Raw genomic sequence first — 71,028 nt, forward strand, 5'->3', positions numbered from 1 at the left:
TTTGGGCTTATACACATCATAAAGTGTGTTTGATAACCCATTGAGGATGTAGCCGTTGCACATGAAGTCGTCTTGTTCTCACTTCTAGCACTGCTATTTCTGCACCGGTGTCTCTCCACTTGAAGCTTCTGCAGTGGTGTCTATCAGTGTCGGTGCTACTGGCTTCTCTTCGTTCAGGACATGAGCAAGTTTCAAAGCAGTGAGGAAGAAATACATCTTCCCTTTCCAACGTTTGAAAAATGGCCCATCAAACTTCTCAAGTTTGCTTATCTCGTTCCCAGGTATCTTCATGATTGCAGTCTCCTCCATTGAACAAGTACTGTCTTAAGATTGTTAGAAATCTGAACAAAAAAAGGAGAGGGCAGAAAGATGGCCTGATTCGAATGAAATCATTCTGTCCTTAAGACAGTATTTGCACCCTCCTAATCCTGCAAAGGGTTGCAGTAAACCTGCCTCCTAAGATAAATCAGGCGGACTGTTACTGGTTGCAGAGACAGTAACATTGTGAAGCTATTAGAGATTTTTTTATATGTGGACTGAGAGAATTCGTGGCCCATTTATAGGCCCACAAGGCCTGTTCGGATGGGTCACACCCATTGGCTCATATGGCTTGACCTGACAGGTCATGACTATTGGGCTAGGCTCCCTTGGCTGTTCGTGTGGGCTGCAACTCTTGGGGTCAACGTTAAACCAAGGGTTGCACTCCCTCTTTGATCAGCCACCGATCCTAAGCACCCTTTGATCAGACACCGTCGATCCCGAAAAGATTAAGGTGACATACTGCGATGATGTGCACGTGCGAAGTGCAAAGTGCGCCATCAAAGCGCCACATTACGCCTCACGCACGCCCACGCACGCACATGAGTACGCGCTCAGACGGTTACCGTCCTCGCTCACAAGTGCACCGTACAATCTCTTCTAGCATTACATGTGATAATAATAACTACTAACTACTAACACATATAAACCCAATGAGCTTTCCTTTTATAGCCGATGTGGGACTAAAAGTCCACATCAATATTTTGAAAAATTCCAACAAATACCAATGCCACCACCCCAACCCTCTTCTTCCTCCTCTCACCCCCTATTCTTCATCCCAACCCACTGCCCACACCTTGAACCCCTTCATCCTCTAACCCACCGCCTCCACCCTGCCAGATCACTGCACAACCCCTGCGTGGGATAGACTCCCCTAGATAAGGAGAATCAGAAGTAGAAAAAGATGTCGGTGCTCCCAAGGGTGAAGGTGAAGGATTACAGCAAACTTGATGCAAAGCTTTGATAAGCTATGAGGAGTAACTGTGTTGTTCGGTTGGAGACTTCCATCTCGTTTAGTTCTGGTGCGAGAAAGCAGGAGAGCTTCCCATCCTCTCATTTTTTAACCTACATCCTTCCGAACCTTCTTCAGGCAAATAAACTTGTTACCCATTTTAGAACAGTTGAAGCCCAACAAAACCATGAACCACTTGGCCTACCTCACCGAAAAAATTACTAGAACTAAGGAAATTTACAGGAAAAGAGAAGTAGGAAACAAAGTTCTATAAAGAAGACCTAGATGGGATTTCACAATCTTTAGTGCACAAGAACAAAATTCCTAATGAGAGTGGCTTCTCTAGGAAATGATCTCTCACTAGGAATTTTGTTCATGCATAGTACTAAAGATTGCGAAATCCCATCTGGTCTTCTTTAGAACTTCATTTCCTACTGCTCTCTTGCTTTAAATTTCCTTAGTTCCATATTTTTTCCGATGATGTAGGCTGAGTGGTTCATGGTTTTGTTGGACTTCAATTGTTCTAAAATGAGTAACAAGTTTATTTGCATGAAGAAGAAGGATCAGAAGGATGTAGATTCAAAAATGAGAAGGATGGGAAGCCAAACGAGATGGAAGCCCTCAATTGAACAACAAAGCTACTCCTCATAGCTTATCGTAGCTTTGCATTATGTTTGCCATGAGAGGGTGGGCGAGCAGGGGCAATGTGGGTGGGGAGGCAGAGGCAGATGAGGAGGCGAGAGGGCAAGTGTAGGGGGCAGGTTTCAATGACGGAAACGAGGGAGACAGTGGGGAAGAGAGAGAGGTATGACTTGCTATCAGTGGATTGGAGTAGCTAGCATGTGCCACTAACTCAAGTTCACGTACGAGAACCATCTCGTACGCCTCTTAAGCGCGCAAATGGAATCCACTTCAAAGTCTGATTCCATCTTTACACCTCAAAGGCGTACAAGATAGTTCTCGTATGTGAACTGAGCCAGCCTCAGCAAGATGTGGATGTAGCTACGGCGAAAAATGAGTAGCAACATGGAATGAGTTGAAGGGCTGAGATTTGGAGAGGGGATTTAATGATTGAAAATATTTTAATGTGTACAATTCCATTACACAACACTAGTGTACCCATCCTTCTCCCATAAAAGTATGGGAAAATTTCACTTACCTCCCCTAAGATTTGCTTTAATTACACTTTCACCCATGAGGTTTGGAAAATTTCACATAAAATTTTGTTTAATTGACCAAAATGCCTTCATCTTTTTCAAATCGTTTAGGGTTTGAAAAGCCAGAGAGATTTAACCAAATGGTAGAGCTCGTAAATGAATCAAGAACTCCCAAATTTCATTCCAAATTGATCTAATCTTTTTTCTATTCGTAAACCAAGGAGCATTGAATTCCTTGTTGTTAAGAAAGCAACACCCAGAATGGTGATTTGCAGATGAAAAATGAGAAACAGAGAAAGCACACAACAAACAACCCCAGAGATTTACGTGGTTCACCCCCAAGATGGTAGGCTACGTCCACGGCCAAGCAATAAAACAGATTTCACTATCTTTTTGGAAATGTTACAAAACCTCTCTTACAGCCCTCCTAGAGATAAGAACATTAAATAGAGAAGCCCTAACCCGAGAAAGTACAAAAATGCCCCCAGACCCAGAAATGCCAAACCGGAGAGGGTCGGACCAAAACATAACATATATCCCAAAATATACCGTTTTGAAGATCTCAACGAGCCCGAGGCAATGTTGGACGCTTTTTTTCGACAATCCGAGGTTGTTTAGAGGCTGAAACGGTCCTCCAAAGATCCCAATTACACTTTCTGGACCAAAATTTGGTTTTACCAATAACACTTCCTTCCAACTAAGAAAACCAGATCTGATCACTAACAGTTTTTTATCTAAAGGGGAAGAAAAAAAAAAAAAAAAAGGTGGGGGGGGGGGGGGGAAACACATTCACAATGATAGCGGAAAACAAATTTTAGAAAAGGAAAAGGGAGAGAGAAGTAGAGAAATTAGATCAAACGTTCTCTCTCTTCACCTCTGAGCGGAAGTGGAGATAGATCGGACATTACCTATCCTGAACCAGTGAACGGGCCACGCTCCCGAAGCTCACATAGAGCACCAAATTGGGTTTCTTTGAATTTTTTAAGAAGCTGAAGTTTAAGTGGTAGGGTGATGATGAATTTTCTAAATTTTCTTGAACAATAGAATGTGAGATCGCTCAGCTGCTCTTCCAGTAGAGTAGTTTCAGTTTTTAACCTTTCTTTCTTTTTTTTTCTTAAACTCCTTATAGAAGCTATGTTTAGTGGAAAAATAAATTAGGGTTTTGATTTGCATGGGCATTGTTTCCATTGTCCACGTTTCTTCTGTTTTATGACGCGATCAAGGTAGTTTTGAGTTTCCCTTCTCGACTGCTTTCCGTTCTATCTGAGGTGGAATTTGTTAGATAGATTGTAATAAGATGAGAGATTAAATAAATACTTTGTTATTTTGGAAAACGTGTTTTAGTCACACATCGGAAAACTACAAGAGTTATAAATGGTATTTATTATATTACCTTCTTTATCTCTTGAATTAAATCGAAAAACGGAGGCATTCTACGGTGTAGATGTGAGGGCAGCGTAGCCGTCCGTAGATGCACGCGCGGCGTGGGCAGTAGAGGCATTAGTGGCGTACAGGTTTAACAGGCCCAAGTCAAATAGGAGAGAGGGTGTCAGACTCTCATTGGGATTTTCCAAGTGGGGTTTTAGAACCCCACTTATATAAACACACCGAGCGGAAGGGGGCGCCCATTCCAGGCATGGACGAATTTTGGTTCCCATCCCCCCCTTGGATGAATTTTGTGCTCCCTCTCTCTCTCTCTTGATCTCTTCTCTCTCTTTCTTCTTGCTCTTTAGTTTTTTAGAGTTAAGATTTTGGAAACCCAGTTTTATGCTTGAAGATTTGAAGAGACTCTTGGATTAACTTGGAGAACTTTGATTGCACCAAAGAAGGTTCAACTTGGTGTGCTCATTGAAGGAAGGACCACTATCTATTGGAGAAGCAACACTTGAGGCTCAACAGGTTAGCAAGTTCTTTTGGTTCCTTAGTAATTAATTATATTTGTTATCCATGGGATGCAAAGAAAACCCGAATCGATCTCTTTTCGCTGCGTATTTGGGTATGAGATGGTTTCCTCTTCCTCTTCCCATGAGATGGAAAAAGATGTTTTTTTTTTTTTTTTTTTATTTTCTTGTTTCTTTCCCATAAATTGTATGGAACAAGAAAATAGATGAGTTGTATAAAATTTTTATACCAAACTCAAGTATAAGGTTTATTGGTTTCCCATGGGCAACCATGGAGGTAATCAAGAAAATTCAAGTTTGATCTTTTCAATCCCTATGGGATTGGGTAAACCAAGAGTTGATCCCATGATTGCCAACAATGTGGTATCAGAGCCACACTTTTCTACCCATGGATAACAATCTTGGCATGCAAGATTGAGTTTCTTGAACATGGTTACATTTCTTGAATCTTTTGGAAAGATAAAAGAAAGAAAAAAAATTATTTTTTAGTCCCCCATAAGGTTTCTTGTAAAGAAAATGGATGGTTTGAGTATCTTTGATTCACATGGGAACCAAAGAGATATTAAAAATTTGTTTTTCAATTTCTCATACGGGAATGGTAAAACCCCAAGCAACCATGGCTGCCTGAGTAAATACCCAAATCACACAAAGCCCAAGCAACCATGCCTTTGCGCCCTAGCACTCCACACCCGCGGGCAGCACCCATGCACGCAAGCAGCTCCACGACTGTACTGGAGTGTGGGTTGCTGCCAACCCATGGGCAGACCACGCACGCCAGCCGCTCCACGGTTGTGCAAGTGTGCAGCCTGCATAATCGCATGGCCTGCGTAGCCACGGCAGTCACAGTCGCATGGCCTTGGCCGCCCCGCTATGTTGCCTTCTTTGTTGCCTCATCGATTGGATGTGCCTAGTGAATTTTGTGCAGTTCTTCTTGCAACACAAAATAAAAACAGAATTGATGTTAGGAGGAAGAAGATGAGTGAAAGAAGTTTCTCTTCACCCAATTTGGCTTTAAAAGAGTTTTAAAGCATTGTAGGATCTATATTTCTTGGTAATATGTAATGTTGGCCTATTTTATTATTTTATATGGTGCTTGATCGCATGAAATGTGATGCTAATTGATAGATTTGATGTTTGTCTCCTTCTCTCTCTCCTTTTCTTTTTTATAAACAAATGTACGTACTCCACCCAAGGGTAGTCCAAATGGTGGATTAATTTCTCCATGAGGTTTTCTTTATCTCTGAAAAAAAAATGTATACATTTTTTCTAAATTTTCAAAAGTAATTTTTAGAAGAGATAGGATTTCCAGTTGCATGTTGTTGTAATTTATCATCCACATTCTGGTTCGAATCAACCCAATTTGTCGATCCAATTCCTAATCTTTGAAAGCATCACCCAACAACAATCTACAACTGTAGAAACACGGATAGAGACTGAAAAAATGAGCAATGATGGAGCTCTAGCTCCCATGGCCAATCTTTGATGGTATTTTTAATGGACGAGCAGCACTATCTTTTCTGAATCCGTGAATTTGGGGTTCTGACTCGCAAGGAAATAATGCTATTATTCCTTTTCAGAAAGCCATTCATTTTTGTCTCCTGTTGTCTTGCAGGCTGCATCGCATCCCCATTGTCCATAATTGGAAGGGTAGGATGTCCTGAACTTCAATTATTTGCCATAATTGGAAGGGTACGTAGGACGTCCTAATTGAACTTCAATTATTTGGGAGATGTTTTTTCAATTATTTGGGAGTTGCGACTTGCCCAAATCAATAATGTCATATCTCGCTGCCCAATATTTATTTAGGGTCAGCGTTCTCTATGAGGTGCGTGGCTCTTGCGTATGCATGGGCTAATCAGAATATGTACGTTGGTATCAAGAGGGGTGGGATTTTTGCTTTTTATGAGAGATGGGGCGGTCATTTTGCCTCCCTCTATGTCTGAACGTGGAAAATACACTCTTTCCACATAGAACTTTTCTCCATTTATTTATAACTGATATTCTAGTTAGTAATATGTGTGCTCATAATTTGTTCCCTTTTTGTTTAGGTTCTGTCCTTCCGGGAGGCAGTTTTGGTTGGGTTTTATTTTAATGTTTTAGATTGTTTAGTCTGTTTTTATAATTAATTTTGGAGAAATTAAAATTAAGTTGATTAGAAAATTTTTTAAAGTTGGAAAGTTATTTAAGAATTACATAATTCTCTCTCTCTCTCTCTCTCTCTCTCTCTTATCCATCGCCTTTGGATTACATTCATCACATTATCTTAAAAACCCTTCTCTCTCTCTCTCTCTCTCATCGCGTTTGGATTACATTCATCATATGACCTGAAGAACCCGTATTATTATTATTATTATTATTATTATTATCATAAATACACAAACTATTTTTAAAATTAAACTACCAAATAGATATAGGGAAAAGAATGCTAACTGGTCTCATAGTTCTTGTGCCCAGACATAGTACTGCTTGATTTTACCATTCAATCCCTAGTGAAATAAAAAATCTCATTCAAACAGATCCTTCTACATGTATTCTCATTGGCCCCGTTAAGACAAAATCCTATCTCTATACCATTATTTACATAATTTTGGTCGTTTACAATGCCTCCTTTTGTTAATAATAAGATGTAAAGTATAAATTTTAAAAAATTAAAAAAAAATTTATTGCAACACATGAATGCTGTTTTTAGAGGATAGTTTTGTCCTTTTACCAATTCTATCAACTTGAATACTATTAGAAAGGCCTTTGGGTGGATATGTGTCTTCTAAGGGTATAATATATAGTGGATTATTTTCATATGATATAATTCTTACACTAATGGATTTTTAATTATGTATCAGTAGAATTAATTTCATCGGGTACTTTTTTATCCACCTGGGTATGCCTAGATGTTAAATCTGTAAATTATTTTTTTTTTTTTTTTTTTTTTATTTCTCTAATATATTCTTACTTATCTTTAACAAAAAACAAAAAAAAGGGGTAAATTACACGTCACCCCTGGTTTTCAAACGAAACTCAAATCACCCCCTGTATTAGGCCCCAATATAACAAATTAGTCCCTACAGTTAGTTTTATGCTGTTAAGTGATGATGTCAGCTAGTTAAATAAATTTAAATTCCCAAACTACCCTTGAAGAGGAAGGAAGGGTAGTATTGTAAATTTAATTCTAATGTTTTAGTATAAGGGTAAAATAGTCCTTTCACACCAATAACTAACAGCAAACTAACACTATTACTGTAGAGGGGGACGGATGAGTATTTTCAAAAACCAAGGGATGATTTGAGTTTCGTTTGAAAATCAGGAGGTGACGTGTAATTTACCCAAAAAAAAAAAAAAAAAGGAAGAAGAAGAAGAAGGAACATTAATCCACGTATATACCTAAGTTGCCTGTGTTTCTAAATTCAAATTACCGGCTTCTTCTTCTCACTCTGTCTCTCAGAGTGCTATTTTGTAATCTTTTACAGAACTTAAAGGAAACATAGAAGAGAATTCAAGTTATGGGTAAAGAAGCAGGTGCTATTACGGTTTTCTGTGGCATTTGTATGACATCAATCTCTCAGTTATTTGTTTAACTTACTTGAATCACTATCCCTTTTTTATTCTTTTGCCTCCACATTAATTGTTTGTTGCAGGTATCCTTAGTACTCCAACAAAAAAAATAGCAGCAAGTGATGTTGAAAATGATGGTTGTTGTGGTTCATCAATTTGGGTTCCCAGTAGCTGGACATCCAAGAAGGTTCTTCAAATACCAGTTTATCCCAACCAAGAATCTTAAAGCGATCTGATCTGGTACGTTGATTTTTTGAAATGGTCAGATCCGTCGGATTAGAAGATCCTACGGTCACGTTTGATAGGATATGACTGTTGTGAACAGGTTCATCTCTGGTTTAATCTGGACCATTAGATCGGATGGCAATCGATCTAATGGTCTAAATACAAAATGAATAGATATGTCTATTCAGAAGAGGTGCTCCACTTCTATAAAATAGAAATACTATGTTCAAACGAAATATCTCTCTCTCTTACAATTCAGTATCTCTAAAAGGAGTTCTATGTTTATTTTTTATTGATTTGTTGATTCCTGAAGGTGAATTTGTCGTGTAGGGCAAATATCTCCTTTAAGATCCCTTAAAGCAGCTAGTAATCTAGATAGGACATCCATAGCAGAAATGAAAAGATAAGGACTTAGGGGGCAACCTTGATCAATTCACGTAGAAGCTATAAAAAATTAAAAGGGTTACCATCCAATTTGATTGATATGGAAGTTGAGGATAAAAGAGAGTAAATCAGGCGACCCCAATGCTCCCCAAAACCCAAAAAATCAAAGATATCTTTAACAAAAGACCATACAAGTCTATCGTATGCTTTAGACATATCAAGTTTTATAGCAACAAAATCACCTTTACCTTTTTGTGGTTTAAATAATAAAAAATTTCCTGAGCAATAATAATATTGTTAGAAACTAGTCGCCTAAAAACAAAGGCAACTTGAAAAGGGGAGATAAAAGAGGTGAGGTGAGTCTTTAAACGATTTGCAAGAATTTTGGCAAGTATCTTGTTAGAGACATTACAAAGGCAAATCGGCCTAAACTCAAAAACCTTACAGGTTGTATTATGGTTAACCCCACAAGGAATAGAAGCATGAGTAAAAAAATGATGGACAAAAGACAGCACATCACTAGATAAGACATCCCAAAATTTCTGATAGAAACAAGCTTGAAAACCATCCATACATCTATCTCCTCTACAACCATCACTTCCCTTCCTAGTCCTCACCTCCTTCCCCCTCTCTCTTCCTCTCTCCATCTCTCTCCCCCCCCCACCTTGCCACTCCCTTCTCCACTCTCCTTCTTCGACTCTCTCTCTTATCCTTGCAACTCTCTCTTCTCCTTTCCCAACATTTTTCTCTCTAGTGACGCCAGTATCATGTCATGAGCAATGATTGCTATGACTCTACTTTTTCCCCTTTCTCCAATCTTTTTTTTTTGCAATAGCTCTATTTCTCTTTCCCAACAATTCTATTACAACTTTTCCATCAAACTTTTTCATATATATATATGTATCTTTTCGTTTATAAGAATATGGAAATTTTGTTTCCAATGTAAGTTTTGGTGAGTGAGTCCTATTTGAATTTGAGGGTTTTTTATTTTTTATTTTTTATTTTTTATTTGTTGTGGTGAGTGAGCCCCCTCAAGATTAAGCAATTATTCCTCTAGGGAGAGCTACATACACAAAAAACACTCCTTTGCCACTTTATGTCCCATTTGTATTTGAAGTCTTTATGTTGTGAATGATTCCCACACTTGAGTGAGTGAGTCCCCAAGTGAACCTAGAATTAAGTGGTCTTCGCTAATCCTTGAGTTAAGTGGTCGTCTCTGACCATTGTTATCCTATACTTGGTTTCTCAGTTTGCAATAAAAATCTTCTTCTTTTTTTATCTTATTTTGCATTTTCATTTTGAGTTGCATCATTCTCCCACCAGCCAACTACGCCGTTGTCATTGAAGCAACAAATAGACAAACCGTGGTGAGCTACTTAGGTATAAGCCTTCCATCAAAGAAGAGCTTGTCTCCTGTGAGCATTGTCATCGGATCTTTGAGCATGAACTCAAAATCTCCGATATCTTTGCCCGAAGCTTCCGAATCTTGTTTCTTTGGCAATTTCATTAGTTATTGCTCTTGAAGACATCTTCATTCAAGAAATCCCGATTGAAAGAGATGTTGGATTTATGTGTCCATCAAACTCGGTTTGTTTCAGTTCGGTCCGGTTTATATTGTATTGAATCGGTTATACATTTTGGTTTAATATTATCACATGAGAAATAAAATTTTTAGCATTATATGTCTGTAAGTTTTACTTAAAATGGTAGTCACGACTCTGGTTTGGTCTGGGCATCCTTATCATATGATCGTCGCATTGGGTATGCCTAGACATGTTGATGTCAGGCTATGAATGCGAGTGCACATCAAGTTGTGTATTGGCTAAGAATCTAATATGTTGATTCCCTCATGTATTACTACCAGATGTAGGATGAGATAGACATGTGTCACCGAGATCCTGTACCTGGGAGTACCTCATCACCGCGAAACGTGAACGCATTCTTTGGATTATCAATGACTAAGATTCAAGAGAGTCGAAGTCGATGTTCTGGGAATGCATGAACATTTCGTGAGTGAGAGAGCAACTCAACATGGTCACCACTGCCCGATTGGGGAACATCAAGATAGAGATTGTCTGTGGATGGTTAAATTTGAATCTGGATCCAATACTGTTTTAGAAATGGTTTTTGCAAAACCTATTTTCACATCAAATGATAGATTGTATGTAGTTTTGATTAAAAATGTTTGATCGCATTTTGCGGGTTCCAATCATGTACATAGACTCTCTGATATGGACATGTACTTTGGAATGGGATTTGGTAGCACATGCATACATGCTCTAAATTCCATAATGATTATGTTGATTAGTGGTGTGTAAGGGACAATTATCGTCTACGGTTCCTGACCGGTGCGGTTCCCTAGTTCCTCTCACAAGAGGGGGTGGGACCCACATGGGCAACTAACCGAACAGTCTGCCCAGGTGGGGTCCACCATCCTCTTGTGAGAGCAACTAGGGAACCGTACAGGAAAAAAATTCGGGCTGATACATAATGATTTATTATTATGTAAGGGTAAATTTGGATTTGCTAATTAATTAGTAGTTTATTTAATTTAATGGATGTGGTGCTAATTATGTTTATCTATTAAATATAAAATAATTAATTAATTTACTATTCCCTTTTAGATTATGTTTCTTCACCAATTAGAAGCCCATCAGATTTAAACAGGCCCAAGTCAAATAGGAGAGAGGGTGTCAGACTCTCATTGGGATTTTCCAAGTGGGGTTTTAGAACCCTACTTATATAAACACACCAAGGGGAAGGGGACGCCCATTCCAGGCTTGGACGAATTTTGGTTCCCATCCCCCCCTTGGATGAATTTTGTGCTCCCTCTCTCTCTCTTGATCTCTTCTCTCTCCTTCTTCTTGCTCTCTAGCTTTTGAGAGAGAAGATTTTGGAAACCCAGTTTTATGCTTGAAGATTTGAAGAGACTCTTGGATTGACTTGGAGAACTTTGGCTGCACCAAAGGAGGTTCAACCTAGTGTGCTCATTGGAGGAAGGACCACTATCTATTGGAGAAGCAACACTTGAGGCTCAACAGGTGAACAAGTTCTTTTGATTCCTTAGTAATTAATTGTATTTGTTATCCATGGGATGCAAAGAAAACCCAAATCGATCTCTTTTCACTGCGCATTTGGGTATGAGATGGTTTCCTCTTCCTCTTCCCATGAGATGGAAAAAGATGTTTTTTTTTTTTTTTTTTTCTTTTCTTGATTCTTTCCCATAAATTGTATGGAACAAGAAAATAGATGAGTTGTATAAAATTTTTATACCAAACTCAAGTATAAGGTTTATTGGTTTCCCATGGGCAACCATGGAGGTAATCAAGAAAATTCAAGTTTGATCTTTTCAATCCCTATGGGATTGGGTAAACCAAGAGTTGATCCCATGACTGCCAACAATGTGGTATCAGAGCCACACTTTTTCACCCATGGATAACAATCTTGGCATGCACGATTGAGTTTCTTGAACATGGTTATATTTCTTGAATCTTTTGGAAAGATAAAATAAAGAAAAAATTATTTTTAGTCTCCCATAAGGTTTCTTGTTTTCTTGTAAAGAAAATGGATGGTTTGAGTTTCTTTGATTCACATGGGAACCAAAGAGAGCTTAAAAAATTATTTTTCAATTTCTCATATGGGAATGGTAAAAATCCAAGCAACCATGGCTGCCTGAGTAAATACCCAAATCACACAAAGCCCAAGCAACCATGCCTTTGCGCCCTAGCACTCCACACCCGCAGGTAGCACCCACGCACGCAAGCAGCTCCACAACTATACTGGAGTGTGGGTTGCTGCCAACCCATGGGCAGACCACGCACGCTAGCTGACCCACGGTTGTGCAAGTGTGCGGCCTGCATAACCGCATGGCCTGCGAAGCCACGGCAGTCACAGTCTCATGGCCTTGGCCGCCCCGCTATGTTGCCTTCTTTGTTGCCTCGTCGATTGGATGTGCCTCGTGAGTTTTGTGCAGTTCTTCTTGCAACACAAAATAAAAACAGAATTAATGTTAGGAGGAAGAAGATGAGTGAAAGAAGTTTTCTTCACCCAATTTGGCTTTAAAAGAGTTTTAAAGGATTGTAGGATCTATACTTCTTGGTAATATGTAATGTTGGCTTGTTTTATTACTTTATGTGGTGAGATAGAACTGAGAATCCGAATAGGGATAGAATAGAGAAACCAACTTGAATTTGAACTGTGGTATTTCCCCTTATCTTCTCTATCGACTTGGGTTTTAATTCATATTAATCTTAAGTGTACAACGTTACACAGATTTGTTACAGAGGATAGAGTTTGATTTCATGTAAACTCTCCTAACTTGTAGGGATGACTCTTATCCTCAACTACAGGAACAGCTTCCTCTCTCCTTGACTCGTTCAACTGAGAATTCAAATTTTGAACATTTGAATATTCCGTTATATGGTGCTTGATCCAACGAAATGTGATGCTAATGGGTAGATTTGATGTTTGTCTCTTTCTCTCTCTCTCCTTTTTTTTTTTCTAAACAAATGTACGTATTCCACCCCATGGGTAGTCCAAATGGTGGATTAATTTCTCCATGAGGTTTTCTTTATCTCTGAAAAAAAAATGTATAAATTTTTTCTAAAATTTCAAAAGTAATTTTTAGAAGAGATAGGATTTCCAGTTGCATGTTGTTGTAACTCATCATCCGCATTCTGGTTCGAATCAACCCAATTTGTTGATCCAATTCCTAATCTTTAAAAGCATCACCCAACAACAATCTACAACTGTAGAAACACGGATAGAGACTAAAAAAATGAGCAATGATGGAGCTCTAGCTCCCATGGCCAATCTTTGATGGTATTTTTAATGGACGAGCAGCACTATCTTTTCTGAATCCATGAATTTGGGGTTCTGACTCGCAAGGAAATAATGCTATTATTCCTTTTCAGAAAGACCCATTCATTTTTGTCTCCTGTTGTCTTGCAGGCCGCATCGCATCACCATTGTCCATAATTGGAAGGGTCGGACGTCCTAATTGAACTTCAATTATTTGGGAGATGTTTTTTTCAATTATTTGGGAGTTGCGACCTGCCCAAACCAATAATGTCATATCTCGCTGCCTAATATTTATTTAGGGTCAGCGTTCTCTATGAGGTGCATGGCTCTTGGGTTTGCATGGGCTAATCAGAATATGTACGTTGGCATCAAGAGGGGTGGGATTTTTGCTTTTTATGAGAGATGGGGTGATCATTTTGCCTCCCTCTATGTTTGAATGTGGATAATACACTCTTTCTACATAGAACTTTTCTCCATTTTTTTATAACTGATATTCTAGTTAGTAATATGTGTGTTCATAATTTGTTCCCTTTTTGTTTAGGTTCTGTCCTTCCGGGAGGCAGTTTTGGTTGGGCTTTATTTTAATGTTTTAGATAGTTTAGTCTGTTTTTATAATTAATTTTGGAGAAATTAAAATTAAGTTGATTAGAAAATTTTTTATAGTTGGAAAGTTTTGGGGAAAGGTTTTGTACACGGTCATGTAAACCGTGTACGAAACTCCCCCCCCCCCCTCCTTTACTTTTTTTTTATGAAAACCCCCCCCCCTCCTCTTTCCTCTCCGTTTCCTTCTACCATTCTTCTCCGTCATCGGCTCCTATCCCCCTCCTCCTCCAGCTCCAGCTCCCTAGGAAGGAAGAGGTTATCTGCTTAGCCAGCGCCATAGCTAGACTCTTTCTTCTCTTATTCCTTTCAACTCTGCTTTCTTTCTTTCTTTCTTTATTCATCCTTCTTGTTGTTGTCGTGGGACTGCCTAGCTCTGTGATCTGAAACCGATAGCCATCGCTCGCCGTTTTCCTTGGTGATCCCAACCCTCGCGCACACCACATGGCAAGACTCATAGACGTTGGGGCAGTAGACGATCCTATATCTCCTCTCGATTCTGAACCAGTTCCTCATTGTCGACTCCCCTGGGTGCCCTGGCTTCCCCTTCACCGTCACATACCTCAAACTCGAATTCTTTGACGATGACCACCACCACCCTCCGGACTGCTCCCTCATCTCTTCCACCTGCCACACCCTATTCTCCATTCCAGAGAAGCAAATGTTCATGTCCATCGATTCCCGAATTATCATCGTTCCCTCTTCTTCTTCTTTAGACGGCAATTCCAATTCTGGGTGTTCTGAGGATGCTGGAGAGAACATCACTGGGGTACCCATGTTCCTGTCGTTGGTGCTTTGCTTCACCATTGGGGTGTGGGCCGTGTGGCTTTGACTGGTGGAGCTCTCTCTTCTGCCCACCGAGACACCCCCTCCGCCGCATCCCCTGATAGCGGAGACAATGTAGTACGGCATCCTTGCTTGAAGCTCATTGCCGTCGGTATCCTGCACTACGAATTGATGGTCGAGTTGGTGGTGATGAGAGAAGCCATCTATAGCCTGAACAAAGGCCAAAATCGACAACCCCAAAAGGAGGAGAGCTCTGTTCCACATGATGGATAATCGATCGTAGATAGTTTGTCCAAGGAGGGAAAATGGCTGCTTAGAAAACAAACAAACTGTGTTGATGGAATGCGAGAATGAATTAATTGAGAATTGAGATGAAAGGGAAGGTTATGATTTGGCCAACAATGGGAAATGTCACAAGACTAGTCTAAGGGTAACCTGAAAGAGGAAATAATGGAAACCTTGGGTGAACAAGGATGGGAAGAGAAGAGGGATGCTGGCATGGAGGGTTGTGGAAGATGAGGGGGTGGGAGGGTAGGAGCCGTATGTGGAAGAGAGAGAGAGAGGGAGGGAAGGGAAGAGGGAGCTGGAGCCGGAGGAGGAGGGGGATGGGAGCCGGTGACGGAGAAGAATGGTAGAAGGAAACGGAGGGGAAAGAGGAGGGGGGATTTCATAAATAAATAAAAAAAGTAAAGGGGGGGAAAAGTTTCATACACGGTTTACACGATCATGTTCAAAACCTTTCCCCGAAAGTTATTTAAGAATTACATAATTCTCTCTCTCTCTCTCTCTCTCTCTTATCCATCGCCTTTGGATTACATTCATCACATTATCTTAAAAACCCTTCTCTCTCTCTCTCTCTCTCTCTCTCTCTCTCATCGCCTTTGGATTACATTCATCATATGACCTTAAAAACCCGTATTATTATTATTATTATTATTATTATTATTATCATAAATACACAAACTATTTTTAAAATTAAACTACCAAATAGATATAGGGAAAAGAATGCTAACTGGTCTCATAGTTCTTGTGCCCAGACATAGTACTGCTTGATTTTACCATTGAATCCCTAGTGAAATAAAAAATCCCATTCAAACAGATCCTTCTACATGTATTCTCATTGGCCCCGTTAAGACAAAATCCTATCTCTATACCATTATTTACATAATTTTAGTCGTTTACAATGCCTCCTTTTGTTAATAATAAGATGTAAAGTAAAAAATTTTTAAAATTAAAATAAAAATTATTGCAACACATGAATGATGTTTTTAGAGGATAGTTTTGTCCTTTTACCAATTCTATCAACTTGAATACTTTTAGAAAGGCCTTTGGGTGGATATGTGTCTTCTAAGGGTATAATATATAGTGGATTATTTTCATATGATATAATTCTTACACTAATGGATTTTTAATTATGTATCAGTAGAATTAATTTCATCGGGTACTCTTTTATCCACCTGGGTATGCCTAGACGTTAAATCTGTAAATTATTATTTTTTTTTTTTTTTTTTTTTTTTTTTTTTCTCTAATAAATTCTTGCTTATCTTTAACAAAAAACAAAAAAAAAAAGGGTAAATTACACGTCACCCCTGGTTTTCAAACGAAACTCAAATCACCCCCTGGTTTTTGAAAATTCTCAAATCACCCCCTGTATTAGACCCCAATATAACAAATTAGTCCCTACGGTTAGTTTTATGCTGTTAAGTGATGATATCAGCCAGTTAAATAAATTTAAATTTCCAAACTACCCTTGAAGATGAAGGAAGGGTAGTATTGTAAATTTAATTCTAATGTTTTAGTATAAGGGTAAAATAGTCCTTTCATACCAATAACTAACAACAAACTAACACCGTTACTGTAGATGGGGACAGATGAGTATTTTCAAAAACCAAGGGATGATTTGAGTTTCGTTTGAAAATCAGGGGGTGACGTGTAATTTACCAAAAAAACAAAAAAGGAAGAAGAAGAAGAAGGAACATTAATCCACGTATATACCTAAGTTGCCTGTGTTTCTAAATTCAGATTACCTTCTTCTTCTTCTCACTCTGTCTCTCAGAGTGCTGTTTTGTAATCTTTTACAGAACTTAAAGGAAACATAGAAGAGAATTCAAGTTATGGGTAAAGAAGCAGGTGCTATTACGGTTTTCTGTGGCATTTGTATGACATCAATCTCTCAGTTATTTGTTTAACTTACTTGAATCACTATCCCTTTTTTATTCTTTTGCCTCCACATTAATTGTTTGTAGCAGGTATCCTGACTACTCCAACAACAAAAACAACAGCAAATGATGTTGAAAATGATGGTTGTTGTGGTTCATCAATTTGGGTTCCCAGTAGCTGGACATCCAAGAAGGTTCTTCAAATACCAGTTTATCCCAACCAAGAATCTTAAAGCGATCTGATCTGGTACGCTGATTTTTTGAAATGATCAGATCCGTCGGATTAGAAGATCCTACGGTCACGTTTGATAGGATATGACTGTTATGAACAAGTTCATCTCTGGTTTAATCTGGACCTTTAGATTGGATGGCAATCAATCTAATGGTCTATATACAAAATAAATAGATATGTCTATTCAGAAGAGGTGCTACACTTCTATAAAATAGAAGTGTTGTGTTCAAACGAAATATCTCTCTCTCTTGCAATTCAGTATCTCTAAAAGGAGTTCTGTGTTTATTTTTTATTGCTTTGTTGATTCCTGAAGGTGAATTTGTCGTGTTGGACAAATATCTCCTTTAAGATAGCGAGACCGCGTTCAGTTTCCTTCTTCAAATAGAGTTTTTCCTAACAGAATTCAATGAAAAGATAGTGAAAGTGAGAGCAGGTTTTTTCTAGAAACTTATTGATTTGGGGAAGATGAGTTGCAGGTATTTCAAATCCTAACGATTTGAGGAAGATGAGGGTATTTTGGTCAATTAAAACATAATTTTAACATTTAATATATACAATTAACGGACTGGGTGTTTTGTTAATTAGTTTAGACACCAAGGGAGGTATATGAAAATTTTCAAATCTCATGAATGAAAATTTAATTAAGGCAAACCTAGGGGAGATAAGTGAAATTTTCCCTAAAAATATTTTAAGGTTCATCAAAAAAAAATTCCAGAGTCCTGAAAGACGGGGATATTCGATACAGATAATCATCTCTTTTCACACGTGGGTTTACATGTGCCACGTCGACTACGTGTATCTTCATAGAGATTTGAGAGAGAAATGTGGGCCCACATACCCACCCGTGTGTTACCTGTACTAAATCACGAGAGATGTCCCTGCTGCGAGAGAGATTTACCTAAGCAGTCTCATCTCTCTAATGGGTATTCCCGTAATTGTGCATCTTTCGAGGACTCTTCTTCCCCTTCGTGACTCCATCAATAAAATATCGATGTGTTTTTTGTTTTTTTCTGATGAGCAAAATATCGATGTTTTGTAGCAACACCCTCCACGCTCCAGAAACAGAGCTCCGGTCCAGCAACAATGGCGCTTGCTGCCGGTGCAAGCAATCTCACCGCCACGAAGACCTCTGTCCACCATATTTCTACAAAGCTCTATCTAAAGCCGCAAATTGTCTACGCTGTTCACTCGGCCGAACCGGCGAAGAAATCCAACGGAGCTTCCGTTGAGATCAAGACTGGGTCTTCAAATTGGACTCTCGATGGATGGAAATCCAAGAAGGCGCTTCAAATTCCTTCTTACCCTAATCAAGAGGAGCTCGATTCCGTTCTGAAGACCCTCGAGAGATTCCCTCCGTTGGTGTTTGCCGGAGAGGCCAGGAAGTTGGAGGAAAGGCTTGCAAAAGCGGCTCTCGGAGAGGCGTTTTTGCTCCAGGGAGGTGACTGTGCTGAGAGTTTCAAAGAATTCAATGCTAATAACATTAGGGATACCTTCAGGATTCTTTTGCAGATGGGGGTCGTCTTGACTTACGGTGCTCAAATTCCCGTCATCAAGGTCCTTCCTCTCTCTGTCTCCTTTAATTGCTTATGATGGATTGATCAAGGATCAATTTTCTTGTGGTTGCTCCAGCTTTGGCCTTTTATCGTCCTTCTGTTTGTAAATTTGGATCTCAAATTACTCGTGTGTTGAATCTGGTATATTTCTAATAAGATTGGTTGATGCTTGTATGGTACTAATTTGTGTTTCTTCAGTGTTCTGGTTTTCTGTCACTTTGGAAGCTGGTTTTGGGATTTTCTCATTTTTTTCCCAAAATATCTGTGCTTATCTGCCTGATTAGTGAGGTTATTTGATGATGCCTTCTCTCCATATACTATGTTTATATTGAATTCAATATAAATTCATTCATTTATATTGAATTCCTCTCTAGTTGTGTGATTTGGGTTTTTCTTTGCCGAGGAAAGAAAAATCTAAATCCTCAGCATCTTTTATTCAAGAAGATAAGGAGCTGGAGAAAATTCTGTCTTGAAAAGAATGATCTTTGTTTATAGAAATAAAAGTTATGATAAATGGTGTGATGTCGTTTTGTTCATGACAGGACTAACCAGATAATGACCCAAATCTATTTTTATCTTGGTTTCGCGCACTGTCAGAAATAAAATTTTGGGTAAAAGAGACAGCATTAGGTGTCTTCTTTCTGAAAGTTTGTTCTTGTATTGCTTGTGGCAAGTGTTGCATAAACGAATAAAACGATTCCAAATGGATGATATTAGACGCGATGTCCAATTCTAATGCTCCCTGGTTTTCTTATTGAATAGCTATGAATTTCTTGGTCTTCTTTTTCCTAATTTGTTTGAAAGAAGTGAACATCTAACATGTATTATAAACCCCATCATTTCTGATAGCTTCTATGCGGCTAATATGACCATTTGTTAACCTTCATGCCATTTTCTATAAGTATGTTATATGTGAATGTTATGACATACTAGGTCTGCACATCACTGTATTTATCTTTCTTCAATTTGCTGTCAGACTCCCCAATGTGCACCATTTCCAACTAACATGTCAGTACATGCAACACTGCTTGTTGCTTCTAACGTTTATGGTGGAAACTGCGCCTAGAATATCAGATGTCCAATGGACAAGACTTTTAACAGTTGCAGTTTTCCTTGACAATGCTGAATTATGCTCTCTTCCTTTCGTTTGACTAAGACAGTAGATGATTCTGCTTCTTTAAAGAAATAATCACTCAACGGGTGGTTGATTTGTATTGAATTTTATGTTTAATTATGCGCAATCCTAAAATCTGTCTCGTATATTGATGTCATCTATTTTACTGGCTTCCTTCTCCAATTTCTGAACAGGTAGGAAGGATGGCTGGCCAATTTGCAAAACCTAGGTCTGATCCGTTTGAGATCAGGGATGGAGTAAAGCTCCCCAGTTATCAGGGAGACAATATCAACAGTGACACCTTTGATGAGAAATCTAGAATTCCAGATCCCCAAAGACTGATTAGTGCCTATACGCAATCAGCAGCAACTTTAAACCTTCTCAGAGCATTTGCCACTGGTGGATATGCAGCAATGCAGAGAGTGAAACAGTGGAACCTTGATTTCACTGAACATAGTGAGCAGGGAGACAGGTATGTCTCCTATTATCTTCTAGATTTCATATATCTCTTATGCATATAAATTTCAGTTCTTTTTATTTTTTCTCCAGTTTCCATGGCCATAGAATTATTGAATAGGCTTTATTTATTGAGGACAGGTACAAGGAAACTGCTCAGAGAATAGACGAATCTCTGGGATTCATGGTTGCTTCTGGACTGACCATGGAACATCCTATAATGACCACCACTGAATTCTGGACATCTCATGAATGCCTTCATCTTCCCTACGAGCAAGCATTGACACGTGAGGATTCAACAACTGGCCTCTACTATGACTGCTCTGCTCACTTCCTTTGGGTCGGCGAGAGGACCAGGCAGTTGGATGGGGCCCATGTTGAATTTCTTCGGGGTGTATCCAATCCTCTTGGGATTAAGGTAAATGACAATCCCTGTCATCTGAATTTGTTGCATCTGCGGCTTCAAGTTCTACTTGTTATGTGCTTATATTTGCTTGGTCTCTAGCCTTACTTGTAATGAGGAGCTGCTACTGTTTAGTTTTATTGGCTGTATTAGTTTCAGTTCAGGCTAATCTAGGAAGTATTAGTGCCTGATGGTGATAGATAGATAGAATAACATCTCAGGCACTTTATTCATGATCTGGCCAAGTCACTTATCCATCATCTAGTTGGTGTGGATGCATTTCTTTGGATTATGTTAAACTTGCTTTATTGGATTTCCAACATGGATATTGGTGTTTCTCATACAGGTGAGTGACAAGATGGATCCAAAGGAGCTTGTGAAAATATGTGAAATTCTAAACCCTCATAACAAGGCTGGAAGGCTGACTATAATCACACGGATGGGCGCAGAGCCCATGCGAGTAAAGCTCCCCCATCTGATCAAAGCTGTACGTCAAGCAGGGCTTATTGTCACGTGGGTGAGTGATCCCATGCATGGAAACACTATCAAGGCTCCGTGTGGCCTCAAGACCCGTTCATTTGATGCAATCAGGGTAATTGACTCAACCTCTATATTGTGATATCAAAACCTTTTTATAATGTTCAACCATCAAAGTCATCTGCAGGCTGGCTGTCCCAAGGATTAATTGAAAGAGAAACTCTTTGTTTATCTCAGGCGGAGTTGAGGGCTTTCTTTGATGTACATGAACAAGAAGGGAGCCACCCTGGAGGAGTTCATTTGGAAATGACAGGTCAGAATGTCACAGAGTGTATTGGAGGATCAAGGGTAGTGACATATGATGATTTGAGCTCCCGCTACCATACACATTGCGATCCCAGACTTAATGCATCACAATCACTGGAGCTAGCTTTTGCAATTTCAGAGAGGTTGAGAAAGAAGAGGATGAGGTCTGGTCATACTTATGTTTAGGGGCTAATATGAGGTAGTTATGCTATTTTAGGATTTCTCTTTAAGTCACTTTTACCTTTAGGACCTATAATTTATTTTCTTTTGTCTATTTCCTTGAGGAGGCAATTTTACTTGTGAGGCCTTTTATAATTATTTTTACCAACTTAGATTATCCTTTGTTTCTAAAGACCTTTACAAATGAATTTGTGTTGAAATTTGTTGACTAGATTTCAGTCCTAATGTTTCTCTAGGTTGGCACTATTATCTGCCATGTGGCAGGTTGGATAGAGTTGAAATTTTGTGAACTAGTGGGTTAGAAGGATCTTTGCTCACATGTTAAGTTTTTAATCAAAACGGAGTTGGCCAAGTGACAGGTTTTAAAAAGCCAAAGGAAAAACTTTCCTATAAAGGAAAAAAACAGTTGAAAAATATAATGTCAATAAATTGTTGGATATATGTGTTAAAGTATGTCCCACGATTTTCAGTTTGTTCCTATCATGAGTGAGATGTAGTTGGTGTAGTTTTTTTTTGTTGCTTTTGGATACTTTCCTTGTAGGGGTATGGGTATATTTCCTATTCTAATTATGACTCTTAGTTTGTTATAAATAAAGTCTTGGTCCAGCTCACTAGTTCTATTGCTGAACCAATTCCCTCCATTCTCTCTCTCTCTCTTTTCTGGTTACCAAGGTATACACTGTCACATGGTATCAAGGGTGTCAATCGGTACGGTATCCGGTATTCGTACCGTACCGCACACGGTACCATTTTCTCATACTGATACCATACCATACGGTATCTATATGGTATATGGTTTTATTCGGTATGTATATGATACGGTGTACAGTATTTGTTATATGGTTTCTTATATTATATATACATAAATTAATATATATAGTATGAAATATATTATATTCTTATATATATAAACTATTATATGTATTTAGTACATATATACTTATATATATTATTTATTATATATAAATTAGTATATTTAAGTATATATTATTATAATACGGTACTTGTATTTGGTAATTCGGTACGGTATTAGTATGTACCGACGGTATCAACCTCCATACCGATACCGTACAGTACCGAGTGCGATACCATTTTTCCATATCGGTAACATACTGAATATGTTTGGTACAGTACGGTTCCGATTTCAGTGTACGGTATCGGTACAGAATTGACACCCTTACATGGTACCAGAGCTCCTTGAATAACCTATATTAATCACTGATTCTGGTTTTGAAAGTCAACAAGGGTTCTTTGTGAAGGTTGCAGTAACCTATGCTACCTACCATGACCTATGCTACCTACCATGGTTTAAGCCTTAGTTATTGATGACATGTTGATGAACTAGGGTCTTTTCTATCTCTTTATTGATCTACATGAAGTGATTAGCTGATTGGGGTACAGTTGATTACAATTTAAAATTGAAGTAGATCTGGAATTTCATTGTTTGGAAAACTTATAGATCTTCGATTACTGCAAATCTATGGAGCAAGCATTCTCATTTTTTCAGGGTTAATTAACCCCTCTTAGAAGATCATTCGACTTCTGTTTGAGATCCTTATGAATTGGTACTCTATATAACTCCATGTGGTACTCTGTTTTGGAGTTCTTTTTCAGAAGGTGAGTTTTTAATATTTTTTTATGTCCATCAGATCCTGGTGTGCTTTTGTGGTTTTGTTCCCTACCTATAGGAGGTTGTTCGATCCTATTTTGGAGCCCATCTGAGTTGCTGATTGTTGGCAGCAAATTTTCTCCCAAACATTGCTGGCAGCACTCTGTTTCTTGGCAGGTTCTTGTTATTTTTCATTATCTGGTCAATTCTCAGGTTGGTTTACCAGATTATCCCGAGTTTGCGAGGGTAATTTTAAGGTGTTATTCACCTTAATTGGTTGAGTGTTGTCGGATAAGAGTTGCTGCTCTGTTGGATTATTATTTCTTCATTATATCAGATTTGTGTTGCGGTTGCTATCCATTGGTTGCATTATGGTTGATACCAAACTCACTACAGACACTATTATTGTTCAGATTACTACCATCAAACTCACTGGGGTTGCTAACTTAAGTATATTCAATCAGACCCTTCTTCTGTTGATTCAAAGGAACATGTATATGTGAAAGCTTATGAGGAGTAAATGCATGAGAATGATATCTTCCTCATCTGGTTATGGAATAATATGGACCCCGCTTTATCTGTGAATGTCATGTCCACACCACTGCAAAAGGAGTGTGGGAAGATCTAATGCAAACATTTTCTCATGAGAAAATATGTCTCGTGTTTATGATTTATATGATGAACTCTTGAATCTGAAACAGGGTGATCATTCCTTGAATGAGTATTTCAGTATTTTCAAGGGTTTTACAGAAGAACTAAATATTCATCAGCCTTACTACTAATTTAGAGCAACTGAAACTACAACGAGAAGAATTTCATGTTGCAAAGTTTATGGCAGGATTGAATCTTGATTACTAGTCAATGAAGAGTTGGCTACGTGCCGGGGAAAAAGTGTCATCTCTTAATTTGTCTTTTGCACGTCTTCAACACAGCACCACTACTTCTAGAAGTGATACATCTCCCTCTCTTAAAGATGGTTCTGCTTTTATTGCTGGTCGTGACCGAGGATCTGACCTCACAGGGAAAATTTTGAAAAAAAAAAAATTATGAAAGAAACAAGGGGAAGATCCCTATGCATAGTGCCCCGGTCATACAATGGACCACTAAATTTGGCATATACCATAAGAATATCCCATCTATCCAATGCTCAGAATGAGAAATAATAATCCTTCCTCAGGGGACAAACAAGGCTATAGGAAGTGAAATTGGTGCTGAAATTGGTCTTCGACGATTCCAGTCCAACTCCGATCCAATTCGGTTGTAATCAGCTGACTCTGGCCTAAACGATCCACTTCATAGGATCGGCTTTGGAATCGTTAAGAAATAATAAATCGAAAAAATCCTCTCTCTCTCTCTCTCTCTCTCTCCATTTTTTTTTATGGAAAATAAAAATGAAATTACTAGGGAATAAAGAGAGTATCTACATTATTCTTATCATACCAATAGAGTTGATGACCTTGGATTGCTTTCCAAGCAAAATTTGTCATCCAAAAAATTAAAGAGCTATCAGGAGTTTGCAAGAAAATTGTATTAGCATATACACCAGTGTTAAGATCAATTAACAAAGACAAAATATCCCATGGCCAAGGACTCTGTATGGGCTGTGGGAGATGTTGAAGGACTTCCTTGTTTGAGATCCAAATCTCCTTAATCCTAAAACTCATTTTGGAAGCTTGTTGTAATCCAGAGACTATTGATGTCACTTCTGGCTCCAAAGCATGATACGTAGTCAAAAAACCAGCAGCTGCCAAGATGATGCGTCCATGAGACAAAATACAAAAAGCCCAAGCCGCAGAATCTACACCTGGTTTGAAGATTCCTGCACATTAAAACCGGATAATCAAGCTGAGGTAAATTTAAAACATAATTTCGGGTTATACGAAGGAGAAGAGAAAACAATATTATTTTCATATAGAAGTGAGGGTGGGGTACATTAAGGTCTGTGATCCAACGATTGATGAGAGACATTGTTCCCATCTTTCCCAAGCATGACTTTGTTTTTAGAATCCCATATAAAGTAACATGTAATTATAAAAATAGAGAAAAATCACTTGAGGGATTTTTTGTCAAGATGGTTTTGGGAGAGGAAAGAGATGCCGGATTTGTCCAATGATGGGTGGGAGAGAAGCTCTATTCTCAGTCCCAAAGGGCCAGCAACCCAGATGTGCTTGGTCTAGGTGCAAGAGAGGAGAATGTGCCAGATTGATTCCGGTGAGTGCCCACATAATACACAATTAGGGTCGACTAGAATCCATTTCGAAATAGCTCCTTTGGTTAGAATTCCTGCATGTAAAGCACGCCAAAAAAATATTTTAAATTTAGGGTGTAGAAAGTTTCCCAAAGAAATTCCACCAGGTGGCACACTTAGAATTGAAATAAATACGTTTTATAATAAGAGTTTGATAAAGAACAGCCTGACGGGTTGAGAAACGGCCATCTTTGGCAAGGGTACACCACCAACGGTCTTCATTAGTCGACAATTGAATTGTGTTGATTTTATGAACAAAACAACTAGGAAGATAAGATGAAAGTAATGAAATATTCCAGCGGTTAGAAAAGCAAAAGTGACTTACCATATGATTTCTTAGATTTAGATTAAGTGATGGGGAATTGAAAAATCCTTAATGGCTGGGATCTAAGGATCATCCCAAAAAGAGGTGTTTAAACTATTACCTATCAATCAGAAAGAGATACGTTTAAGGATAGGAATGATACTAGCAATGTTGTTCCAGGTCCACGATCCTCGCTTGGTTAAAATTTTGGGATAGAACATGGAACAAGAGGGGAAATATTTTGCTTTGAGAACTTGAGACCATAAAGCTGTAGGTTGAGAAATCAAACGCCAAGCTAGTTTGAGGATCAGAGACGTGTTAATGATTGAGGCCCAATCCTCCAAGTTTAACAGGAAGGCAAATTTTATCCCAAGCTATGAGAGAGATCTTCCTAGAATTAGAAGTGCATCCGTTCCAAAATTTGAGACAGATAGAATCAAGATTCCTGCAAATTTTTTGAGGAAAAGAGAAGCAGGACATTAGATAAGGTGGGATAGAGGAAAGCACTAATTGGATCCTTATCCAACGACCTGCAAAGGATAAAAAAATAGTTTTCCAGTAAGCAAGTCCATTAGTAACACGAGTGACAATAAATTCAAGGTTCTTAATTTTAGATCTGGAATGAAAAAGCATTGCACCCAAATTAGTAGATTTCTTGGTCATCTCCTTGATGCCAATAACACAGCATAGGGTGTGCCTGTCACAAGGAAGAACAATTTTGCTAAACCAGAGACTAACTTTTTCAAAATTAATCTCTTAACTAGAAAGATCAGAGAAGAGATCAAGAACAGCTTTGATCGTTCACAGATCCTCAACAGTAGCTCTGCAAGAAATGAAGGTATCATCTGTAAAAAGAAGGTGAGGAATCTCCGGGGCATTTCTAGCAATTTTAATACCATGGAATAAATTAAGATCCCTAAAAGCAGCTAGTAATCTAGATAAGACATCCATAGCAGAAATGAAAAGATAAGGACTTAGGGGGCAACCTTGACGATTTCCCCTAGAAGCTGCAAAAAATTAAAAGGGCTACCATCCAATTTTATTGAAAAGGAAGTTGAGGATAAAAGAGAGTAAATCAGGCGACCCCAATGCTCCCCAAAACCCAAAAAATCAAAGATATCTTTAACCAAAGACCAAACAAGTCTATCGTATGCTTTAGACATATCAAGTTTTATTGCAACAAAATCACCTTTACATTTTTGTGGTTTAAATACCAAAAAATTTTCTGAGCAATAATAATATTGTCAGAAACTAGTGGCCTAGGAACAAAGGCAACTTGAAAAGGGGAGATAAAAGAGGTGAGGTGAGTCTTTAAACGATTTGCAAGAATTTTGGCAAGTATCTTGTTAGAGACATTACAAAGGCAAATCGGCCTAAACTCAGAAACCTTACAGGCTGTATTATGGTTAACCCCACAAAGAATAGAAGCATGAGTAAAAAAATGATGGACAAAAGACAGCACATCACTAGATAAGACATCCCAAAATTTCTGATAGAAACAAGCTTGAAAACCAATCGGGATGAACAAAAGCGCCCACGAGGAGAACCAGTGGAAGAGCTGATAGAGGTCTCAATCGATGATAACGACCCGACCAGGAAAGTCAAGATCAGGGCATTGCTAAAGGAAGAGGAGGCGAAGGAACTGGGGGCCTTCCTTAAAGGTCACGCCGACGTGTTTGCTTGGTTGGCCGTGGACATGTTGGGCATCCCGCGGCACATCGCCGAGCACGCCCTGCACTTGGACCTTGCAAGAAAGTTGGTCCAGCAGAAGAGGAGAAGCTTTGCCCAGACAGGAAAACAATAATGAAGGGAGGAGGTAAAGAAGTTGAAAGCGTCGGGCTTTATCCAGGAGGAACAATTACCAACTTGGCTAGCTAATGTAGCTATGGTACAAAAGGCCAATGGGAAGTGGAGAATGTATGTGGACTACACCAACCTAAATAAGGCATGTCCAAAGGACGAGTACCCGCTCCTCCAGATAGATCTACTGATTGACGCTACTGCCAAATAAAAGAAGTTGAGCTTCATGGATGCATATTCGGGTTACAACCAGATTCCGATGAAAGAAGAGGATGAGAAATATACAACATTCAGAATAAGAATAAGAGTTAGGATTGGTGATGAAGGGTAACATACAAAACTCTAAACCCTGCAAGTAGGAATGGATCTTGTGGAATTTCGTTTATATGATTCTACTCATGCTTTTTAATATAAATTTTGACATTTAACTTGGTTGATACTAACAGTGATGTGAAATATCCTTTGGGAATGTTTTAATTGACACTTGCTTAGTCATTTACTGTGTAATTAGGAAGAACTGGAACTTGTTAAGTTTTTGGGTTGAGGGTTAAACTGATAATGATAGCTGAGTTGTTTCTAAGTCTGCTGCGAATTTTTTTGGGGTAGTACGGTTAGAAGTTAGTGATGTATCTGTAATTCAATGTTGAGACCAATGTCACTATCTATTGCTTTAGTGAATTATTAAATTGATTAATGAAGAGTGCTTTCTTTAAAATTAAAGTATGTTTTTTCTGTTATTTGTATCTTATGTGCCTTTAATTCCTTTCAGCAATAATTTCTTATGGGTTGGCAAGTCAGGAGGTCAGGCTTGTGTCTATATTCTTTGTGCAGGCTGATTTGCTTGGAACTTTGCTGAAGTGGAATATAAAAAAAAAGTGGGGAGGGGGGGGGGGGGGGGACTCAAAATGCAGAAACCTCTATAACTGTAGGAACATATTGTATTACATCATAACCACATTTTAATATTCTAATGATATTCAGTGTAGTTAATTTTCTTTCTGATTTTCTTTTCAAACTAACAGCTCAAACTCTGACAAGAGTGCTAAGAACATTTGAAGGGAAGTTCATTTTCATAATCTAATAATGTATTTTTAGTCATTATTATTTATGCAAACATAGGAGAAGCTCAATTGAGGAAAGCCTGCAACAGTGGGTGATTTCCTCATGAAGCACTAAGGTGCCATTGGACAAAGGACCCACTATTTTCTCGGGCATGGAAAAAAATGGTTGCTGGTTAAGGAATGTTTCTATTTCTTCTTATTTTGGTTTTTGACATAGAGAAATTTCTAGTTCTGATGAAAGAGAGACTTTTGAAAAATTTTCTGTGTTTCTTTTTTGGATTTTATTCTATTCAGGTTTAGGGGTATTTTAGATGTGGTCATGCACCAGTTTTTAGCTGTCTTCACTTCAAGGTTTAAGAAGTCGGTTTTGACCAAGGTTTCGAGTCTCGACCTTGGTTGAACCAAAATAATTAGCAAAACCACCGAATTTCAGTTGAAACTCTGCAGATTTTGGTGTTTGGTTTCGTTTGACCATTTCGGTGATCAAATGGCCATAGTTTGGCCCGAAACTTCAAGGAGACCCTAATTAACACATTGGAACTTTTAGATTTTTAAAAACATACATTCAGAATGTTGGTTTGTTTTCGTACCCTAGGTTGGCAGTGTACTACTTTGTCTGTATATACCATATATCTCAAATATAGACAATGCTACACATAATTTAGTAGTATAGCATACCCAAAAAAAAATAAATGAAAACAACTAAAATATGCAATTGCAATTTACAAAACGAAAAAATAATAATTTAATTTAATATAATTAAATGTCAAAATGTTACAACATACAACTTTGAGTACACCATACACACCATACACGTATAAGTGTACAAGTGTTACAACTATAACTCCATAAGTGAATAGTCAACCACTAAGTGTTAACTTCAATTTTTTTTTCAAAAATTTGTTGCAAGAAAATCAAAATTTAAACCAAAAAATTAAAAAAATATAATTTTAAAACAAAAAATTAAATCCGATTTCATGAAGTCATAGATCGGCCTATCATATTTAAGCCTAACCATTACATATTTACCCTATTTTTTTTTGTAAAAATTAACTCTAGGGAAAAAGGATATACCTCAAAACTATGAATCTTTGAGAAATCTAGTTCAGATGCACCAAATCTTCACTGTGGATGTGTTATAGAAGCCTCCAAGGGGTTGTTCCACCATGATTTGCAAGTGGAATGGCCAAAAACCTCAAAAGCAAAGGGTTGGAATTGAATTTGCAGCTTTCGGTTCAAATGGGTTCGAATAACAACCCATTTCGACCGGGATTTGGTATCTAAATCAAATGAATCATGAATGTACCGTTTCGGCAGTACGAAACGAAATACATCTATCTCCTCTACAACCATCACTTCCCTTCCTAGTCCTCACCTCCTTCCCCCTCTCTCTTCCTCTCTCCATCTGTCTCCCCCCACCTTGCTACTCCCTTCTCTACTCTCCTTCTTCGACTCTCTCTCTTATCCTTGCAACTCTCTCTTCTCCTTTCCCAACATTTTTCTCTCTAGTGACGCCAGTATCATGTCATGAGCAATGATTGTTGTGACTCTACTTTTTCCCCCTTCTCCAACCCCTTTTTTTTTCAATAGCTCTATTTCTCTTTCCCAACAATTCTATTACAACTTTTCCATCAAACTTTCTCATATATATATATGCATGTATCTTTTCGCTGGTAAGAATATGGAAATTTTGTTTCCAATATAAGTTTTGGTGAGTGAGTCCTATTTGAATTTTTATTTTTTTATTTTTACTTGTTGTGGTGAGTGAGCCCCCTCAAGATTAAGCAATTATTCCTCTAGGGAGAGCCACATACACAAAAAACACTCCTTTACCACTTTATGTCCCATTTGTATTTGAAATCTTTATGTTGTGAATGAGTCCCACACTTGAGTGAGTGAGTCCCCAAGTGACCCTAGAATTAAGTGGTCTTCGCTAATCCTTGAGTTAAGTGGTCATCTCTGACCATTGTTATCCTATACTTGGTTTCTCATTTTTCAATAAAAATCTTCTTCATTTTTTTATCTTATTTTGCATTTTCATTTTGAGTTGCATCATTCTCCCACCAGCCAACTACGCCGTTGTCATTGAAGCAACAAATAGACAAACCGTGGTGAGCTACTTAGGTATAAGCTTTCCATCAAAGAAGAGCTTGTCTCCTGTGAGCATTGTCATCGGATCTTTGAGCATGAACTCAAAATCTCCTATATCTTTGCCCAAAGCTTCCAAATCTTGTTTCTTTAGCAATTTCATTAGTTATTGTTCTTGAAGACATCTTCATTCAAGAAATCCCGATTGAAAGAGATGTTGGATTTATGTGTCCATCAAACTCGGTTTGTTTCAGCTCGGTCCGGTTTATATTATATTAAATCGTTTATACATTTTGGTTTAATATTATCACATGAGAAATAAAAGTTTTAGCATCATATGTCTATAAGTTTTACTTAAAATGGTAGTCACGACTAGGGTTTGGTCTGAGCATCCTTATCATATGATCGTCGCATTGGGTATGCCTAGACATGTTGATGTCAGGCTATGAATGCGAGTGCACATCAAGTTGTGTATTGGCAAAGAATCTAATTTGTTGATTCCCTCATGTATTATTATCAGGTGTAGGATGAGATAAACATGTGTCACCGAGATCCTGTACCTAAGAATACCTCGTCACCGCGAAACGCGAACGCATTCTTTGGATTATCAATGACTAAGATTCAAGAGAGTCGAAGTCGATGTTCTGGGAATGCACGAGCATTTCGTGAGTGAGAGAGTAACTCAACATGGTCACCACTGCCCGATTGGGGAACATCAAGATAGAGATTGTCTGTGGATGGTTAAATTTGAATCTGGATCCAATACTGTTTTAGAAATGGTTTTTGCAAAACCTATTTTCACATCAAATGATAGATTGTATTTAGTTTTGATTAAAAATGTTTGATCGCGTTTTGTGGGTTCCAATCATGTACACAGACTCTCTGATATGGACATGTACTATGGAATGGGGTTTGGTAGTACATTCGTACATGCTCTAAATTTCATAATGATTATGTTGATTAGTGGTGGGTAAGGGACAATTATCGTCTACGGTTCCTGATTGGTGCGGTTCCCTAGTTCCTCTCAGAAGAGGGGGATGGGACCCACCTAGGCACCTGACCGAACAGTCTGCCCAGGTGGGGTCCACCCTCCTCTTGTGAGAGGAACTAGGGAACCGCACCGGTTAGGGAACCGTACAGGAAAAAATTCGGGTTGATGCATAATGATTTATTATTATGTAAGGATAAATTTGGATTTGCTAATTAATTAGTAGTTTATTTAATTTAATGGATGTGGTGCTAATTTTATTTATTTATTAAATATAAAATAATTAATTAATTTACTATTCCCTTTTAGATTCTGTTTCTTCACCAATTAGAAGCCCATCAGGTTTAAACAGGCCCAAGTCAAATAAGAGAGAGGGTGTCAGACTCTCATTGGATTTCCCAAGTGGGGTTTTAGAACCCCACTTATATAAACACACCAAGGGGAAGGGGGCGCCCATTCCAAGCTTGGACGAATTTTGGTTCCCATCCCCCCCTTGGATGAATTTTGTGCTCCCTCACTCTCTCTTGATCTCTTCTCTTTCCTTCTTCTTGCTCTCTAGTTTTTTGAGTTAAGATTTTGGAAACCCAGTTTTATGCTTGAAGATTTGAAGAGACTCTTGGATTGACTTGGAGAACTTTGTTTGCACCAAAGGAAGTTCAACCTGGTGTGCTCATTGGAGGAAGGACCACTATCTATTGGAGAAGCAACACTTGAGGCTCAACAGGTTAACAAGTTCTTTTGATTCGTTAGTAATTAATTGTATTTGTTATCCATGAGATGCAAAGCAAATCCGAATCGATCTCTTTTCTCTGCACATTTGGGTATGAGATGGTTTCCTCTTCCTCTTCCCATGAGATGGAAAAAGTTGTTTTTTTTTTTTATGTTTTTTCTTTCCTTGTTTCTTTCCCATAAATTGTATGGAACAAGAAAAGAGATGAGTTGTATAAAATTTTTATACCAAACTCAAGTATAAGGTTTATTAATTCTCATGGGCAACCATAGAGGTAATCAAGAAAATTCAAGTTTGATCTTTTCAATCCCTATGGGATTGGGTAAACCAAGAGTTGATCCCATGACTGCCAACAATATGGTATCAGAGCCATACTTTTCCACCCATAGATAACAATCTTGGCATGCAAGATTGAGTTTCTTGAACATGGTTACATTTCTTGAATCTTTTGGAAAGATAAAAGAAGGAAAATTTAATTTTAGTCTCCCATAAGGTTTCTTGTTTTCTTGTAAAGAAAATGGATGGTTTGAGTTTCTTTGATTCACATGGGAACCAAAGAGAGATTAAAAATTTGTTTTTCAATTTCTCATATGGGAATGGTAAAAACTCAAGCAACCACGGTTGCCTGCTTAGCAAGCAACTATGGCTGCCTGAGTAAATACCCAAATCACACAAAGCCCAAGCAACCATGCCTTTGTGCCCTAGCACTCCACACCCGCGGGCAGCACCCATGCACGCAAGCAGCTCCACGACTGTACTGGAGTGTGGGTTGCTGCCAATCCATGGGTAGACCACGCACTCCAGCCGCCCCACGGTTGTGCAAGTGTGCTGCCTGTATAACCGCATGGCCTGCGTAGCCACGACAGTCACAGTCGCATGGCCTTGGCCGGCCCGCTATGTTGCCTTCTTTGTTGTCTCGTCGATTGGATGTGCCTCGTGAATTTTATGCAGTTCTTCGTGCAACACAAAATAAAAATAGAATTGATTTAGGGGGAAGAAGATGAGTGAAAGAAGTTTCTCTTCCCCCAATTTGGCTTTAAAAGAGTTTTAAAGGATTGTAGGATCTATATTTCTTGGTAATATATAATGTTGGCCTGTTTTATTATTTTATGTGGTGCTTGATCGCATGAAATGTGATGCTAATGGGTAGATTTGATGTTTGTCTCTTTCTCTCTCTCTCCTTTTCTTTTTTATAAACAAATGTATGTACTCCACCCCATGGGTAGTCCAAATGGTGGATTAATTTCTCCATGAGGTTTTCTTTATCTCTGAAAAAAAATATATATAAATTTTTTCTAAAATTTCAAAAGTAATTTTTAGAAGAAATAGGATTTCCAGTTTCATGTTGTTGTAATTCATCATCCGCATTCTGGTTCGAATCAACCCAATTTGTCGATCAAATTCCTAATCTTTAAAAGCATCACCCAATAACAATCTACAACTGTAGAAACACGGATAGAGACTGAAAAAATGAGCAATGATGGAGCTCTAGCTCCCATGGCCAATCTTTGATGGTATTTTTAATGGACGAGCAGCACTATCTTTTTGAGTTGTATTTTCAATTATTTATTGTAACCTCTTGGAGATCGTGATGAGATCGGGATCGTTGATCAAGGATCTTGTCGGGCAATTGGAGAGATGGTTGAAGGAAGGACTTGCTCACTTGAAGTGTCCAAATTTATTACAGTTTTGGAATTTTCCTGTAATAGTTAATTGCATATGCATTATCACACTAATTTTGCTATGTGTGGGAGTAACATATGAGGCTATGATTGCTCCCATCCATTTTTAGTCAAAGTGAGTTTGTCTTAGTTATGAACTCATGATGATTAAAGATGCTATCTCATAACCATTGGTGTTTATGTGTTTATTATTTTCATTGGATGGATGTACTTTTATACATTGGATGTATGTTTATGGTTTAATATGCGTTCTCGCTTTTCCCCCAATTTTAATACAAGTGTGATGTGGGAAACCCTGGTTGATCGGATTCTCATGGCCTCCCTTAGTTGGTGAGTGTAGAAATGTCATTGATCCACCCTTGGAGTTGCCGATAGGATAATATTTGGGTGAATTGGTGAAATTGTCTGCACTCATCTCACATGTGATAGGTAGAGAATGTGGTCAGTGGTATGTGCACTATGATAATAGGCATTAACCCACAAACACCATAGTTCCCTCCAAAATTAAGGGTAAACACTTGACTTGAGTGTGTGTTAGCCGATAGGAATGGGCATGACACTCAGGTGGCCAAATACATTGGAAGTCTAAGTGAAGGACAGAATAGTCCACCCAACCAAGATGTGAATGATGAACTTTGATAGGCTAAGTCAGGAGCATGAGGGTTGGTCATTTTCAATTCATGCCCTACAAGCTAGAGGGAAGTTTGGGGTGTAATTGACCATTGATTGTTCCTACCCCAGTTATTTCAATGGTTGTCGATCATGCTAATTATTATTTTTGTACATCAAGTAGATTTTAAAAAATGTCAACCCAAATGAACTATGCTGCTCTTAGCAAAGACCATGTTTTGACAGGCCCAAACTATGTTGACTGGAGGAGGAACATCAAGTTACCCCTGTCTGTAGAAGGTCTAATGTCCGTCCTGGATGAAGAAGAGCTTGAATTCCCTAATGAGGAGAACCCTAATTCTAAGATGGCCTATGAGTTGTTTCGACAGAAAAACTCTAAGGCAAAACTCCTCGTGTTGAGTTCTCTGAAGATGACCATCGCTGATTCGGTCAAGGATCTGTACTTGACCAAGGACATGATGGAGGAGTTGAAGGAGATGTATGGGAGAGAAGAAAGACATGCCCATCATCAACTGGTGACACTCCTCCATAGCACGAAGATGACTCAAGGTACTCCGGTTATTGACCATGTCATAAAAATGCGGAACTTCTTCCTTGAACTAGAGAACCTTGGGGCATCCTTCAAGCTGAATTATAAGACGGATGTCATCTTCTACTCATTACCTCAGGAGACCTACGGATCGTTTATTGTTAATTATAACATGAATAAACTCTCCGTGGAACTCCCTGAGCTGGGCAACATGTTGCAAGAAGTGGAAGCTGCATCCAAGAAGCAGAAAGTGGAGGTCTTGACTACAGAGGACAAGTCTTCTTCCTTCAAGCCCAAGGGCAAGAAGAAGAAGAAGAAGGCTGACAAGGGCAAAAATCCTAAGGTTGGCAACAAGGGAATTCAGAAGAACAAGGGCAAGGGGACTTATTTCTATTGTAAGAAGGATGGACATTGGAAGAAGGAATGTCGTGCTTTCCTGGCTGCTCAAAAAAAGAAGCAGGAGAAACAGGAAGAAGGTATTTCTGAAACCCTGGTCCTTTATAAGTCTAATTTGTCAGAGAAACCTACTAACACATGGTTGGTGGACTCAGGGTCTACCGCCCATATTTGTAACTTGTTGCAGGGGTTCAAGCTGACAAGAAGACTGAGTAAGGATGAAGTTCATTTGTGAATAGGTACGGGTGCTGAGGCCGTTGGAGATTTTAATTTAGTTTTTGATAATAGTTCTTTAGTTTTGAGAGATTGTTTTTTTGTTCTTCATTTTAGGAGGAACATTGTTTCTGTTAGTAGGCTTGTTTTGGATGGATATACTTTCCTCTTCGGTAATAAGTTAACTATTTGGTTGAATAGTTCTTTTATTGCTTCTGGCCTACTGGATAACGGATTATATCTCTTAAAACCGGTACTAGAGGTAAATGAGATCTCCAATAATTCTTTAAAAAGAAAATCAGCCCAAGATAATTCAACATATCTTTGGCACTTGAGATTAGGTCATATTGGAGTAGAAAGGATAAACAGGTTGGTGAAGGATGGGCCTTTAGAATCATTGAAGGTAGAACCTTACCCAACCTGTGAGTAGTATCTACAAGGAAAGATGACCAAGAAACCCTTCTCTAATAAAGGAAGAAGAGCCGAAGCAGTGTTAGAATTGATAAACTCAGATGTATGTGGACCCATTAACGTTCAGGCGAGGTATGGTTACGAAGACTTCATGACCTTCACTGATGACTTCTCTCGTTATGGTTATATTTACTTGATGCACCACAAGTCGAAAACCTTTGATAAATTCAAGGAATTTTGAGCGGAGATTGAAAAACAGTTGGGTAATTGCATCAAGTGCTTCCGATCTGATCGAGGAGGAGAGTACTTATCAGATGAGTTCAGGGACTATCTGAAAGAAGCTGGGATCATAACCCAGTTGACTGCCCCAGGGACACCTCAACAGAACGAAGTTTCAGAAAGGAGGATCCGAACCTTGTTAGACATGGTTCGATCCATGTTGATTTATTCAAAACTGCCATTGAGTTTTTGGGGTTTCGCACTAGAAACTGCCATCTATATACTGAACAGGGTACCAACAAAGTCTGTGACCAAAACGCCTTTTGAGTTGTGGTAACAGCATAAGCCAAGTCTTCAACATCTTAAGGTGTGGGGTTGCATAGCACATGTAAGGAAACAATAGACAAATAAGTTGGAATCCCGAACAGATAGATGATATTTCTTGGGATACCCTAAGACTATGATAGGCTACTACTTCTATGACCCTGTTAATCAGAAAGTCATAGTTAGTAAGTATGTGACATTTCTTGAGAATGACATGATCTCACCAAGGTCAGATCCAGTGGTCATTAAAGAAATAACTGATGACCAAGTACCCTCTGCGCCGACAGAGGTTCCAGTTGACGTACCCACAATTAAGCAACAGCCTCAAAAGCCTAGGAGGAGTGGGAGGTCTATCAGGCCACCAACTAGTTTGAACCTTCTCACAGAGGAGGATCAAAAGGTGGAAGAATTCCACATGGTGTCTGATTGTTCAGACATAGATCCTTATACTTATGCCGAGGCTCTTGAGGATGTTGACTCGATGAAATGGCAGGAAGCTATGTACAGTGAAATAGATTTCATGGATTCTAACCATGTCTGGACTCTTGAAGATCTACCAGAAGGGGTAAAACCCATAGGCTGTAAATGGATCTACAAGAGGAAGAGAGGTGTGGATGGAAAGGTGGAACGTTTTAAGGCAAGACTGGTGGCGAAGGGATACACTCAGAAAGAGGGTGTTGACTATGATGAAACCTTCTCACCTGTAGCGATGATTAAATCCATTCGGATTCTATTGTCGATTGCTGCATACCATGACTATGAAATCTGGCAGATGGATGTACAGACTGCTTTCCTTAACGGTTATCTTGATGAGGTCATTTACATGAATCAGCTAGAGGGTTTTATCTCCCCAGGGGAGGAAAACAAGGTATGTAGGTTGTTGAGGTCCATTTATGGACTGAAATAAGCTTCCAGATCATGGAACATCCGTTTTGACCAAATTATCAAGGATTTTAAGTTTGAACAAAACATTGATGAGCCATGTGTGTATAAGAAAGTCTGTGGGAGTGCCATCTGTTTCCTAGTCCTATATGTGGATGATATATTGCTCATTGGGAATGATGTGGAGTTTCTTTCATCTGTAAATATGTGGTTATCCAAAACATTCTCAATGAAAGATCTGGGTGAAGCCAGCTACATCCTAGGAATTAAGCTTATGAGAGATCGCAAGAAGAGGATGTTGGGATTGTCACAATCCACCTACATTGACAAAGTGCTTGAAAGGTTCAACATGCAAGATTCGAAGAGAGGTAATGTGCCTCTCAGACTTGGAATCGGTTTATCCAAGTCATAAAGTCCTCAAACTCCTGAGGAAATTGAGACTATGAAGAGAGTTCCTTATGCTTCGACAGTAGGAAGTCTGATGTATGCCATGTTGTATACCAGGCCAGATATTTGTCATGTTGTAGGGATTGTGAATCGATATCAATCCAATCCAGGATAAGAACATTGGACAGCTGTCAAGGGGATCCTCAAGGACCTAAGGAGGACCAAAGATTACTTCCTTGTATATGGTTGCGATCAGTTGTCAGTAGTTGGATATATAGATTCGGATTTCCAAACTGACAAGGATGACAGAAAGTCTACCTTTAGGATGGCCTTTATGATTGGTGGGGGTGCAGTGATTTGGAGGAGTGCCAAACAGAAGTCAACAGCTGACTCCACAACAGAAGCTGGGTACTTGGCAGATAGTGAAGCAGCCAAGGAAGGTGTCTTGCTTAAGAAATTCTTGACAGACTTAGGGGTGATATCTGAGCTAGTGGAGCGATCCATACAATTGTTATGTGACAACAGGGGAGCTATTACACAAGCGAAGGAACCAAGAGCTCATCAGAGGAACAAGCATGTGGAGCAAAAATATCACTTGATACGTGAGATTATTCAGCGTGGTGGCATAGCCATAGCTAAGGTTGACACTGCAGATAACTTATCTGACCCCATGACTAAAGCATTGCCTCCTAGTGTTTTTGAGAAACATGTTAGGAATATGGGGGTGAAGTCCATGGGTAACTGGCACTGATATACAAAACTCCTTCTATTTGAATTAATAAATTTAAATTTTGATTAGCATGATCAGTTATTGAGCTCAGTTATTGTCCTTAGGTATTTATACCTAAAACTGTTCACCACTAGGGATGGGACTAGACTTCCTGTCCGGCATGGTGGTCACATTGTGTGTGCTTAGGGAGGTTGCTTTTCCAAGACACAAATGTGAGTGTACATATGGTGTGTATATTGGACTGGATCATTGAGAATTTCACATGTGGTGTACTGTCAGTTCATAAAGAAAATGAGATTCTCTTAAGTAGTTCTCGGTTGGTCCCTTGACCTGAGGGGTCCTTATCGTTGCATTCATGTGTTGTAAGTTTTGGTGTACCAACGGTTGATGTCTCCCTTTGACTATATATCGGTGCACTGGACTCACAGTGTGTGACTGTATTCGAAAGAGGTGTCCAACATGGAATCCACTGCCCATACCTTGGGATTATGTTGAGGAGAGTATTCTATACAGGATTGGACTCAAATCTGGTACCGGTAGCATTTTCAAAAATGTTTTCGAAATATTTTTAGACATATATACTTACAAAATGTTATCTATATTCTTGAACATTTTGTTTGAAATGTTTTTCTTTGGTCCAATCAAGGTAATTCCAAAAATGTAGCGCTCTCTCTCCCTCCAAGAAACCGTCCTCTCCCTCTCTTGCTCTCTTGGTGTTTGATCCCAGAGGTGGTCCAAGCTTTTGTGTTCTTGGAACTTTGGAGGAGATAGCTTGACCGTGGTGGGAACGCAAAGCCTGCATGGTGCGTGGAACGATCACGAAAGGGCTATCATCAATTGGAGGTCTTGCATCTGTGAGGCTTAGGTAATAATCGATCCCTGCATTGTTTCATTGTTTGAGAATGACTTCTCCCATCGATATCATGATCTTTTGTTTTTGCTTCCGCTGCGATCGATCTTTGATTGCTAACAGCATCTAAGAAAGTTCTTCAAATACCAGCTTATCCCAACCAAGAATAACTTGATAAGGTCTTGATGACCATTGAGAGCTTTCCTCAGCTAGTACTCCCTCAAGAAGCAAGGAAGCTGGAGGATCGGCTCGCCGATGCTGCTCTTGGGAAGGCATTTCTGCTTCAAGGTGGAGATTGTGCAGAAAGTTTCAAGGAATTTAACGAGAATAATATCAGGAATACATTTCAGGTTTTGTTGAAAATGGGAATTGTCTTAACTTTTGGATCTCAAATGCCCATCATCAAGGTTTGAACTCTATTTCCCTCTATTTATAACAAGGAATCCCTAGGGTAGTATTGATTATCCTCTTTACTACATTCTTATGTCACGGTTCTACTTCAACACTTCTATGCTGCAGAATCCATATTTTGTGAAAACTCATTAAAGGGTTCTTTTAGTTGTGTGGCAATTGTGGAGATGTTGAGAGTTATAGAGTTATAGTCTCACATCAGTTTGTTCGAGTCCTTGGTGTCTTTATATACTTGAGGAGCTCACTCCATCTAATGCCTTAAGGTTTTGAGTTGGACGCTCTAACAATAATAAATGTAAGGGAGAAAGTTCTCTGTCCAGGAGTATGGCCGAGTATATCTCTCTCCTCCCCATTTGAAAAGACATCTTTGTGGTGTTCCCTTGTTCTAAGGAGGAGAGAGATCGACACATGGGAGTGCCAGCGTAGGCCATACTCCTTGACAGAAAACTACTTCCCTAAATGTAAATGGCCAATAGGTCCCCTTTTTTTAATTTTTGGTCCTCTAGCAGGTAGGAAGGATAGCAGGTCAATTTGCAAAACCCAGATCTAATCCATTTGAGATCAAGGATGGCATGAAGCTTCCCATTTATCAGGGAGACATTATCAATGACACAGCCTTCAACCAAAAATCAAGAACACCAGACCCTCTGAAAGATTGCTTAGAGCATATGCTCAATCTGCAGCTACTTTGAACCTTCTTAGAGCATTCACAACCGAAGGTTATGAAGAAGCCAATAATCTTGATTTCATAAACCACAATGGGCAAGGTGATAGGTACCTGATCTGAACTTCTTTGTCACTTTATTTAAGAGAATTCCTTATCAACATAGTTTTCCATCAATGAAGCACAGTTATGTAGAACTTTCCCAAAGGGTAGATGAAGCAATGGGGTTCAAGGCTACTACCACTAGACAAAATGCTGACAATCCTACGATAAGAGCCATTACTGAGTTTTGGGTATCTCATGAATGCCTTCATTTGCCATATGAACAAGCCATGACAAAGATGGATCCTGTAACAGGCCTTTACTACGATTGTTCTGCTCATATGCTTTGGGTAGGTGAGAGGCCTAGACAATTGGATGGAGCCCACATTGAATTCCTTCGAGGTGTAGCGAATCCAGTTATTGTTCTTACCATTTGTATAAATTATAGAGTGACCTCAAAATATTTGAAAGGGTTTTGTGGTAACAACACTTAAGGTAGAAGTTTCCCACGACACCCAAGTGCACAAGTTGAGATCAGCTTCTAATGTGGAGATGGTCCCCACATGGGGATCCACCGTACGTCCATGAGGTATGGGACCCATCTCTAATGTGCGGGACTCACACTCTATGGATGGTGTCTCACCCATGTGGAGACTGTCTCCACATGGGGAGAGGATCCAAACTCCGAGTACTCTTTCCCACTAATAGGCTTCACAGTATACATGGGCATTTAGTATGGAGAGAGAATGTGGGGTCCATGGCATGTAATGTGAGAAGGGGTTGGATGGAATCTACATATATTTGCGTTGTGAGGTCCTTTTCCCTATTTACCTATTACTTAAAAGCAACAGAAGATATGAGATATGGAGAGGGTTTCTCATGTTGCCGCCGTGAGAAGGAATCTGCACACCACACAATTAGTTGTCTTTGAAAAATTGTCTTTTGTATTGGAGTTCGGTTCCTTAATTTGCATGTACCTATAGGTGAACATACATGTGAGAGTCAACTGCCTGTCCTATTTTTGCCATTTACAAGAGGAAGCAGGGTCTTTATGAAAACAAAATTAAAATGTGATTGGCTTTAAGATGTATGTTCACCTGTTGGTACATCCAGATGATCTATTCTCTTTGTATTGACCCCATGTATTCAAATAGGAGAGAGAGAAAAAAGAAAGAAAAAAAAACTATGCGAGAGGCAAATAACACTTTTGTAATGTGTGTATCTTTTCCCTATCTTTTCCATAGAACTCATTTGTTTGACAGGGGGATGGGGTAGGAATGTTGTGAGACTAGAACCTACAGTGTAGTGGGTTGAGGAATAAGTGTAAGATTTTTATTTTTCTCATGTACAGTAACCAAAGTCCCCTTTTTTTTTTTGTGAATTTTGGATAACATAAAGGTGAGATTTTCAAGTGCCACATCAGCAGACAAAGCATTTCATGTTGTTCCCTGAACTTTTGTAAGTTCACATTCCTTCCTTAAACGAACAAGCTAGGTTGGGGTGAGATTTTGAAGTGTCACATCAGCACTTTCTCACCCCAATTCTCCCACCCCAACTAAGCCCCCAATAAATAAATGGGTCAAGAAGTTATATAGATGGAAAAGTTTGTGTCCATGTGAATCGTAGTTTAAACTTTCTTTTCAAACCTCTCTTTTGCATAGTGGATCAGTGGCAAGATCTATAAGACTTTTGAATAAAAAGTTTCAAGCAATCACATATTTATGAAAATCTTTACTTCTTCCCTTTTTATCTAGGGTTCAAGTCGATTCCGGGTCAACTCCGATACAATTCGCATCAAAATTGATGGAGGCCAATCCGTATCCGAATTTTATATTTTAAACCTTGCATTGTAAATCACAACTCATGATTTTCTAATTACATTTTGCTTATTTTGTAGTATGACCATATGAAACATATATAAATTTCAATTTATTTTGTTTAATTAATAGATTTTAGATTTTCTACTCATACACAGGTGAGTGAGAAGATGGAACCCGGTGAGCTTGTGCAATTGTGTAAGATTCTAAACCCTAACAACAAAGTTGGGAGGTTGACAATTATCACTCGCATGGGAGCCGAAAATATTCAGATAAAGCTCCCAGATTTGATTAGAGCTTTGAAACAAGCAAATCTCATTGTCACTTGGGTGTGTGATCCTGTTCATGGTAACACCATTAAAGCTCCTTGTGGTCTAAAGACACGCTCATTCAACGCCATCAAGGTAGGTATTAACAAAAAGGGAACAAACACATTCTCTATCCTGGAGCGTGGCCCTGCACCAATGGGAGCGCATGTGAAAACATCAACAGGGCCGACATTTATGCCTTTCAGGGAGTGAGGCGGTCATTTCGCACCCTGTGTCTAAGCGCAGGGCACACGCTCCCGGATAGAGTTATTTTTCCTTAGTAAAATTTCATCAAAACCCATAAAATTTTCTGATATTTACAGTTCCACCCCTCAATTGTGGAGCTTTTAATTCTATGGTTATCACAGTCAGAGATAAGGGCATTCTTGGATGTTCATGAACAAGAGAGTAGCTACCCTGGAGGAATTCATCTGGAGATGACAGGACAGGACGTGACAGTGTGTTGGAGGGTCGAGGGAGGTGAAATTTAGTGATCTGAGCTCTCGTTACTATGCACACTGTGACCCACGGCTCAATGCATCACAATCGCTAGAGCTAGCTTTCTCTATCTCAAACTGGTTAAGGAAGAGAAAGATTGGGGTCTAATAAGATCTTCTTTAAGAGCCAACAGTAATTTTGGTTTTGTACTCTTACTTCTATATAATCTTTATTCTTCCATTGAAGATGCCTTTGGCACTAAAAAATGTGCTTTGTTATTCTTAGGTCTCCTTTTATGTGAAATTTGAATTATGGGATAATCAAGATGTGTGGTTTATCTATAATGACAGTGATCTCTTCTTTTTTCTCCACATCTTCTTTGCCTAGGTATAATCTTAAGTTTTCAATCTTTGATTATAATGTTTTGTTTTATCTAATCACACTTGGTTTATTAGGCGAAAGTTTTTATTCGTGCACGACCGGTTTTATGGGCGTCGGATGGACATAACTGCCCCCTATTTGATGCATCATTGTCCAATGAACAAAAATGGCCGTGCATCTTTTCTACAGGCTCTTCTTGAACTTAAAACTCTTTTACAAGATGATACTAATTTTTTGACACCTCCTGACTACTCTTTAATTTTTTGGATGATAATAATTATTCGTCAAGCAGTCCAAGGTCATAAGAATCTTTCGCATAGTAAAGACAATTTAATTAGATGTTTCTCTCTTTTTCTAGTTTATTTTATTTTATTTTCATAAAAAAAAAAGGTCGTGCATGAAAAACCTACCCTAATTTTAATATGAAAAACGGATAATCACAATGACAGTGTCATATTGTCCTCTCATACTCTCTCTCTTTCTTCCTGACATTCTCTCTACCCCTGACATATGGGCCCCATTATGCAAGTCATACAACACCCTCTCCCATGTTCTCATTGGCTTGGTGTGAGAGATTCCATTCTACATGGGCAACATAAAGATCAGATACCCTTTGAAATTTATATTGTGTTTGCATGCTTTATCAGATTAGATTTTGGGTCTAGCAATGAAGAATGTGTCCTCAACTCAAAATCTATTCCAAGAATGCCTACCAAACAGTAGGGGTGTCAAAACCTAACTTGAACCAATGAAACCAAACAGATTGATATCGAATCGAATCAAAACGAATACGAGCTTATTGGATCATATTTCAGATTGGGGTTTTGCAACACCGAAACCAAATCGGATTGCAACAAAACCAACAACACACAAAAACAAATTAAAAAACCAAACCGAAACCAAACTGATATAACTTGATAAAAAACCGATACCAACCTATAATTCAAAAAGAAAAAAAAACACACACACACACATCTTTTTGTACTTTTGAATATATTTACATGATAGATTGAAACCAAACCGATGGTATACTGGTAAGAGAAATCGAAACCGGTGCAACCTTATTAGATCATGTTTTCGACTCACTCATTCTCTCGCTGAAACCAAATCGATCGATTGGCAGTCCTACCAAAAACAATATAGTGGCACATCTCTAGCGCATGAACAGAATGTTGAGTGTTCGATTCTTATCGTGATCGATCCCTTATGCAAGCTACCACAGCTGTGCCTTCAGAATCCAGTTAACAATGTAAGCCAATTGGTTGGGCTTAGGGTTGCAACAGGGTCGGGTCGGGCTTTATTAAACCCTAGCCTAATCCTGAGTCCTCTTAGCTGGGCTCGGGCCCGACCCAACCCTGACTTTGGACCTGAAAAATTCAACCCTGACCCGCCCTTAGGGTCGAGCCGGGCTGAGCCTGATTGGCCTTGATCATGGGGAGAGGGAAGGAAATGCATGGGCTGGAATGGGTTGAGAAAATTATCAATTTTACGTAAAATAACACTATAATAAAATATATTATATCACTTATTATCTTCATATATAATATATTATATAATAAAATGTGGGTGACGTTTAAAGTTTTTTTTTTTTGGGTAACCAAAGGTTTATTGAGAAAGACGTGTAACAGCAAAGGCATCCACGAGACATGCCTCATGGAGCCAAGGGGTGGAATTTTGCCACTCAGTCCTACACGAAAGAGAGGTGGCTTTCTGAGCTAGAGAGTCAGCCACGCTGTTAATCTCTCTAGGAACATAACCAAAGGAAATATCTAGGAAATAGGCCTTGAGATGGAGGATATCATTTACTATTGGGATAACCTCCATCGAGGGAAGGCTCTTCCCGTTGATGAAAGAAATCAAAGACATGTTATCTGACTCCACCTCAAGATAATCAATACAATCTCCAATGGAGTGAAGCAGCCCTGCTCTTATGGCCATACCTTCTCCTTGCAACACCGTGAGGAAGACTGTAGGTTCCGAGACTGCCGAGAGAACATTACCTCTGTAATCTCTAATCACGAAGCCCAGGCCTCCATGAAGGGAAGAAGTGGAGCAAGAAGCGTCACAATTTAGTTTCATTGTCAGGCTAACAAGAGGGGACCAAGCATGCATGGCTGGGACAGGCTGAGGCGTGGGGGATCCAAGGGCTTCCTGGCTGGAATCAGTATTCCAGAATTCTTGAAAAGCTTCAAAGGCTTTCCGGAGAACCTGCATGGGATCATCCTTAGCCCCGTTAAGGACACAGTCATTTCGGGCCAGCCAGATCGTCCAGGTTATAAAAGTTTTAAGAGAAACTTCCTTCATGGCCTCCTTTTTTCCCAACACAGAGAAATCTGACCAAGAGTCAATCCACTGATGTATAGAAGCTGAGGGAGTAAAAGTAGAGCTCGTGGCGTGTTGTGAAGCGAACCACACTGCTCGGGCGAAAGGGTAAGAGAACAGAGAATGCTCCACCGTCTCAATAGCTTCATTGCATCTGGGGCAGATTGGATCCACTGGCACTTTTTACTGAACCAAGGCATCCCTTGTTGGTAAGCACCCTGAAGCAGCTCTCCAAAGGAAGATTTTAATCCTGGGAAGGCTTTTGCAAGACCAAATTTTTGAACAAGGAGGAGCTGGTTGAGGGGTAGATGTTGAAGAAGAAGGAGCCTTCGCCAGCCGGTGTCTCTCTTCTTCATTACAGATGAAGTGACATGCAGACTTAAGAGCATTTTTGGACTGTCCCCAGACTTGAATATCATCTCTAGGGAAGAGGGGCAAAGAGATCTTAAAAATGGCTTCACATTCCTCCTTATTGAAGATAGACCGAATCAGTGGTTTGTCCCAGGATCTATTGGTTGCATCAATAATATCTGAAACCCAGAGCAGGGTGCATCCTTGCGGCTTTGGTTGCCTGAGTTTGGAATTTGGTAGTGATGGGAGCCACTTATCCACCCAAATGTTGATACGATCCCCTGTCTCGACCCTCCAGACAAGACCAGCCTTCAGGTGTTTCCTACCTTCAAGAATACTTCTCCAGGCCCATGAAGGGCGAGCTCCCAATTTTGCATTCATGAAATTCATGGTTGGAAAGTAGATCATCTTTAGAAACTTACTCCAGTCCGAGTCAGTGTCCTTCCACAAACGCCAGGCGATATCAATATATATTTTATAGTATATCTTAAAACAGGGTCGGGTCAGGCTGGGCTAGGCTTAACCTGAGGCCTCAACCCTGGCCGACTCAACCCGGACATAGGGCTAGAAATTTCCAACCCTGACCCGCCCGCAGGGCCAAATATCTCAGCCCAGGCCCTCTTAGGGCTCAGGACGGGTTCCGGTTGATAGGGCCAAACTTGCACCCTTAGTTGGGCTCTCATTGAACCCTATGATTGGCATCCAATACTTCATGCTCGACAAAATCTCTTTTTTTTTCAAAATAAGTCTGGGTCTTTTAATGCCATAGGATTGGTATCATTCATTTTATTCAACCGATTGATTAGATCAAAGTGATTGATGGGCTTATAATTAGTTGGACGGAAATCTCCCTGACAGAAATGAGGAATCTCTCATTCCATAGAGGGGTCAGATCTGTCCCCACCCGTTCCCACGTGGGTAGCTGATCCGGATTCTCATTCCATCGTCTCCTCGTCGAGGGTTTAGTCTGAAACGAAATCGTGGACGGTGGAAGGATTTGAAACAGACTGATATAAAATCTCTGAGACTCTCTCAGTGATTCAGACAGAGAGAGAGAGAGAGAGAGAGAGAGAGAGTGTGTGTGTGTGGAAGAGGGAGACAGAGAGAAGAAAGATGGAGCAACAACATCAGCTGGGGCAGAACGAGCAAGACCAGGAGCATGACGTGTATGGTGGAGAAATACCTGACGAAGGAGAGATGGAAGCTGATGTCGACATGTCTGCTGCCGATAACGAAGATGATCCTAATTCCAAGGAGGTATCTCTCTCGCTGCATCGCTATTCGCAACTCTGATTTCTGCTTTAGTTTCTGTCTCCGATGCTTGCCCTAGTTTCTCTTATGAAGATAGAAACTTTGATAACTAACTCTTGTTCTTGCAGAACCTGGAGGAAATGAAGAAGAGGCTTAAGGAGATCGAAGAAGAAGCAGGTGCTCTTCGTGAGATGCAGGCCAAAGTCGAGAAGGAGATGGGCGCCGTTCAAGGTACCTCCATCTCTCTTTCTATCTGCCTGTACTGTATATATGATTTGCGTTTATTTTTGTATAAACTATCCTCTTTCCTCCTTCAGAGTTGGATAAGTTTTCAGATCTGCTGTTAACAGGAGGGAAAAAAAAAAAGGGATAAAAATGGAAGTGGGATTGATTGCCGTGTAAAGTTGTTTTTGTTGTATACAGTCTTGTGTTTACTCCTTATTTTAGTTAATGCCTTTTTGTGAGTAGCTAAGTACCCACCAATTAGTTTGGCTTGAGCGTGACAGAACAGGACCGATCAGTCAGTTACATCAAAGCTTGTTTCTAATTCCTGAGCGAGTTTATTAATGTATGATGTTCCTCTTGACGGAACATTAGATGCATACCAATTCGCAGCATAATGCTAATAAATCTAAAAGGTCCATTACTCAGTCCTGGTCTTGCCTAAGCGGGTTCCTGCGAGGGTGAGTTTGGAGCTGGTCCTAACCTTTGGCATTTTTGCACAAAGTGGCTTCCCTCAAGACTTGAACTCGGGCATTTTCCCTGGTAGCATAACCCTTTTGCCATTGTTCTAAGCCTATATTAATTAATTTGCTTATTATTTACCAAAAAAAGAATAGTTATTATCTTTGGAACGTTAGCGTCACAATGCTACACATAATGCTCAGAACTCTGACCAAGTTAACTTACCTGGTTTGGTGAATGTCTGTGAACCATGGACTGGTTTGTTATGTGCCAACATGTGGTATAATTTTCCTATGAGCTAAATAAAGCCATTCTATATGATATTAAATTTGGGGTTGGGAAAAATATGTGAGGTTTATGTTTTGGTTATTGAAACTTAAGTTGGAAAATTTTAGCATGCGTATAAATCTTAATAATTGATATTACTGATGTATGTTGAAATTGCTAAAATATAAACATAATAAAAGAATAGGGTAAATGGAATGATATGCATAAAGTATGAAAATAATACTGTGTAAGCATAATTATGTGAATCTTCCCATATCTTGAAAACATCTTTCATCCGTCTTTCTTCCTTTTGCACTTTTCATCTTTTCTTTCCCTTTTTGGTTAGAACTCTGTTTTCCCTATTTTGTTGTATTAGGATCCATGTAGCTGACCCATTAAGTTGCGATAAGGCTAGGTTTATTGTTGTTGTTCTTATATCTTGAAAAGATATGTGAAATCAGGTATACTATATATTTTTGTCATAAAACACAGTTGGTATGCATAATATGTGATTGTACTGCATCCTTTATCGAGAATATGCTACTTCTACTATTGTGCGTCATGCCAATTGTTTTATTTAACTGTGCTGTTCTGTTTGGCTGTATTATATTTATGCTTTCTATAATGTAATAGCTGTGTTTAATGTCATGATTTGTGGCTTGTAACATGCATAAAGATCCCTCTAGCGCTACTGCAACGCAGGCTGAAAAGGAGGAGGTGGATTCACGCTCAATATATGTTGGTAACGTGAGGTTCTACAATCCTTTTGCTCTGTTCTTATTTGTTTTAAACCTTACATTAGGTGCATTTGTGTTTGTGGCGTTCATATATTTCTATGTTATTATTTCATGTTCAACCTCTAAACAATGTCTTTCCAGAGGAAAATTGTATTAGCATTGTTGTTAGCTTACGGTGACTAGTTATAAAGCTCTACGGACTTACCGAGCTATTTGTGTTCAACGTCATACTCCTCTCTTTGCCTGTATCTGATACAAATATTTCAGTGGGTTATGCCCTGTCATTCTACACATGTGACACATTAGGTCAATCAGAACCAGCTATTAATTTGCTAGTAACTCCATTTAGTTGGGAGTGAGTGATGCTAATTGGTTGTCATTAAAATGACTCTTCATTTTTCTGCTGAATGTAAGTTTAAAGTATGTGAATCTTAAAACCCATAAGTTTAAAGTATGTGAATCTTAAAATCCAAATATTATCTTAGTTGAGTTTAGAAAAAAAATATGAATAGTCAGTTTAATGACAATATATGTTGGTGATGTGAGGTTCTATAATCCTTTTGCTCTGTTCTTATTTGTTTTGGGCCTTAAATTATGTGCATTTGTGTTTATGGTGCTCGTATATTTCTATGGTATTATTTCATGTTCATCTTCTAAACAATGTCTTTCCAGAGAAAATTGTATTAGCATTGTTGCTAGCTTATGGTGACTAGTTATTAACCTCTACGGACTTACCAGCTATGTGTGTTTAACGTCATATTCCTCTCTTGGAACAAAGAATTTTTGCGGATCTATACTGAGGTATTGACGTTGATTCTCAAACATCGCAGAACAAAATGTGATACGATAAGATAGAATGCAATAGAAAGAAATACAGGTAACGGGTTACCTACTCCTAACGGTCAAAGCCAGCCATTCATTCTGAATTCATTTAATTCGGAATGAATCAAATCTCCCCAAGTAGGATTCAAACCTACGACCAGTCGGTTAATAGCCGCCCGCGCTACCACTGAGCTATTGAGGAACAATGGGAGATTAGATCTCATAGAGTTCAATTACCGTTCTCAACCCACGACCAATATGAACCCGAAGCTTCCTTCGTAACTCCTAGAACTTTTTCGTAGTCGCTCCGTTCCATGCCTCATTTAATATGGAACCTTAAAGTGGCTCTATTTCATTACATTCTATCCATATCCCAATTCCATTTATTTAATATCCTTTTGGTGTCATTGGCATAATAGATGTCGTTCTAGTCTATCTCTTTCTATTTATATATATGGAAAGTGAATAATCATCATATAATAATCGAGAAATTGCAGTAGAAAAGAAAAAGGGGAGGTTTGTGATGATTTTGAAATCTTCTCTACTAGGTAATCTATTATCCATTTGCATGAAAATAATCAATTCGGCTATGCCCTATCATTTAACATATATGACACTTTGGGTCAATCGGAACTAACTATTAATTTGCTACTAACTCCTTTTAGTTGGGGATGAGTGTTGCTAATTTGTTGTCATTAATGATTAAACTGACTATTTTTCTGCTGAATGTAAGTTTTAAGTATGTGAATCTTAACAAAATATTATCTTACATGAATTTTTATGTAAAGAAAAATAATATTGTTTTTCATTGAAACATACAATGTCCAGAACGTTCAACAGTTATGGTTCAAGATTGAAAAGAAGTTAAGAGTTTGGAGTGAAAACCATATTGATTCAATGCTTTGTGTGGAGATGCAGTCCAAGTAGATATTTCTTTTCTTGGGCGTTATAATTTGCCAGTGAACGCAGCAGCTCTTAGTGCATAATTAGACATGCTTGTACCATATTCTAGATTTATATGGCATAACAATTAAAATTTCAACTGTTTTATTATGGAAGATACATGCATGTCAATTTTGACAACTTTTTAATTTAATAATTCAATTTTCCATGGAGGTCTTTAAAATCACCAAAGTGAATCCAAACAAGGAGTCATGAGACCTGGATTAATTGTGAATTCCTCACCGTTGTGAGATAGCTATCTTTCTGTGCTTTGGTGTGAGTCTTGTTTGTGTCTTTTCTTTTCATATGGATTTTGAGGGTGTGGTGTCCCTTTGAGGTGTTGGTACTACTAATTGATCCCCATATTAATAAATCTTTATTACTTATCGAAAAAATTATTGTATCACTATGTACAATGAGACTCTGACACAATTTTTCTAGCATTGAAGTCTTTATGGACTAGAGGTTTATGGCCAGATGGAGTCTTGACATGGCATATCTAGATAATCCTTCTGACAAGGATCAGCCATTTTTATAATAAAAATCTAAATAAAGATGTTATAATGAAATCGATGGAAGATGGTCTCCTGGTGGTGGGTTTCAGATCTTAAAAATCAGAGGAAGGTGAAGATCGATGGATAATCCAAGGGCTATTTGCCTGCTGGTTCTTTGTTTTAGCAGTCAGCAATGGGAGAAGATAGGGGAATAAAGAAAAGAAGTAGGGAGAAAAAATTTAGGGAAGAAGGAGACAATCGTCGAGGGGGTGAAAGAGGAGAGAAAAGATCGGGAGGGGGGTTGGTGGTGGTGGGTCGGTTAGGAGAAGAGGGAAGCCTGGAAGAAATCAGAGTTGCAGGGGAGAGAAGAACGCATAAGAAAGGGCGGGGGGGGGGGGGGGACACACAATCAGCCACGCAGGCTCTTCACAAACACAAACTCAATTAATCTTTTCAATCTGCTTCAATTGTTGGTTACACATGTATTTATAAAACACCAAAAAAGACTCATAATTTCTTCCTAAAACTTAGACTAACTAAAATAGAAACTCAATAAAACTCAAATTGGAAATTTTCCTATAAGTCTAATAGCTACCCCCAAAATAAAAGATTACATATCTTTCTCAAATAAAATAATTCTGAATATCCTATTGAACCAGAACATGGTTGGGACCTGGTTCATCTTGGTTTGGATACCCAACTGGGCTTGGGTTGGTCCAAGGTAGTGTATCTGCATCACTTCCCCTGGTGTTGAGAAAAACTCGCCTACTAGTTTTGTAGAATGGTAGAAATAAAGCTCACGAGCAGGGCTATAGGTTCCAAGTTTGCAACTTGAAGAAAATCTAAAATATGGAGCTTTGAGGGTGCATCCATGGCTGGAAAATTGTGGGGAAGAACGAATTCATGATGTGGAATAGCTTTCACTATACTGGAATCTGTCGTTACTTGATCCACGATCTGCTCATGTTCTGTTGCCACTATTGGCTGTTCTGGTTGAGGCTGTATCACTCGTGCTGCCTCTTTTGGCTTGGAACAAACGTTGTCAACTAACCCATGAAAAATGAATGTCTGGGGCATGTGAAAAGGATGTAAGGTGCACAAGTTTCCATTATGATCAATGATGCCTTTTCGGTCTTCTAGCAATGCATGACCCAATTTAATAACACGACGAGGAGAATCAAACACTTCACAATGAGCTCCATCACAATAATAAGAAACGGATAATTCTACGAATACATAATCCTCAGAGTGAATAATGATCTGGTCGTTCTTGGATAACATCTCTACCACAAATTGTGAGACGAAATTGTTGCTTTGCCCTTCATCAATAAACAACATATCAAGCTTTCCGATTGGCAAATACACTCTAAATTAGAGCACAAAAGTGTCCATGGCCAGTTTGTAATTAAAGGAATCTTAAAGGGGTTAAGAAGGCAGATCAAAGAAAGGATATGATGAGTAATAAAGATTAAAGACTAGGGATCTACTTAGAACAAAATAAAATTAAAGGAGAAAAGGTGATACGAGAGAATAACAAGGGTATGATGGGAATCTAGAAAAAGATAAAATGTAAATAAAATATAAAGCCCAAGGGAGAGTGTGACATTTAAAGGGAGGGGCAATATTGAAAAAAAAAAAGGGTGTAAAATGAATAACTTATCATGTGGGAGGGTGAGAATCTGGAAGACATGATGGGCTTGGCTTCTACCACTGGTAACCAGAGTGGATACCTACGGGAAAAATGGCTGAAGCTTGGGGGGTTCGACTGGAACTTCTTTCGACAAGGAGAATCAAACAGTGGTTGGAGGAGTTTGACTCGCATTTGGACTTCAGCAAAGGGCGGCGACTTTGACGGAAGAAGGCAGTGGCAGCTTCTAACCAGGTAGGAGTTTTCTCTCTTTTTTTTGTGGCTGTTCTCTGTCTCTCTTCTTCTGACTCTTGCTCTATCTTCTCTTTTCTCCTTTTTTGTTTTTTTCACTGGGTAACCGTACATTTCAGAGGGAAAGGAGTGTTGGGGTTTGTTGCGGGTTGGGGTTGCTGTGATATCACGGGATGATATCGCAGAGCTGTTTTTTTTTTTTTTTTCAAATCGAGGAAGGAGGGGGTTGCGGTGGAAGGGAAAGGAAGGGAAGGTTATAGCAAGAGTCGACTGGAAGGGAAGGGTTGGGTTTCAATGGGGTTTCAGTTGGTGGGAGATATTCTTTTTTTTTTTTTCACTGCTGCTGGTAACAGAGCAGCAACAGAAGAGAGGGATGGAGAAGAAGTAAGATCACAAGGAAGGAGTTGAGGGATTCTTCAGCTCTGACACCAAATTGGTGGAGGGTTGGTTAGGAGAAGAGGGAAGCCTGGAAGAAATCAGAGTTGCAGGGGAGAGAAGAGCGCATAAGAAAGGGGGGGGGGGGAGAGAGAGAAGGAATGCACAAATCAGCCACGCAGGCTCTTCACAAACACAAACTCAATTCATCTTTTCAATCTATTTCAATCGTTGGTTGCACATGTATTTATAAAACCCCTAAAAAATAAAGACACCTAACCCAACTGGGTTTGGGTTGGTCCAAGGTAGTGAGTGTATCTGCATCAGGAGGGGAGAGACAATCTCTTTCAAACAACTTCTTCAATCCAAATTGTTTCCTTTAGCCATAGCCCTACATACTTTATAAAATTCAAGTCTGGACATAAAATTAGAATCAGACATATTTGTATGGGAGGTTTCCTAAACTGACCAAACAACCTAATCTATTAAGGAAACTGAAATAAAGTGAATGGACATATTTGTAAACCACTTAACAGCAACAAAATAAAAGAAATTTGAAATGCTAACACTATCCCATAATATAGATAAAATTCCTAAAAACTTGGAAATCTGGAACCACAAGCTACCAATGGGCCCCACAAGACTGCTATTAGCTTAAATATTATCCTACCCTACTTGGACCATATATTTCATTGCTCCACCTAATAAAATTTAGATCTAAGACGCTTAGTGAAAGACCAAGCCATCTCGAAGTGTCGAGATCATGCTCCTGCATTAGAAGACATTTGTGTTGTTCAGCTTTCTAAATAAATAAATAAGGTTTAATGGATGACTCTTCTGCATCGTAGATATTAAGATGTATTGCCACTCAGGAAAGAGGGTGTTTTAGGAAACACATAGGCGGTACCTACCGTGTCCGACTTTTATGGTAGCAAGTTACCTAGTGTGTTTACTCAGCACAAACTATGAGTTTTAACAGCTATTTATTGTTAATTCAAGGCAAGGTATAGATCCACATATAAGATGTGGTGTTCCTTCTCCAGAGTATGGAGTGGGCACTCATCCAGTTCCATATATCTGAGCACCAGGGCTTTATCTGGTAGAGTGTGTGAAACATAGGGCTTTTAGTGGTTACATATATCTGAGCACCAGGGCTTTAGCTGGTAGAGTGTGTGAAACATAAGGCTCTTAGTGGGTAAGTTGGACTTAAACTTGCATCTTGTGTGTCAACCATGTGGATTAGGCTTTATTGGGATTTTTTTGGGATGTGGCTCAAAGGGCTTGCTTGTGTTCATTTGTTATTGCGTTTCATTGTGTTTGTTATTTTATTTTTTGAGTGGTTTACTCTCAGGATACAGGACCCATTTTCTCTCTCTCTCTCTCTCTCAACTGTTTAATGTTTTGAAAGATAATACTGCAGAGCTTCGTCATTTTTATTTTGTGTTACCATGTCTTTTGGTATTGTTTTGTTTTTTTGTTTGAATATTCTTTTCCCCTGATGCAAGAGCATAGGATTCAAGGCTCCTAAAGCTCACTTTACAGAAAATCTTTATTCAAGCAAAGAAGAGAATAGTGTAGTTGGGTCATATTGTAGACATAGAAGAGTTATTTCTAGGTAACCTTGTTCTCTGGATTCTGGCACTCCAACGTGAAGGTCTGGGGGGTGCTAACCTTTTGTGTTTTGTTTAATAGAATTGATTCGATAGTACATGCTAGGGGCACCAGGCATTCAGCCATTCACAGAGTTGGACTATATCACTAGTATTGTATCATCTGTTGATATATTAAATCACTAGTATTGTATCATCTGTTGATATACATGCATGCCAATCAAGAAGGGTTCCAGAATGAATTGTTTGACAAATGTCATTTTTGTCACCTGATGTCTAGTTTCTTAGTAAGGATATCTGATAACATTATGAAAGCAGATGGTAATCCAGCAGTTTGATTCTAGTTGGCTGCCAGCAAAAGAAAATTCAAGCTTTTATGTATCTCAAACTACTTTTCCTACCTTCTGATGTAGACTTTTTTCTAATTTGAAGGGGATGTTGCCTTTTTTTCTAATCTGAAGGAGACTGAGTTGTGGATGTTAGATGGCTGCTTTGCATATAGGGAAGTGTTAATATAATATGATGGGGAATATACTTCCTTTGCCTTCAGATGGTATGGTTTACAATCTTCAGTTGCAAGCATGGAACTAAAACTTGCGAGATCTCGAGCGAGATCTCAGTTTTTTCCAAGGCCGAGATGAGATGGTAGCCGAGTTAAAAAAATGCAATAGCTCGGTCAAAATCTTGGTCGAGTCGAGATCTCGACAATCTCGACCTGGCCCAGATTTCGACCCATTTTACCTTTTAAAAGTACCAGAACTTGACAGAACTCGCGAGTTCTCTGTCGAGTTCCAGATTTGAGCCATTGTTCTCCCTTGTGAACTGTTGCTGCCTCATGGCAACCGGCTCTTCTATACTCTAGGATAGGGACATGGCATATGTTGATGAGAACATGTATATGAGTTCTGTGGCAACCTATGTGCAACACTACAGCAGCACTATGACATGGAAAGACTATGTGGCACGAGTTGGGACTGAATGCATTAATCAATCACATTTTATGTGACATTGTTAAACAGATTGATGTATTGTACACTTTAACATTTCTAAAGTTTATTTAAGTTGTTTTACATTAATTGAATGCTTTGATTGCTTTTATTAAATTATGTGTAAAGTAGGGTATTTTAGTACGTCGTTGCCTACCAACCTAGGGTCCGAAGTGAAAGTTCTATTTGGACTTTGTTTTTGCAAAATCTGATAGCGCCATTGTGTTTAAATGGCTTAAATTTAGGCTGAGTATCAAGCTTCAGACCCAAACTAGGTCTAAAACCCACTGAAACCAGTCTTCGAGTTGGAAAAAAAAATATACCCCAACTCGACCGAGAGATCTCGAGTCAACTTGGTTTTTTCCAAGATCGAAACCCGAGTTTTAGTTCCTTGGCTGCAAGCATGGGATTAAGCTGGTTGGTTGGCATCCATTTAGATCGTTTCTCAACATTGAGAATCATGTTAAAGTGTTATTTCTATGGTTTTCTCAATACAAAAAGCAGGGAATTTGTGTTGTCTTTTTATGTTCGTTGTTTTGCATTCTGTTATTTGTTCTCTATTATTTCCTTGTCCTAACTGGCTATATTGCGTTTGAAATCTAGGTAGACTATGCATGTACTCCTGAGGAAGTCCAGCAGCATTTCCAGTCTTGTGGAACGGTAAACAGAGTCACAATTTTGACAGACAAGTTTGGTCAGCCGAAGGGATTTGCTTATGTTGAATTTGTCGAAGTAGATGCAGTTCAAAATGCTCTTCTCTTGAACGAGTCAGAGTTGCATGGACGTCAGTTAAAGGTCAAAATTAACTGAACGTATTTTGGTCTGTAATTTTACTTATTTGAATATAAAGGGAATTTTTATTGTTTTGCAGGTATCTGCCAAGCGTACAAACGTTCCTGGAATGAAACAATTTAGAGGGAGGCGGCCTAACCCATATCTTGGTTTTCGAGGCCGAAGGCCCTTCATGCCTGGTCCCCCTGTCTTTGCTCCATATGGATATGGGTAAGCAGCTGTGGAAGTTGAATCAGAAAGTCTTGAAGAATAATTGTAACATAGTGTGATTGAGATTGATCCATAATGTGAATTCTCAACTGCAATTGTGTCTCCTTTCCACCTGTGAGAGTGGACATGTTCTTTGTTTTACAATTTATTCTGTTATTTAATTAATGAACGAAATGATTCTCCTTTCTAATTACTGTCTTATGTTGTATGGGCCATTTTGATTTTGATCATCCTTTTATATTCTCGTGTGCAGCAAGGTTCCAAGGTTCAGGCGGCCTATGCGATACAGGCCATACTATTGATGGGTTTGCATTAGCTTGCCATGGCCAGATGCTGGGTTTGGTGATGTGGCACATAAAGATTGACGAGCCAACTTGATATTTCTAAATCTTCAGTTATTCGAAGACAGATTGTACACACATCCTGTTCGTTTGTCCATGGATGTTGGATGTGAGAGACTGGCAGCTGGTGGTGATGCTCATCAAATTCAGATATTTTCAATTAATTCTTGTAACTCTACAATTTGCAATTCTAGGTCACATGATTTCTGAAAATATTGTGAATTACTCACTGCTGCTCTATGCGCAAGTTCTTGTTAGGAGGTTGGATTTATTGATAGCAGGTTGTTTCTTGGGATTCAACATTAACAAGTTGCCTCTGGAAGGTAGAGATCTGGTGGTTTTGTTGCACAGGTAAAATTTTGATGATGTTGGGAAATATCTTTTATGCACTATATATATGCTGCAATTATTTGTGGACATGAAGGTTTTATCCTGCGTGATTAAAGGGTATCTCAGCCAGCTTCAAATTGTTGAGAGTCAAAATTATGATTTTATTTTTTATTTAAAAAAAAAAAAATCAAAACAAAAAGGACATCTTTTTTCTTACATCTTGGTCAATGCTGCTCATTCAATAATTACTGATCTGGAATTACTTATTGTGATGTTTAGAATGATGATAGAGAATATGGTAGAGGTGCAATAATGATCTACTGGAAGGACTTGAATGATAGAGGAATTCCCAACTTCTCATGGGAAAGTTATATGCAGAAGTTGTAGGAAATAGGCTTCTCTAAGAGCAGATACTGCAGGGCTAGCGTAGCACTTTAACTTATCAAATAGTCATTAGTTGAGACGAAGGAGACCATGCTGAGGTTGTGTTGTCTGCAGCCTTGAATTTTAGCAGTGGCAATTCAATTATATGATTAGTTGAGTTATGGCCTGTTGTGGTAGAAAAACTGCAAGGGAGGCATTGGAACTTGCGGACGATGCTAGAGATGACTGGAGCAGACTTCGGGGGACTCTTCGATGCCTTAGTCAGTTTTCTAGTAGTAATAAAGAATTGTAGAGTGAATTGTAACAACTTATAGTTCAATCCATACCTACTTGATTGAGGTTCTATTTATAGTGTGATGCCATGTGTCGCGAGGCGGTGATGAGAGTACCTCTTTAGTTCTTCGTCTTCCCCAAATTAGTAGTTTCCTTTAGAGGGTCGGAAGAAACATGAGGAGTCTTGTTATGTTAAGCTTTTTTATTTAGTGGGTGTGGGGTAGATTCCCTTGCCTATGTGGGGATTGAGTCCCCTGCATATTGAGTATTTTTAGGCCGTTGGGATATTTTAGTGTTTGTTTTCGATTCCGATTTCCAAGCAGGATACTTTTAGTAAGTGTTTCACTTATCAGTTTCCATTTGGACATTTACACGTGTCATGATGGATCCACGTGTCATATCATGAATGGCCATTTCATATTTTCCGTATCATTGCCTATTGGCCCTATTCATACTATGAGAACATTGTCAGTATTGTTACAACTGATATATGATACAATAGTTTTTTGATACAAAAAAAAAAAACAAGAGACCTCATTTCTTGTGATTTTTTACTCATGGGGAGGGATCGTTTTTGGCTGATCTATGCATTTAACACTTCCAAATCGATCAAAATACATCGGATTTAGGAGCTAGTGGGATTTTTTGAATTTAGGAGACATTCTGCAGCAATCTGAGGTAAAACTTGTTTTTTGTTTTTGTTGATTTTGTTATGAATTTGATGTTTTTTTGATAGTTTTCACAGTAATTAATTTTTTGGATTGATTTGTAGGCCAACAAGAAGTGTTGATCAGTAGGAAGAATTACTGTTTATGACTCTGATGCTTGATTCTTCAGTGTTAATGTTGTATAATCTCAAGCTGCCACAAATTCAACAAGAGCAAAAAAGAACATATTAGTTAGGAAGAATGTTCTCTGTGCCGCAGCGCAGCCTGAGCCCAGGCACATGGACAACCTGTGCAGGAGGCAGGGTGGTCATTGCGCCCACCCCCATGTGCCTGGGTGCAGGCCATGCTGCGGCACAGAGAACAGGGTCCCTATTAAGGGAAGGTGCTCTTCAATGGCGACTATCGCTGTGAGGTTAGGTTTGGGTTATTGCCATCAGGTCTCAATGGTCTGGGTTGTTTCTCCATTTTAGGTTATGAGATAAAGATGCAGTTGTGTTATTTTTTATTTTTTATTTTTTGTTTTGTTTTTGGGGTAAGGGGGTGGTGGGGATGGAGAGGAAGGTTTTTTTGTTCATTTACATGGCGCTTATGCCAACATGGGGGCCAATGAGGGCGTGCACAGGTTATCGAACAGGAGGGGTGCGACTTGGGGGAGTCAATCAGGGTTTTTGTGTGGGAATATTGAAACCAAATCCAAATCAATAAGGAAAGTTCGGCTTCGCTTTGGTTCCAATTTCGGGTTTGTATTGGTTTCTTGTATTGGCTTGTTATCGGGTCGGCTTTGCTTTCGGTCTAGTTTGGGTTTGATTTTATATATATATATATATGCAAAATGGCAGAAAAACTGGTTTTGTTTTAATCGGTTGAGTTGTTATTGGTTTCTTATCGGGGGTACATCGGTTTGGTTTCGGTTTCGGTGTTAGGTTCTTTTATTTTCTGATGTGTCTTCACTTTGGTTTCGAACTCATAATACCTTAATATGAAATCTGCCCAATAAGGGTTCGGTTCAATTTGGTCCGATCCGGTTTATCCGTTTTAATCCCACTTTTAACACCGCTAGGTGCAATTGTCATTTTAGCCCCTTGTGACATTGTGTGTGCATGCAGGGAAATTGTGACCAGGCTATGAAGTGTAGATGATATTATATTGATTAACTCAGACTTTACATTTATGTATTGAGAGAGAGAGAGAGAGAGAGAGAGAGAACAATCTACAAACTAAAAATCACGTTGACAGGTACCTAAACTGTTAAGGTATGATGTGAGTCTTGATTACATGCGTTAAGATGCCAGGTAGCTTATCTTTACTGGCCCCCTCAAGACCAACGATGGGGAAACAACAGTGAGCTTGCTTTTGAGGAATTGAAACCATTAGTGAAAAAGACCTTTAGTTAAAGCATCGACAACTTAATCAACAATTGAAATGTAATGAACAACCAGTTGTTTGGAGGCAACCATATCACGAACAAAATGAAAATCAATCTCGATGTTCTTTATCCGTGAGTGACATATGGGATTAACAGTGACGTAGATAGTGCCCATGTTATCGCATCAAATCAGTGGGGGCTGAGGAAGGTAAATACCAAGTTCCGTAAACAGAGATGTAGGTCATATATAAGAGTCCAGTAGCTACAACAGCTACATCACAATACTCAGCCTCCATGGACAAACGAGAGACCGTATTTTGCTTTCTAGAGCCTCAAGATACTAAATGAGAACCAAGAAATACACACACCAAAATCAGTAATAAATTTTTTGTTGTTGGGGCAACCAGCCCAATCCACTTCAGAATAAGCCGTAAGAACTAGCGAAGAGGTAGAGCGAAATAAAAGGCCATTAGAGATAGTTTATTTTATATAACGTAGAATACGTTTTACCGCTGCCCAATGAAGATCAGTAAAGCAATGTATACAATAAGCGACTTTGTTGATGGCAAACTAATATCGGGACGGGTCATGGTCAAATATTGTAAAACCCCCAACAATTCGACGATACTCGGTTCCATCAAGAAGGGCGGTACCAGATCAGATAGTAAGAGAAGAACCAGAGGCAATGGGTGTAGTAATATGTTTTGCACCAATCATATTGGTCTTTTGAAGGAGATTTGTCATATATTTCCTTTGACAACAAAATAAAACCTGCAGAGGTACAAGTAACCTCAATACCTAGAAAATATTGTAGTTCTCCAAGCTCTTTAATATCAAATGCTACCGACATAGTCCGAATAAGTGCAACAATGTCAGAGTATAATTGTTTCCTATGATGACCAAATCATCAACATAAACTAAAAAATATATGATAACATCTTGCATCCGTAGATGAAGAGAGAGGTATCAATTTTGGAGGCAACAAAACCATGAGATTTAACAAAGCCATTGAAACGATTATACCAGGCCCTTGAAGCCTATTTCAGACCATAAGACGATTTTTGAAGATGGCAAACATAGTCCGGTCGTGATGGATCAATGAAGCCCGGTGGTTATGACATAAAAATAATTCCGTTGAAGTTGCTGTGAAGAAAGACGTTTTGAACATCTAATTGATGGAGCAGCCAATTTTGTGACAAGAAGTGAGTGAATAACCCAGATAGTAACAGGTTCAATGACTAGACTAAATGTCTCTATATAATCAAAACCCGGCCTTTGGCTTTGGTTGAATCACTTCGCAACCAGCCGTGCTTTATATATAGCACTCAATAGAGCCATTAGAACAGCGCTTCAGCCGGAAAACTCATTTACATCCCACAAGGTTTTGAGTAGGCGAAGAAGGAACCAAAGTCTAGGTTTCTGATATGCAATAAAGCGTTCAACTCATCCTGCGTTGCGGCACGCCAAGGAGCAAAGGTCACTGCTTGTGTATAACAAGTTGGTTTAGCAGTCTCAAGAAGTGGATACTTCATAGCCGACAGATTCAAACGAGTAGGAGGTGGTTTAATTTGAGAGAACCTGTGTGTGATTGTGTAAGCATTGGATGCGTATGGGATTGAAGAGCAAGTTCTGGATTCGAAGAGTCAGTGGGTGCAGAAAGGAAGGCATCTAAAGGAACTGATGAAGAAGAAGGAATGAAGGGACGTGCATAGTACATCATTAGAAGGGGGACCAATACTGACTGGTGATATTGAAGTAGTATTAAGAGGCAAGGATTCAATGGGAGTTGGTTCCACAGATGAGTTAGGTTGATGAGGTAGATGACTCTCATGTATAGATGGGTTCGACTATTGTGAAGGAGCATGGAGATTAGGACTTGGATAAGGGAGAGTAATGGGAGGAGAGGCATTACGCTAGGATTCACAATGACAAAGAAAGGAGCAGCTCATGATGGGGGAAGGGAAGAAAATAGAAAAATATTTTCAACCGATTGGTGGATGTGTCTAGGCACTTATAGCATTTGTCAGTAAGAGGGACTTAACTCCTCTCAGGTTTCCTGCCCTGGCCAGTCAGGTTCTTAGGTTCCTTTCATAGGGGACTGGAAAAGAAGACCTCATCACCTGCCCGAAAACACTACCCGAGTGGGGTAAGGTCGTCAATGTCCTTGAACTAGGATAGTCAGGTTCGATGTGAAACAATCATTGAAGAATAACAGTGTCACCAATAAGGGAAGAGGGTAATCGGTTAATCATGTAAACCGTTGTAAGAAAAGCGAAAGACCAAAAATTGTGTTGGGAGATTGGCATGAAATAGAAGGGCTGGGCTTGTTTCAACAATAGGACGGTGTTTGCGTTTTGTTGTTGGGTATGGGAACATAATATGCGCCGAGAAATACCATGAGTAGTAAGAAATGGGTTAAGTTTTCGAAACTCACCTCCCCAATCTGTTTACAAACATTTGATTTTGTAGGAAAAGAAATTTGCAACAATTCCCTTAAACCGAATAAAGGTGTAGGTAAAACATCAAACTTATGAGATATGGGAAAAAAATTATGTATATCTGCTGTAGTCATCAGTGAATAGTACATTTGTAGGAGATGATTTTTTAGAACCAGAATCAAGCAACTATGAAGATAAATGAGAAGAAGAAGTAGAGTTAGTGTTACCTAGAAACGCATGGTTAAAGCGTTTCGGACATGCAGTGGGAGGCAAAGTGACATTCTTGATTATAGATCTGGTAGCTTGATCGTGGTTGATTAGTGAAGAAGGGAGACGACTGAGAACTATTGAAAGAACCATGAGTAGAGGGAGGGAGGGAGGCTTGCGACCAAATTGCTCTTGCTCAGGATGGTGGCCGTGATAATCTGGGTTTTCATGCGAAGAGTTGTGATGTGAATTGCGCGATCAATTGTTGGAGTGATAGTCATTGGAGCGATTGTTGTTGAAGCGGTTATTGTTGGAATGAAAACCACGGGACCACTGAGAAGATTCAGAGGACGAAAAACCTTTAGAAGCCACATTGGTAGTAGGAATGAAGGCAAAGCAACCATCGTCGTCCATGGCTCAAAAGGAGACCAGTGAGCTCGACGATCGAGGTGACTGGTTTAGCTCGAATTCGTATGGATGTTGCATAACCTTGGAGAACAGAAAAAGACAAGATCCACATCACTCACTGGTTGGTCGATCGCCGCAAGAGAATTGACAGTATATCGAACGGAGAGGAGATAATCAACAACAGATCCAGAGCCTTTTTGTAGAGACGAAAAAGACGATTCTTAACACATCCATCAATCTGATTCGAGATGATGGTGTAAAGGGTCCGAGCAAGAATGGACCAAGCCTCATGTGAGGTAACAAACACTCACCACATGTGACAAAGCACCTTCAGAGAGAGTGAGGAGATTATCCAGCTCAAAATAAACTGGTCTTGCTGATCCCATATATAGATCAGTAGCAGATGCAGCAACGACGAAAGTAGAAGACGACGAAATTGACAAAGACAACAAGGAAAAGACCCATCGACATGCCCCAATAGGTTGTATCCACGAAGAAGGAGAAGGAATTGTGCTCTCCAGAGCATGTAGTTGGAAGCTGTGGAGAGACATTTTAAGTGATCACAGAAGATATTGCAGAGTCGAAGCTGGTAATCGTCGGGGAAGATGAAGTCATGAGAAACGAAAAAAAATGAACTCGTTAGAGAATCCAAATTCGGAAGAAGGCTGTGATACCATGTGAAGTGTAATTGATATTATATTGATTAACTCAGACTTTACATTTATATATTACAAGCGAGCGAGCGAGCGAGCGAGAGAGAGAGAGAGAGAGAGAGAGAGTGTGGAAACCTAACTAATTAACCAAGAATTGGTTATACGATATTGCAATTTACAAACTAATAATCATTACAGAGACTGTTAAGGTATGATGCAAGTTTTGATTACATTCATTGCGGTGCAGAGTTGCTTATCCTTATCATAAGCAGCGTTTTTTATTTATATATTTTTTGGTGTCTCATATGTCGGTTCATTTTTGGGAGAATAAAAAGATGAACTGGAATTACAAAATTCCTTTCTAGTATTTTCTACTTTTTTTTTTTTTTGCACAGAATAAGAAAATAAAAAAACGCTAGAATCTTTTTTTTTCTTACTAAAAATCCAAACTTAATCTGGAATCATCATCTTTTCTGGTTTTTTCTCTTTTCACAAGTGCAACACTTGTTTAGAGGATTTAAATTTGGATAGAAAAGATCTGAAGAAGCGGATTGAATCGGAATCAGATCAGCCGAATCTATTTTGGATAGAAAAGATCCGAAGAATCGGATTTTTTTTTTTTCTTAATAAAAACCCGGACTTAATCTGGAATCATTATCTTTTCTGTTTTTTTTTTTTTTTTTTTTTTTTTTTTTTTTCTCTTTTTATAAGTGCAACACTTGTTTATAGGATTTAAATTTGGATAGTGTAAATCGGTGATGGGCCTCAGGCCCAGCTGGTCCGCCCACATGGGGCAAGCTGGCCGAGCCGATAATGCGAGAGAGAGAGGGACGGTCACTTAAGTGATCGATCCCTCCTCTGATTGGCCAATCCCAGGGTTTAACCTATATATAGACATAAGGCATAAACCTTAGGTGCATTAATTAATTAAATCTCTCTTTCCTTCAAGTTCTGTGTTATCCTAGGATTTTGTGGTGTGGAGTTCTCTGTGGAGAAGCCTGTAAAGATTGCGTTGTGCTCGTAACTACAAGCCGCCTTTGATCGTCCCTTCCGCTGTGATTCCATTTGGTTCAGGTAATCCCTAAACCTTTGTGTATATGGAATTGGATGTATGTTTCCCTAACAGTGGCATCAGAGCCATTAGGGTTTGCGGTTCGCACATGGTGCATATATTTTTTTTAGAGATAAAAAAAAAAAAAGGTTTTTTGAAGATGCACAATCGAATCTCTTTCTTTCTTCTTCTTTTTTTTCTTTTTTTTTTTCCCCTTCCTTTGCTGTTCTTCCCATTCGATGAATCATATGGAGGCCACAGCCCTTGGCGCATAGTGCGGTAGCAGCGCGTGGCTGTGTGCAAGTGCGCGTAGAAAAGGGAAACCTAAGGGAAGAAGAGGAGGGGCAAGCCGTGTGCGGCAGCGATAGCAGCTGGCCTCAGCCCGTGGTTGCCGCGACCACGTGCGCGTAGTAGGCTGGGGCAGCAGCCATGCTCGGCAGCGCCAAGCATGGCTGCAGCAGGTTTTAAAAAATAAAAAAATAAAAAGGTTGCAGGCTGCGGCAGCAGCCATGCTCGGCAGCGCCAAGCACGACACTGCAATAGTTTACAAAAAAAAAAAAAAACAAAAAAAAAGGAAGCTGTTGTGGCAGCAGCACGTTTAAGGAGAAGAAGAAAGAGGAAAGGAAAAGTAATATAAAAAAAAAAAAAACCTAATGATGCATGGTTTGTTTTTATTTATTTATTTATTTTTGTTTGTTATAACCGATTGCATATCCTTTTTTTTTTTTTGAAATATATTGCATATATGCATATGTGCATACTTTTGGAAATATATGCAGTTTTGGTGTTTGGTTATAACTATATGCATGTGATATAGTTATTGTTATATACATATGCTTTATTTTTGTTATGCATGCATTGGGGTTTGTCTATGAAATGTTATTCATGTGGTTTTTTTATTGAAGCATGTCTTGTATTTGTGATTTGTTCTTGTGGCCCCTAACAAATTTTGGGGATCTCCCCTGTAGGGTTTCTCGTTTTTGGGGGTATTTTATTTATGTCATATGCAACCCCCCATTAGCGAGAAATCATTTTGTGAGATCTATGGGAGAAAAATAGGAGATAGGGTGTTGCCCCAAATAATCCCATATTTTTCCCATGTGTATTGGAGATCACCCAAGACCACTTTGTTAATAAAGAAACATGTGATTCCCCCCATTGCAATACAGACCGGTTTAACGCTGCCATTAGAGTATCGCTGTCAAACATCCCATCCTATGCAACCATGTATTTTATTATTTATTTCTCATGGGATGGATTTGGTACTTGTCAAGTGATGTGTTTTTTGGATAGATGTGCGTCAGAGTTGATACTTGGAAGTGATACAAAGTGCAGTGCTTGCCGGTAGTTTGTAGTAGGGATTTTAAATGTAAAGAGCCGGTTGTATTTTTAATATTTTTTTTGAGAAGCCATGTAATGGGAGGTACTGCACTACGTATCACAACCCTGTAACAACTCGGCATATCACTTCAAGTACCAAATTTGGATTTCTTGTGTAATCCCATGCACACCCGTGTGTATGGCGCATTGAACTGTGGTTAGGAGATTCTTATTTTTTCTCCTATATTTATTTGAAATCAGTTAAAGTTATACGTCTCCAGACCCACACATTGTGAGATTTGATTACCAGTTTAGCAAAGTTTTTGGTCTCACCGTGTGGGGAAGGCTACCATTAATTTTAATTAGGGTTTCTTGAACAAATCTGTGTATCGATGTATACTAAATGTCCTCCCTTGCACATTGTAGTGATGGCCTCGAAAAATATTGTTGCTGACCTTAACCAAGGCAACAAGTTGGATGGCACCAACTATGACATGTGGCACCGAAAGGCCAAGTTCTTACTTAATGAGCAAGATTACCTAAACCTCCTGACCACTGAGATGGCCCCACCTGAAGTGGGTACTACCACCCATCACCGTCAAGAAAAAGAGGCTTACGACAGACAATTGGTTTAAGAGAGATCATAGTGCGCGCTTTTTTATGTTAAGCATGATGCATGATGATCTTATCGGCCAGTATGAGAAATATGAGACTACCAAGTCCATGTGGGACCAGGTAAGGCTAGACTATGGCGGTACATCCACAACCAGACTTAGGTCCATGACCTTAAAGTTTGAGATGTACCGTAAGGACCCCAAGCACACTATGGTTGAACACCTCTGGGTCGTGAAAGACATAATCCAAAACTTAGATGATGTTGGGGTACACCTTACCGATGAGCAGCAAGTACAGGCCATCATCAGGACATTGCCTGATTCTTGGGGGCAGATGAAGATAGTTTTGACACATAACGACACTGTCAAGACATTTAATGACATTGCCGCTCATGTGGAACTAGAGGCGACCCAATCACATGCCCTTGTCACCCAAGCAGGGCAGCGTAAGAATGGGTCTAAGCACAAGAGACAGAAAAACACTGGGAATCAGGATCCAGCTCAGAAAGCTGCGCCAACTGGGCGTAAGACCACCAAGCGCCGATGTGGCAAGCGAGGTGGAAAGAAAGATATCACCAATGTCAAATGCTATAACTACCAGAAGATGGGGCACTTCGCTCGTGACTGCACTGAAGCGAAGCAGGTACCATTTCTGCTTCTCTCTCCTTGTACTTTTGTATGTACACACGTTTTGGTTGCCCAAACCTAATCTGATTGGATTGTGGATACAGGTGCAACAAGACACATAGCGCGAGATCGAGGAGGATTCGTAGATTATAGAAATATTCTGGATGGCGCCCAAAATATCTACATGAGAAATGGCACAAGTGAAGCAGTTCGAGGAGTTGGTACCTACTAGCTCACCTTGCGCACTGGGCGCATCTTGCTACTTCATGATGTGCTATACGCACCAGAAATCTAGCATAATCTACTTTTAATTGCTGCATTATTGACTTTAGGATATTCATTCATTTTTTATAGTGACTCTTTTGAGATACGATTGGATGATAGTAGTTTTGGACATTGTAGGCTTGAGAATGGTTTTATTAAATTAGATTTGATAATTCCTATTGTTTCCTCTTCATCTTTTGTAGTTGATTCTAATACTAGTCTTGATTCAATTACTTGGCATGCTAGACTAGGACACATAGGTCAAGATAGGATGGGACGGCTAGCTCGAGAAGGCCTTCTTAGCTCACTCGCTAAAGTCAACCTATCGACATGTGAGGCCTGTTTAGCGGGTAAAGCCCACCGAAAGCCTTTTGGAAAGGCTAAACGGACAACCCAAACCCTAGAGCTTGTCCATTTGGACATCTACGAACCAATGAACGTGAAGGCACGTCATGGTGCTTCCTATTTTCTCACATTTATCGATGATTATTCGCGATATGGTTATGTGTATCTGATCGCTCACCGCTACGAAGCGCTAGATTGCTTCAAACGCTTTGTAGTAGAGGTTGAGAATCAGCAAGGCAAGAGGTTAAAAACTCTGTGCACTGACTGAGGACGCGAATATTTATCCGATCAATTTAAAGAGATGTCTGAGAAAAAAGGAATCACTAGGCAGCTGACTATTCCCCACACTCTACAGTAAAATGGTGTAGCAGAACGGAGGAATAGGACTCTTTTAGATATTGTTAGATCGATGATGGCACAGGCCAACCTCCCAATATCCTTCTGGGGGGATGCTATGTTGACCGCTGCCTATGTCCTTAATCGCGTGCCATCACAGTCAGTTTTCTCCACTCCCTATGAATTGTGGAAAGGCGCAAAGCCCACTTTGGGGCATATGCGACCATGGGGATGTGCAGGATATGTTCATAGTACCTCCCATAAGTTTGAGAAACTTGGCCCTAGAGCTAAAAAGAGTATCTTTATAAGATATTTCGATACCTCGAAAGGATATGTAATGTACGGTGAACAGCAAGATGGAGGAATGACAGAGAGTGAGTCCTGCGATGTGGATTTTTTAGAGATCGATTTCCTTAGCATTAGTGACGCTAGCAGAGACTTTGATCTTTTTGAGATAGAGACTGATGAAAGCGTCTCACCTACTCTTGGCGAGGGTGAGGAACTAAACACTCATCAAGAGATCACCAGAGAGGGTGAGAGTGATCATCAGCCCAGTAGGAGTGCTCTACCTAATGAAAGCGCACAACCCGTGGGTCAAGAACCCTCTGTGCGAAAGAGCGCACGTGGACAATTTCTCCGACGTCATTTTGAGATTGAAGGGGACGCTTCCCTCGTCTGTGTCCCGAGGGATGAGGATGAGCCAGCCTCAGTAAGTGAGGCGCTCTCTTCTCCAGCTAGGAAAATGTGGCAAGCTGCTATGGAAGATGAGTTGAGTTCTATGAGCAAGAACCAAGTCTAGGAGTTAGTTGATCTTCCACCTGGGAGCAAGGCCATCAGGAACAAGTGGGTCCTGAAGGTCATTCGAAAGTCAGACGGATCAATTGACAAGTATGAGACACGTCTTATAGCGAAGGGATATACCCAAAAGGAGGGTATAGACTATGCTGAGACGTTCTCCCTTGTAGTGAGAATGACCTCAATACGCCTCATTCTACCCATTGTTGCAAAGTTGGATTTGGAATTCTACCAAATGGACGTTAAAACTACTTTTCTCAATGGAGAACTGGACGAGGAGATCTTTCTGGCTCAGTCTGTGGGCTTTGAGAAGAAGGGACATGAGCACAAAGTATGCCGTCTCAAACGTTCCATCTATGGCCTTAAGCAATTGTCCAGGCAATGGTACATTAGATTTCACCATGCTATTACCACTGTGGGTTTTAACATGATTGAAGAGGACCACTGTGTGTATGTTAAATGGTCCAAGGCAGGGTTTCTTATCTTATCATTGTATGTTGATGACATCTTGCTGGCTGGGAATGACATTGAAATGATTGTCGCCACTAAAGAGTGGTTGTCCTCTACTTTTGAGATGAAGGACATGGGTGAGGCCAACTTTGTGTTGGGCATGAAGATTGTGAGGGATCGCACTAGGGGACTTCTTAGTTTATCTCAAGAAACTTACATAAAGAAAGTCCTGGAGCAGTTCCAGATGAGCAACTCGAAACCCATTGACACTCCAATGGACAAGGCATGCACTTTGAGCCTAGACCAATGCCCTAAGAGTGATGAAGAGAGAAATCAAATGTCCAAAATACCCTATGCAGCAGCAGTAGGTAGTCTGATGTATGCGATGATGTGCACGCGTCCAGATATATGCTTTGCCATTAGCATGGTGAGCCGTTACCAGAGTAACCCAGGCCAGCTCATTGGCAGGCAATGAAGAGGATACTTTGATACCTACGTGGCACTGCAGACCTCTCGCTCACCTTCAGTGGTTCAGACTTGAGACTGAGAGGCTACAGTGATGCTGATTGGGCTAGTGATAGAGACGAGGGCAAGTCCACTTCGGGGTATGCGTTTGTCCTGGGAGGCGGGGCTGTCACTTGGAGTAGCAATAAACAGACCTGCATCGCCCTGTCCACGATGGAGTCTGAGTACGTCGCATGTTCGGCAGCTATACATGAGGCTGTTTGGCTCAGGAGGTTCT

At 39.4% G+C, this 71,028-nt stretch overlaps 6 protein-coding genes and 1 non-coding gene across 7 annotated transcripts in view; 5 read left to right on the plus strand and 2 right to left on the minus strand.

Annotated features, from left to right (window-relative positions):
- Positions 1 to 14,222: 14,222 nt before the first annotated feature.
- Positions 14,223 to 14,936, minus strand: LOC122652973 (21 kDa seed protein-like). Its single transcript, XM_043846869.1, has one exon. The coding sequence runs from the start codon at positions 14,934 to 14,936 to the stop codon at positions 14,223 to 14,225; it is 714 nt and encodes a 237-aa protein (XP_043702804.1).
- Positions 14,937 to 18,129: 3,193 nt separating this feature from the next.
- Positions 18,130 to 21,604, plus strand: LOC122648982 (phospho-2-dehydro-3-deoxyheptonate aldolase 2, chloroplastic-like). The gene is made up of 5 exons (XM_043842314.1): positions 18,130 to 18,617; positions 19,925 to 20,202; positions 20,328 to 20,604; positions 20,936 to 21,181; positions 21,304 to 21,604. Exons 1-5 carry the CDS (start codon positions 18,147 to 18,149, stop codon positions 21,556 to 21,558), a joined length of 1,527 nt encoding a protein of 508 aa, XP_043698249.1. The 5' UTR covers positions 18,130 to 18,146; the 3' UTR covers positions 21,559 to 21,604.
- Positions 21,605 to 39,762: 18,158 nt separating this feature from the next.
- Positions 39,763 to 40,818, plus strand: LOC122644536 (phospho-2-dehydro-3-deoxyheptonate aldolase 2, chloroplastic-like). Its single transcript, XM_043837930.1, has 2 exons — positions 39,763 to 40,040; positions 40,551 to 40,818. The coding sequence occupies exons 1-2, from the start codon at positions 39,819 to 39,821 to the stop codon at positions 40,734 to 40,736; spliced, it is 408 nt and encodes a 135-aa protein (XP_043693865.1). The 5' UTR covers positions 39,763 to 39,818; the 3' UTR covers positions 40,737 to 40,818.
- A 1,859-nt stretch (positions 40,819 to 42,677) lies between these two features.
- Positions 42,678 to 43,469, plus strand: LOC122644552 (phospho-2-dehydro-3-deoxyheptonate aldolase 1, chloroplastic-like). Its single transcript, XM_043837933.1, has 2 exons — positions 42,678 to 42,971; positions 43,244 to 43,469. Exons 1-2 carry the CDS (start codon positions 42,738 to 42,740, stop codon positions 43,364 to 43,366), a joined length of 357 nt encoding a protein of 118 aa, XP_043693868.1. The 5' UTR covers positions 42,678 to 42,737; the 3' UTR covers positions 43,367 to 43,469.
- A 3,914-nt stretch (positions 43,470 to 47,383) lies between these two features.
- Positions 47,384 to 58,146, plus strand: LOC122648581 (polyadenylate-binding protein 2-like). Its single transcript, XM_043841797.1, has 6 exons — positions 47,384 to 47,624; positions 47,747 to 47,849; positions 49,246 to 49,316; positions 57,018 to 57,209; positions 57,286 to 57,416; positions 57,670 to 58,146. Exons 1-6 carry the CDS (start codon positions 47,481 to 47,483, stop codon positions 57,716 to 57,718), a joined length of 690 nt encoding a protein of 229 aa, XP_043697732.1. The 5' UTR covers positions 47,384 to 47,480; the 3' UTR covers positions 57,719 to 58,146.
- Positions 50,259 to 50,330, minus strand: TRNAN-AUU. Its single transcript has one exon. It is a non-coding gene; the product is annotated as a tRNA-Asn (tRNA).
- Positions 58,147 to 64,596: 6,450 nt separating the features above from the next.
- The window catches only part of LOC122648716 (trihelix transcription factor ASIL2-like), a 13,702-nt gene continuing 7,270 nt past the window's right edge, over positions 64,597 to 71,028 (plus strand). The window contains exon 1 of the mRNA XM_043841941.1: positions 64,597 to 64,611. The gene's annotated coding sequence lies outside the window, so the exon portion shown is untranslated. The remainder of the gene's footprint in view (positions 64,612 to 71,028) is intronic.

This window comes from Telopea speciosissima, chromosome 1 (genome assembly GCF_018873765.1).
Source record: "Telopea speciosissima isolate NSW1024214 ecotype Mountain lineage chromosome 1, Tspe_v1, whole genome shotgun sequence".
In the NCBI taxonomy this organism is placed as follows: Eukaryota; Viridiplantae; Streptophyta; class Magnoliopsida; order Proteales; family Proteaceae; genus Telopea; species Telopea speciosissima.

What these genes read in the sequence shown, in the direction of transcription:
- LOC122652973 (XM_043846869.1), bottom strand. Translation starts at nt 14,936, where the DNA reads ATGTGGAACAGAGCTCTCCTCCTTTTGGGGTTGTCGATTTTGGCCTTT.
- LOC122648982 (XM_043842314.1), top strand. Translation starts at nt 18,147, where the DNA reads ATGGCGCTTGCTGCCGGTGCAAGCAATCTCACCGCCACGAAGACCTCT. An exon ending in CATAGTGAGCAGGGAGACAG is followed by an intron (nt 20,203 to 20,327) that starts GTATGTCTCCTA and finishes TATTGAGGACAG; the next exon opens with GTACAAGGAAACTGCTCAGA. An exon ending in CCAATCCTCTTGGGATTAAG is followed by an intron (nt 20,605 to 20,935) that starts GTAAATGACAAT and finishes TTTCTCATACAG; the next exon opens with GTGAGTGACAAGATGGATCC.
- LOC122644536 (XM_043837930.1), top strand. Translation starts at nt 39,819, where the DNA reads ATGACCATTGAGAGCTTTCCTCAGCTAGTACTCCCTCAAGAAGCAAGG. An exon ending in CTCAAATGCCCATCATCAAG is followed by an intron (nt 40,041 to 40,550) that starts GTTTGAACTCTA and finishes TTGGTCCTCTAG; the next exon opens with CAGGTAGGAAGGATAGCAGG.
- LOC122644552 (XM_043837933.1), top strand. Translation starts at nt 42,738, where the DNA reads ATGGAACCCGGTGAGCTTGTGCAATTGTGTAAGATTCTAAACCCTAAC. An exon ending in GCTCATTCAACGCCATCAAG is followed by an intron (nt 42,972 to 43,243) that starts GTAGGTATTAAC and finishes TGGTTATCACAG; the next exon opens with TCAGAGATAAGGGCATTCTT.
- LOC122648581 (XM_043841797.1), top strand. Translation starts at nt 47,481, where the DNA reads ATGGAGCAACAACATCAGCTGGGGCAGAACGAGCAAGACCAGGAGCAT. An exon ending in ATGATCCTAATTCCAAGGAG is followed by an intron (nt 47,625 to 47,746) that starts GTATCTCTCTCG and finishes TTGTTCTTGCAG; the next exon opens with AACCTGGAGGAAATGAAGAA. An exon ending in TTTGCTCCATATGGATATGG is followed by an intron (nt 57,417 to 57,669) that starts GTAAGCAGCTGT and finishes TCTCGTGTGCAG; the next exon opens with CAAGGTTCCAAGGTTCAGGC.